The following is a 72,089-nucleotide window of genomic DNA, read 5'->3' on the forward strand; positions in this document are numbered from 1 at the left end:
AATCAATCATTATATCTGAGGTACTCCCATAAATGTTGAGAGCAACATTATCAATACCATAACTCCGGAGGAGTACATAAGGGATATTTATCAACCTGTTTCAGACTCCGAAAACGAGGAGGTATGTGATTCGGTAAGTAAACCGACTCCAAAAAATTTCCCGTAGCAATTTTCCTCCGTTTTGGAATATTTGAAAAAATAGGAAAATTTAAAGCAGTTCGGAAAGTGCCCGAGGAGGCGACAAGCCTCCTAGGCCCGGCCTACCCCCCTGACCGGGGCTGGAGGGCTTGTGGCCATCTCGTGCGCCTCCCGGACTCCGTTTTCGTATGGAGTACTCCTTCTGGTCTAGAAAAATCATTATATATTCTCCCGAAAGTTCTGACCTTTGTATCATGCAAATTCCCTCTGTTTTCGTTTTGAGCTTGTTTTCTACCGCAGATTTAGAGCAAGATGTTGTCTCAGGAATCTGTGGGGGAGAACAATCTCCCTCAAGTCTATGGAGAAGTATATGCTTATCTGAAAAGGATGGAAGTCATGGAGGCCAAGGAAAGGCTACCTAAAGAAACCAAGGGCAAAGCTAAGGAGAAGAGTCAAGCATGGGACAAAGTGCAATCTGTGCTCAACAAGGAAGAAGTTGAAGAAGTGGATTTCCTCCAACCCTACCTCCACCTATTGTCTCCATCCTTGATTGAACTTTTGAGGTTTTGTGAAACAACTCGTGCTCGCAATACTTATCTCACTCGTGAAGTTGTTTTGCTCGAGAAACATATCATAGATCTCCAAGGTATAAATCAAAGATTAATGACCCTCTTGGAATCAAAGATTGCAACAACTCCTCCACCATCACCTCCAAAGGAAGACAACTGAGCATGGGTATGGGCAATCCCCTTGGCTTGTGCCAAGCTTGGGGGAGTTGCACCGGTATCGTATCACCATCATATCTTTTGCCTTTACCTTTGTATTAGTTTGTTCCTTTTTAGTTTTCTCTTTCTCTAGTAGAATAAAAGTCTTAGTGTTTTAGGCTTGAGTTTTGCTTTGTGTCACCCCCGATGTATTCGAGCTCGTGAGCCATATAATAAAGAGTATCTTAGTTGAAGGGATTTGCCTCCTGCCATGATCAAAAGATCGAGAAAGAACAAAAGCATGAAAGATCATATAGTGATCTTATGGGAAGTGATAGCTTCACATATAAAAAGGATGATGATTGCAACTTGTTGAGGGTAGACAAACGTAGACCTTGGTCATTGTTGCAATTAATAGGAAGTGATAAAGAAGGAGAGGTTCACATATAAATGTATCACACTTGACACCATCTATGATTGTGAACACTCACTAAACTATTACATGCCTAGAAGTAGATGTTGAACAAGGAAGACAACATGATGAATTGTGTTTGCTTGGTACCGGACAGTGTTATATGATTAGAGATCCCTTAGCATGTGACGATTGCTTCCACCTCATATTAGCAAAAACTCCCGCACCAAGTAGAGATACTACTTGTGCATCCACACACCTTCAACCCAGTTTTTCCATGAGAGTCCACCATACTGTGACAGCCCGAGACCGACGCCCCAGAAGATTCCCCTTTATTTCCGTTTCCGTCGTGTGTTATTTTTATTGGTTGCATCATCATGTAGTTTGCATCATTGCATCATGCATGGTATCTTGCATCGTCTGTCACGTGTGGTGTTTTGAGTGTTGTGCTTCAAGTGATCACCGAGTCGTAGAGCGATACTAGTTCCCCCTCTCTCTCCTCTTATTTCATTTTGTGGTTTTGCTGAAGTTCCGTTTTAACCCCTTTTAAAAATTGTCTTCTTTTAAAACCCTTTTATTAAATGTGGGGGCAACCCCTTGGGTTTGCTCTATTTTTTTCCTTTTGTTATTTTTTAAAACTAGAGACTCTTTTATTTAAAAAAAAGGGGTTTGTTTATTATTTAAAAAGAAAGGGTATTATTTTAATTCTTAAAAAAAGGTTTCATTTTATTTGTTTTAAAAAAATGCCCAAGCTAATTTTCTAGTTGGCGTGTATTTTTTTCAAAGGAGCCAAAATCATCTTTTTTATTTGTGTTAAAAGTTTTTCTTTTGTTTAAGAATTCTGTTTTAAAAGCTTAAAAAAACCAAGAGAGGGGAGAGGAGCTAGCCGGCCCAAGGCCTCCGCTCCCCTCGTGACCTAGCGACATGAGCCCAGCTCCCTCTTCTCTCGTTCTCCCTCGCAAGCGCCGTCATCCCCCTCCTCTCGCAACCCTCCAGGCCGATGCCCCTCCCCCTCGTCACCAGGGAGGAGCTCCCCTGCGCGCCGCCAGCCTCGACCTCGCCTCCAGGCCTCCCCATCGAGGAGCCCCTGCCGTCGCCGTTCCCTTCGCGCTCGACCTCGCCGTGCCCGACCCGCCTGCGCCCCGTCGCCGCCTGGTCTGCCGATAGCGCGCCCCCTCCATGGAAGCCGCCCCTCGCGTTGGCCTCGACCTCGCCGGCCTCCCATCCGAGCCGCCCCGCTGTCGTGCTTCCCTTGGCCGCACCGCGTCCCCGTGCCCCGCCGTCGTTCAGCCTCGCCCCGACCTCCTCCTTCCCCTGCCGTTGCTGTTGCCGGCGTGCTGCTGTGCTGCTGGCCGCTGTTGCTTGCCCGCTGCGCTGCTGCTTGCTGCCCGTGCCGCTGCTAGCTAGCTTGCTTGCTTGCCTGTAGCTGCCCCTGCTAGCTAGTTTGTGTCGTTGTTGCCGATGTAGTTGCTGGCCTGCTTGCTGTGCGTAGGTTGCTTGCTTTGCTTGCTTTTGCTGCCGGCTGCTGCTTTGCTAGCTGCTGCTATTGTTTGCTGCTTGCTTGTTGACTGCCTCGATGTGCTGTTGCGGCGTGCCTTTGCTGCTAGGCCGATGTTGTTGCTGCCGCTAGCATGTTGCTGCTGTAGCAGCTTGCACTGCTGATGCATGATGCTGTTATGTTGGTTGCGCTAGTCGATGCTTGCTAGGTAGTTGCTAGTTCCTGTAGCTGGTGGTTGTTGTCGCCTGCTGCTGCCGCTGATGATTGATGTTGCGTTGCTTGCTGTTGTTAGTTGTTGTGTAGGTTGAGGCATGCTAGGTTGCTCGCTGAGTGATGCTAGTTGCTAGATATTAGTTGCTGCCGCTTGTAGCCGTGGCCTCCGCTCGTTTTTGCTTGTACTGCCGCTTGCCGTCGCCGCTTGTTGTTGCCTTGCCCGGTCGCCTATTGGAACGTCGCCGAAGACCGGTGCACCATCCCCGCCACCGTGGCCCGTCGACAAGTTCGCCGAGCACACGTCGTCCTCGACGACCCCCGGAACGTGATCGACTACCGATGCCGAAGGCCGTGAACCACAACGCCGAGCGAACGACTACCGTCAACGAGACCGAGTACCTCGACTTCCACGACGACCACGACTTCCACGACGTCCGCTTCGACCGAACCCCTCCGATTCGCACGCGTCGAAGGTATACCGATGAGACGTGTCGTGTAACGAATGCATGTGTTGTATGAGATGAATGTATGTATGCGCCGTATATTAGCCCGTTGCACGTTGTCTTCTTTCCGTCGCGCCCCGACACATGGGAACCCGAGATACGGGATCACCCCATCCTTATTTAGCGTTCCCGCACACGCTCCCTATTCGTTGGCACGATACCTCGTCGAGTTATCGGGATAGGAACGTTGTTGTGGCTTCATTTCCGTCTTGCCGCCATGGTTCCCTCTCGCTCGCCGTGGCGACACCTGCTTCTTTCCCTTCTTGCTCGTGGTTGAACTTGCATGCATAACGCATTCATGGCATATAATCTTGTGTTGCATGTTCTTGTGCCGTAGCTCCGTTCTATGCTCCGCGAGTTAACCGACTACTATGACAGGTAGAATCATCGCTACACCCTTGCCATGTTAAAAAAACATTTAATATTGCCGTGTAAATTAACGGGAGTGAACTAATAATTAATCGTGGAGTTTCGTCGATATGCAACTCGTTGCATATCGAGCTTCATTTAATGTGTAGTGTTTGCGTGAGGTGAATTGCCATGCCATCACTTGCATCACTGATCTGTTCATGCATCATAGTAGGTTGTGCATCGTGTGGTGAATATCTGTGTTGATGTTTGTTTCCAGTTTGCTCCGTCTCGATAGAGTTCCGCAAGCGTGTCGGAATGTGAGGACCCGTTCGACTACGTTGGTTCGACTGCTTCTTGGAGATGTTCTTCTTCCAAGCGGGATCTCATGCAAGATGACCATTTCCCCAGATACCATTACTATCATTGCCATGCTAGATTTATCGTTTCTATCGTTAATGTCTCGTTGCCTACCACATGTTAAATATCAGCCTCTCAACTATCCCATGATTACCTTCAACCTGTTTGACCTAGCAAACCACTGATTGGCTATGTTACTGCTTGCTTAACCCTGTTGTTAGCGTTGCTAGTTGGAGGAGTAGTTGCTTCCATGTGATAACATGGGTTCCTTGTCATATCACCATATATTAATGCTATTTAATTTAATGCACCTATATACTTGGTAAAAGGTGGAAGGCTCGGCCCTTTTCTAGCCTGGTGTTTTCTTCCACCTTTTCCCCCTTAGTTTCGGCTACCGGTGTTATGTTCCATACACGAGCGCTCCTAACACGATCGGGGTTGTTATGGGGACCCCCTTGATAATTCGTTTTAGATTAAAGCTGGTCTGGCAAGGCCCAACTTTGGTACTACATTTTCCTAATAACTAATGAACTGCATAGGGAGTAATTAACCCGAGGAAATTTAATCAACCCCCGGGCCAGTGCTCCTCATGAGTGTTGGTCCAAAACAGAGCAGCTTATTAACGCTACCCGGGGCAACTTGGCGTTTGGCGTAGTAACCATCGCTCATCCGTCGTGTCCTGAGAACGAGGTATGCGACTCCTATCGGGATCGTCGACACGCCGGGCAGCCTTGCTGGATTAGTTTTACCTTTGACGAGATATCTTGTGCATCGGGATTCCGGTGATGCTTTGGGTAATCTCAGAGTTGAGGTTTTCCACTAGGGAATCCGACGAGATCGCGAGCTTCGTGATTGAGGATTTCTATGCGGCTTGTGGTAATTTGTGATGGACTAGTTGGAGCACCCCTGCAGGGTTAAATCTTTCCGGAAAGTCGTGCCCGCGGTTATGTGACAACGTGGAAACTTTGTTTAACACTGGTTCTAGATAACTTGAAGTTAACTTAATTAGAACTTGCCAACTGTGTGCATAACCGTGATTGTCTCTTTCGAGAGTTCTTACTCCGATCGAGGACACGGCGGGGTTATGTCTGACGTAGGTAGGTGTTCAGGATCATTCTTTTGATCATCAATAGTTCACGTCCGTTATGCGTAGATATTCCCCCCTCTTATTTCTTGTACTCGTAAGTTAGCCACCAAATATATGCTTAGCCGCTCCTGCAACCTCACCACTTAACCATACCTCACCCATTAAGCTTTGCTAGTCTTGATACCTTTGGAAATGAGATTGCTGAGTCCCCTGTGGTTCACAGAACACTACAAGACCAGTTGCAGGTACAGGTAAAGGTTACTTGACGCGAGCGCGTTGATTGTTCATTTGGAGTTGCTTCTTCTTCATCATCATCATCGATCTAGGATGGGTTCCAGGCCGGCAGCCTGGGATAGCAAGGATGGACGCCGTTCTTCTTTTGTCGTTTGTTTTCGTCCGTAGTCGGACCCTGCTCTTACTCTTGATGATTATGTAATGTACTAATGTGACTCTGATGTAGCTTGTGGCGAGTGTAAGCCAATTATATTATATATCTCTTCTTTTCAGTACATGTACTTGTAACGATATCCATTCTTGCGACACGACGAGATGCGCTTCTATCCCTGACGAGGCCCTCGTGCCAAATTTAGGATAGGGTCGCATCTTGGGCATGACAAGTTGGTATCAGAGTCGTACCGACCTAGGAGCCCCCTTGATTGATCGAACATGGCCGAGTCGAGTCTAGTGTAAAACTGCTTTGAGTCTAGTTATATATCGGAGAGTAGGATTCTTTTTTCTCCTCTTCTATGCTCTCGTGAGGAATCTTGACGTAATAATTTACTCTACTCCTCTCCTCACTCAAAAAAAAAATTTAGGATCACGCGGATATTTTTGGAATCTATATGATGCCGATGTGACGGAGTTCTGTCTTGGTGCCTCTTATCTGCTTTGAGTTTCAGGGGAGTTGAGCTCCACGGGATTCTTGAGCACATCGTTATCATTCAGATTTCTGAGTATCTCAGAACAAAGGATGTTCGTAATTGCTTCAATACTAGTAGTGGCGAGATAACCCCGATGTCCCGAGTACTGGTGCAGATTGTTCGGGAGTACTGCCATACATTGTATCGTTGTGATCACGAGGGTCTGTTGTAGATGAAGGTCCGAGATTCTGGTTGTGTGTTGATGGATGTGATACAGGTGATGGGTTAGTATAGGAGTTGTGTGATATTACTCCTTGTATCCGTGTACCAGATTGCATTACCAGATATTTCGGGAATTCATAGGAGGGAATTCAGTTAGTTGCTTATAGGACAATCTTCCAACAAATGCATGATGTTAGGTTGGGGTTCGACATCTAGTGGATTCCTGTCCACGAAAATATCGGACGAAATATTTCTCATGAGTTTGTTCTGGCTAATTGCAAGCCGCACCTTTTGTTTTGTTGGAATATGGTAATTCAAGTTGCTTCGATGTCAAGTGGTGATTTCATATTTTCTCTAAGCGGTGTTCTCATATTTTTGAGGGAATGCTAATTCTTTTGTTCAATCAGATTGTCATATCAATTCCTTGTCAACCGGAGCCTCATGTTAATTCTTTTCAACCGGTGTGCCTCTCTTCAAGTGAATTCCATCCGCTCCAATTTTTTGCAAGATCATTCTCTCATTTTATTCCGGAGTTCATCTCATCTAGCCCAAGTTGTATTTATTTTTCCCCACCCTCCCGCCCTTTTTCTCAGTGATTCAATTTTTATCCAGGAGTTTCTTTTCTTTGTGCTTCCACTGTCTGTTCTTTTCTCTCTTACCCGGTGTTTCATTGTGAAGATTCTCAGGAAATTCGTATCATATTTGTTCATTCTTGTCTTCCTTACCGGTGAATTTAATTCAGTTATCCATGGTCATCATATCCTTTTCAACCGTTAAATCTTTCATTTGTCGGAAATTTTTATGAGCCTATCTTGGTATTTATTTCTCTCTTTTCGATCCGGAGCGTTGAAGTTATCTCTGTAGTTCTTATTCCAGTCTTTTTCAATTATTTCGAGGTGCTAACCTCATCTAGTCTTCATTTATACCGGTGCAATCTCTCTTTCTAAGCAATCTTTTCTACGATGGTTTCTTTGAGTGGGTCCATAACCCACAGGTATTCCCAGGATCTTTCCTGACTCTTTTAATCTTTTTCCGGAGATCATTAATTCTTTTCAACTATGACGTAAGTATGATTTTCATCAGTCATATTCCTTCTTCAAGATCAATTTGAATTAATTCTCATATTGGCTCAACATTTCATTCTTCTTTATTCCAGAGTGTCTCATTAATTCTTGGTGGTATTCTTCTCATCATTCTCTTCTTTCAAGAACAAAGGAGTTTCTCTCTCAAATCTTGGTCCATTCTCTTGCAGATTCGTCATTTCAGCTTTGTGCCATCATCTTAATTGTTTTCAATCATGAGTAATCCCTTTCTTGCTATCCGGTGCATTTCTGAGTTGTTTTTATTCTCGATCCTCCAAAGGCCATCATTTCAGAAGAATCTTCGTTCTCAGCTTTCAGCTTTCATTCTCTAATTCTTCTCAATTGTTGCCTCTTCGTTCGTCTCTTGATTATTCCGGTGTCTTATTCAAGTTTTTTGTTAGGTGGATCTTGATATCTTCATTCTCATGTTTCTCCATTAATTCACGGTGTTCCCATTTATTTGTGAATTCTTACCGGTGCTTCCTTCAATTTTGCCTCAAATGGTGCTTATCTGTCTGCCTCTTCAAGATTCTTTCAAGAATAAGTGCTATGCTAAATCCGTTGCTTGTCATCAATTAAACTTGATGAAGGATTATCATAACATAATTCTTATTCCTGTTTCATTATGATTTAAATTCTTCTTCCGGAGTGGCTCATGATATCAATTCCTTTTTCTCGGGTGTTCTTATCTTTTCTTTTCCGGAGTTCCAAGTTTTCTCAAGTATCTCTTTGTGAGGCTTCATCTAAGTCTTCGCTAGGTCATAATCTTATTCTTTTCTACCTTCATATCTTTGCACCATTCATTTGTATACGGTGGTCCTTCATGGTGGTTCATCAAGGTTTCAATCCAGTCTCAAAGTGTTCTTCAAGATTCTTATTGGAGAACCTCAAGTTTTTTTTCTCTCTTGCATCTCGAGTGCATTTGTTCTTCCTTTATCCTTTGAGGTGGTATTATAGCATTCTTGTTAGTGTAGGAGCCTCGAAGAGTTTTCCTTTCAAGAATGAGATAATTAGACCCACCAATTCTATGATCATGAGATATTTTCAACCCATGATTTCTTCATTGAGCTATCTTGGTTTGGTTTTCACCTAAAGTTTTTTCCTTTGGGTTGTTGCTATTATGGTGATTATCATTTATCCAAGTTCTCAAGGTATACTCTTGGTGTAAGAAGTGTTATATCTTGTTGCTCCCAATCTATCCTTGTTTCTTTTGGTGGTTGGTTGTCACCTCACATTGTTGAGATGATTTTCATAAGCCCACTACTATTTTTGTTCTTTTCGTTGTTGGTTTTCCAACTACTACGTTAATTCTATGTCCGGAGGCTCTTCAATTCTATTGTGATGATAGTTGTCATTCTTTTCTTCATTCTCTTCTTCCGTATGAGCTAGTTCATTTTCTCTTGGTCCGGAGGCATTGTGTTATTGCTCTTTGGGTCTAGCATCTTGTTCTATCAAGATCATGGTGTTCCCTAGTTCTGTTTAGTTGTTTGTTATGTATATTGTCGAATTCTCTCTTCTTATCAATTTTTTTGTCCCATTTTCCTACCGAAGTGCTGCCGAAATTTTCCGTGAATTCCTTCTTCCTTCTCGTATCAGTCCTCATCTCTTTGCAACCTTCAAGGATTGTTTGTGTCACTCGTTTGTCAAAGAAGCGACTGAGTTTTGCCTCTTGTGCTTTCTCATCCTCTCCCCCCTTTCATTCTTGGATCTCGGGGCGAGATCCTCTTGTAGTGTAGGAGAGTTGTGACAGCCCGAGACCGACACCTGAGAAGATTCCCCTTTATTTCCGTTTCCGTCGTGTGTTATTTTTATTGGTTGCATCATCATGTAGTTTGCATCATCGCATCATGCATGGTATCTTGCATCGTCTCTCACGTGTGGTGTTTTGAGTGTTGTGCTTCGAGTGATCACCGAGTCATAGAGCGATAGTAGTTCCCCCTCTCTCTCCTCTTATTTCATTTTGTGGTTTTGCTAAAGTTCTGTTTTAACCCCTTTTAAAAATCGCCTTCTTTTAAAACCCTTTTACTAAATGTGGGGGCAACCCCTTGGGTTTGCTTTATTTTTTTCCTTTTGTTATTTTTTAAAACTAGAGACTCTCTTTTTTTTTAAAAAGGGGTTTGTTTATTATTTAAAAAGAAAGGGTATTATTTTAATTCTTAAAAAAAGGTTTCATTTTATTTGTTTTAAAAAAATGCCCAAGCTAATTTCCTAGTTGGGTGTATTTTTTTCAAAGGAGCCAAAATCATATTTTTTACTTCTGTTAAAAGTTTTTCTTTTGTTTAAGAATTCTGTTTTAAAAGCTTAAAAAACCAAGAGAGGGGAGAGGAGCCAGCCGGCCCAAGGCCTCCCCTCCCCTCGTGACCTAGCGACAGGAGCCCAGCTCCCTCTTCTCTCGTTCTCCCTCGCAAGCGCCGTCATCCCCCTCCTCTCGCCACCCTCCAGGCCGATGCCCCTCCCCCTCGTCACCAGGGAGGAGCTCCCCTGCGTGCCGCCAGCCCCGACCTAGCCTCCAGGCCTCCCCGTCGAGGAGCCCCTGCCATCGCCGTTCCCATCGCGCTCGACCACGCCGTGCCCGAGCCGCCTGCGCCCCGTCGCCGCCTGGTGTGCCGGCAGCGCGCCCCCGCCGTGGAAGCCGCCCCTCGCGCTGGCCTCGACCTTGCCGACCTCCCATCCGAGCCGCCCCGCTGTCGTGCTTCCCTTGGTCGCGCCGCGTCCCCGTGCCCTGCCGCCGTTCGCCCTCGCCCTGACCTCCTCCTTCCCCTGCCGTTTCTGTTGCCGGCGTGCTGCTGTGCTATTGGCCGCTGCTGCTTGCCCGCTGCGCTGCTGCTTGCTGCCCGTGTCGCTGCTAGCTAGCTTGCTTGCTTGCCTGTAGCTGCCCCTGCTGGCTAGTTTGTGCCGCTGTTGCCAATGCAGTTGCTGGCCTGCTTGTTGTGCGTAGGTTGCTTGCTTTTCTTGCTTTTGCTGCCGGCTGCTGCTTTGCTAGCTGCTGCTATGGTTTGCTACTTGCTTGCTGCCTGCCTCGAAGTGCTGTTGCAGTGTGCCTTTGCTGCTAGGCCGATGTTGTTGCTGTTGTAGCTGCTTGCCCTGTTGATGCATGATGCTGCTGTGTTGGTTGCGCTAGTCGATGCTTGCTAGGTAGTTGCTAGTTGCAATAGCTGATGGTTGTTGTCGCGTGCTGCTGCCGCTGATGCTTGATGTCGCGTTGCTTGCTGTTGTTAGTTGCTGTGTAGGTTGAGGCATGCTAGGTTGCTGGCTGAGCGATGCTAGTTGCTAGATATTAGTTGCTGCCGCTTGTAGCCGTGGCCTCCGCTCGTTTTTGCTTGTACTGCCGCTTGCCGTCGCCGCTTGATGTTGCCTTGCCAGGTCGCCTGTTGGAACGTCGCCGAAGACCGGTGCACCATCCCCGCCACCGTGTCCCGTTGACAAGTTCGCCAAGCACACGTCGTCCTCGACGACCCCCGGAACGTGATCGACTACCGACACCAAAGACCGTGAACCACGACGCCGAGCGAACGACTACCGTCGACGAGACCGAGTACCTCGACTTCCACGACGACCACGACTTCCACGACATCCGCTTTGACCGAACCCCTCCGATTCGCACGCGTCGAAGGTATACCAATGAGACGTGGCGTGTAACGAATTCATGTGTTGTATGAGATGAATGTATGTATGCGCCGTATATTAGCCCGTTGCACGTTGTCTTCTTTCCGTCGCGCCCCGACACATGGGAACCCGAGATACGGGATCACCCCATCCTTATTTAGCGTTCCCGCACACGCTCCCTATTCGTTGGCACGATATCTCGTCGAGTTATCGGGATAGGAACGTTGCCGTGGCTTCGTTTCCGTCTTGCCGCCATGGTTCCCTCTCGCTCGCCGTGGCGACACCTGTTTCTTTTCCTTCCTGCCCGAGGTTGAACTTGCATGCATAACGCATTCATGGCATATAATCTTGTGTTGCATGTTCTTGTGCCGTAGCTCCGTTCTATGCTCCGCGAGTTAACCGACTAGTATGACAGGTAGAATCATCGCTACACCCTTGCCATGTTAAAAAAAACATTTAATATTGTCGTTTAAATTAACGGGAGTGAACTAATAATTAATCGTGGAGTTTCGTCGATATGCAACTCGTTGCATATCGAGCTTCATTTAATGTGTAGTGTTTGTGTGAGGTGAATTGCCATGCCATCACTTGCATCATTGATCAGTTCATACAGCATAGTAGGTTGTGCATCGTGTGGTGAATATCAGTGTTGATGTTTGTTTCCGGTTTGCTCCGTCTCGATAGAGTTCCGCAAGCGTGTCGGAATGTGAGGACCCGTTCGACTACGTTGGTTCGACTGCTTCTCGGAGATGTTCTTCTTCCAAGCGGGATCTCAGGCAAGATGACCATTTCCCCAGATACCATTACTATCATTGCCATGCTAGATTTATCGTTTCTATCGTTGATGTCTCGTTGCCTACCACATGTTAAATATCAGCCTCTCAACTATGCCATGATTACCTTCAACCTGTTTGACCTAGCAAGCCACTGATTGGCTATGTTATTGCTTGCTTAACCCTGTTGATAGCGTTGCTAGTTGCAGGAGTAGTTGCTTCCATGTGATAACATGGGTTCCTTGTCATATCACCATATATTAATGCTATTTAATTTAATGCACCTATATACTTGGTAAAAGGTGGAAGGCTCGGCCCTTTTCTAGCCTGGTGTTTTGTTCCACCTTTGCCCCTTAGTTTCGGCTACCGGTGTTATGTTCCATAAATGAGCGCTCCTAACACGATCGGGACTGTTATGGGGACCCCCTTGATAATTCGTTTTAGATTAAAGCTGGTCTGGCAAGGCCCAACTTTGGTACTACATTAGCCTAATAACTCATGAACTACATAGGGAGTAATTAACCCGAGGAAATTTAATCAACCCGCGGGCCAGTGCTCCTCATGAGTGTTGGTCCAAAACAGAGCAGCTTATTAACGCTACCCGGGGCAACTCGGCTTTTGGCGTGGTAACCATCGCTCATTCGTCGTGTCCTGAGAACGAGGTACGCGACTCCTATCGGGATCGTCGACACGCTGGGCGGCCTTGCTGGATTTGTTTTACCTTCGACGAGATATCTTGTGCATCGGGATTCCGGTGATGCTTTGGGTAATCTCAGAGTTGAGGTTTTCCACTAGGGAATCCGACGAGATCGCGAGCTTCGTGATTGAGGATTTCTATGCGGCTTGTGGTAATTTGTGATGGACTAGTTGGAGCACCCCTGCAGGGTTAAATCTTTTCATAAAGTCGTGCCCGCGGTTATGTGGCAACGTGGAAACTTTGTTTAACACTGGTTCTAGCTAACTTGAAGTTAACTTAATTAAAACTTGCCAACTGTGTGCGTAACCGTGACTGTCTCTTTCGAGAGTTCTTACTCCGATCGAGGACACGGTGGGGTTATGTCTGACGTAGGTAGGTGTTAAGGATCATTCTTTTGATCATCAGTAGTTCACGTCCGTTATGCGTAGATCTTCCCCCCTCTTATTTATTGTACTCGTAAGTTAGCCACCAAATATATGCTTAGCCTCTGCTGCAACCTCACCACTTAACCATACCTCACCCATTAAGCTTTGCTAGTCTTGATACCTTTGGAAATGAGATTGCTGAGTCCCCTGTGGCTCACAGAATACTACAAGACCAGTTGCAGGTACAGGTAAAGGTTACTTGACGCGAGCGCGTTGATTGTTCATTTGGAGTTGCTTCTTCTTCTTCTTCTTCATCGATCTAGGATGGGTTCCAGGCCGGCAGCCTGGGATAGCAAGGATGGACGTCGTTCTTCTTTCGTCGTTTGTTTTCGTCCGTAGTCGGACCCTGCTCTTACGCTTGATGATTATGTAATGTACTGATGTGACTCTGATGTAGCTTGTGGCGAGTGTAAGCAAATTCTATTATATATCTCTCCTTTTCAGTACATGTACTTGTAACGATATCCATTCTTGCGACACGACGAGATGCGCTTCTATCCCTGACGAGGCCCTCGTGCCAAATTGAGGATAGGGTCGCATCTTGGGCGTGACACATACCTACCTATGGACTGAATAAGATCCCTCAAGTAATTTGTCATCCGTGCAAGCAATAAAAATTGCTCCCTAATATGTATGATCTATTAGTGTGTGGAAAATAAGCTTTGTACGAACCTGTGATGAGGAAGACATAAAAGCGACGGACTGCATAATAAAGTTCTTTATCACAGGAGGCAATATAAAGTGACGTTCCTCCGCACTAAGAGGACACGCATCCAAACCTCAAAAGCGCATGACAACCTATGCTTCCCTCTGTGAAGGGCCTATCTTGTACCTTTACTTTTTGCCCTTGAAAGAGTCATGGTGATCTTCACCAATTCCTTGTTTCGCCTTTATCTTGGCTAACGTCACATGCTAGGGAAAGATCTATATTCATATGTCAACTTGGAGGTAAGTATTCATGAATTATTATCGTTGACATTACCCTTGACGTAAGCAGTTGGGAGGCAAAACTATAAGCCCCTATCTTTCTCTGTGTCCAGCTGAAACTTTCATCTCATGAGTACCACGTGAGTAGTAGCAATTGTAGAGAACGAAAAGATGATTGAGTATGTGGATTTGCTTTACAAGCTCTTATTTGTCTCTTTCTCATGTTGTGATAAATTGCAATTGCTTCAATGACTAAAGGCTATCGATTGTTGATTCTTGGTAAGGTTCTTGATTCATGCTTTACTTTGTGAAGAATTTGTCCCTTTAGCATGAGAGATTAAATGTTCGTATTGTTGTTCTAATCATGATCATGATGTCTGCATGTTCGTATCTAGTTTTGTCGACACCTCTCTCCCTAAACATGTGGTCATGTTTATTGATCTAGGCTTTCGCGTGAGGACAAGCGAGGTCTAAGCTTGGGGGAGTTGATACGTCCATTTTGCGTCATGCTTTCATGTTGATATTTATTGCTTTTGGGGCTGTTATTACACTTCGAGGTACAATACTTATGCCTTTTCTCTCATATTTTTCAAGGTTTACATGAAGAGGGAGAATGCCGGCAGCTGGAATTCTGGCATGAAAAAGGAGCAAGTTTGAGATGCCTATTTTGCGCAACTCCAAAAGTCGTGAAAATCAACGTGGAATTTTTTGGGAATATATAAAAAATACTGGGTGGAAGAAGTACCACAGGGGCGCCACCTGGAGGCCACAAGCCTGCCAGGCCCGGGCTACCCCCTGGCCCGGGCTGGAGGGCTTGTTAGCCCCCTGTTGCCCCTCCGGCGCTCATCTTTTGCTATATGAAGGGTTTCGTCCGGAGAAAAATCATAAGGTAACTTTTTCATGGATTCTCCGCCGCCATGAGGCAGAACTTGAGCAGAACCAATCTAGAGCTCCGGCCGGACGATCCTGCCGGGGAAACTTCCCTCCCGGAGGGGGAAATCGTCGCCATCGTCATCACCAACACTCCTCTCATCGGAGGGGACTCGACACCATCAACATCTTCATCAGCACCATCTCATCTCCAAACCCTAGTTCATCACTTGTAACCAATCTCCGTCTCACGACTCCGGTTGGTACTTGTAAGGTTGCTAGTAGTGTTAATTACTCCTTGTAGTTGATGCTAGTTGGATTATTTGGTGGAAGAGTTTATGTTCAGATCCTTGATGCTACTCATTACCTCTCTGGTCATGAATATGATTATGCTTTGTGAGTAGTTACTTTTGTTCCTGACGACATGGGATAAGTTATGCTAATAGTAGTCATGTGAATTTGGTATTCGTTCGATATTTTGATGTGTTGTATATTGTTTTTTCCTCTAGTGGTGTTATGTGAACATCGACTACATAACACTTCACCATTATTTGGGCCTAGAGGAAGGCATTGGGAAGTAGTAAGTAGATGATGGGTTGCTAGAGTGACAGAAGCTTAAACCCTAGTTTATGTGTTGCTTCGTAAGGGGCTGGATCTACTAGTTTAATGATATGGTTAGACTTTGTCTTAATTCTTCTTTCGTAGTTGCGGATGCTTGCGAGAGGGGTTAATCATAAGTGGGATGCTTGTCCAAGTAAGGGCAGTACCCAAGCGTCGGTCCACCCACATATCAAACTATCAAAGTAACGAACGCGAATCATATGAACATGATGAAAACTAGCATGACAGAAATTCCCGTGTGTCCTCGGGAGCGTTTTTCCTCCTATAAGAGTTTGTCCAGGCTTGTCCCTTGCTACAAAAGGGATTGTGCCACTTTGCTACACCGTTGCTACTTTTGTTACTTGTTGCTTGCTACGAATCATCTCACCATACAATCACTTGTTACCGATAATTTCAGTGCTTGCAGATATTACCTTGATGAAAACCACTTGTCGGATCCTTCTGCTCCTCGTTGGGTTCGACAATCTTACTTATCGAAAGGACTATGATTGATCCCCTATACTTGTGGGTCATCACAAGCCGTCGTCCATAGTTTGCATCTCACCACCAAAGTCAACCATTGTACATAGAGAGATGAGCCCTCTCGAAGATCCCTTGGTAACCACCGTTGTCATGGAGCCGCACGAGGTCGCTGCAACACAATCTGCAGCCACCCCACTCGACCGACCGAATCTGGATCACCACCACCAAGCCGTCCAAATCTGAATCGGGAAACCATGCCAGATTGGTCATGGTCGACACCAAAATTGTGGCCACGTGACAACAGATCCGACCATCACGCCATCCATATGACTGCGGATAGTCACCGCCACCGAGAATCTTATGGGTCGACGCCCAGGTTCCTAAACTCCGCCGCTCGTGCAGGAGATGGCCAGAGGACCTGGTCACCGCAACAATGGCCGGAGGTAGCCGAGAGTAACCCCTCAATGTGTGAGCGCCACCAAATCCCAAGCCCCGCATGACCGGTGACGACCAGCATTGGCGAGATCCTGCCCATGTCGTGGCCTCACGCAGAACCGCCTCACGAGGCTACCCCATGCAGCACACCATGCGAACGGGCAGGGGAGAGCCCGCCGCCCCCGATGCCCGATGGCGACGGGGGAGGAGGGGCGCAGGTCGGTCTCCGACAACGGTGGTTAGGTCGTGCACCCATGTCGCCCACGAGGGAGATGACGCATGGCCTTGTTTGGACCTAGCACCATGTAGAAAATATGAAACACTATTTTTTGTTGTTGTATTGATCTGACCCTTGTGGGGTATATATGAAGGACAAAACTTGAAGGGCGAGAAGGCTATGACTTGAAATACAAGATGGACTCTAGAACCCTAGTCTATGTGTAAGTCATACACATATATGTATTCTAACATGCGGGACAGAGATGCAGCTGTCAATTGTAATATCATGTTTGTCTCAAGATGAAATGTTAGTGGCTGACTATCCAGTGGAATCATTCCTCTGCCTAAACAAACATGTGATCTGATAAATATCAGTTTCTGGCAGTGTATGTGAGTGCCTGAATTGGTTGTCAAATAGTAGTTGCAAGCTACATACTCCATCTGAGTCTACTAATATCATGTGCATATAGTGAACGGTAACACAGGCAAGATATCTCCATTGCTCCCCCACAAAATAAAATAAAATAACACTTTTGTAATTGGTGCATCTAAGTAATCTCATTTTCCTGTTCTTTTGAGATCGTCGGTGGATCTTGAATGGGTAAACCCAGAGGTGGCAATGCATAGGGGGGGATCTTGATGGCCTCCAAACTAGTGTTGTTACCTTCTTAGAGATTGATACGTCTCCGTCGTATCTACTTCTCCGAACTCTTTTGCCCTTGTTTGGGACTCTAATTTGCATGATTTGAATGGAACTAACCCGGACTGACGCTGTTTTCAGCAGAATTGCCATGGTGTTGTTTTTGTGCAGAAATGAAAGTTCTCGGAACGTCCTGAAAATTTACGGAGATTTTTTTTGGAATAAAAGAAAAATACCTGCGCAAAGATCCACCCGAGGGGGCGTGCCAGTGGGCCACAAGCCTACAGGCCGCGGCCACCCCCTATGGCCGCGCCATGCAGGCTTGTGGGGCCCACGTGGCACCACCGCCCCCAATCTCAGCTCTATATCTTCCGTTTCGCTTGGAAAAAAATCAGAGAGAAGGTTTCATCGCGTTTTGCGATACGGAGGCGCCGCCACATCCTGTTCTTCATCTGGAGGGCAGATCTAGAGTCCGTTTCGAGCTCCGGACAGGGGAAATCGTCGCCATCGTCATCAACAACCTTTCTCCATCGACAATTCCATGATGTTCTTCATCGTTCGTGAGTAATCTCATCGTAGGCTTGCTGGACGGTGATGAGTTAGATGAGATCTATCATGTAATCGAGTTAGTTCTTGACGGGGATTGATCCCTAGTATCCACTATGTTCTAGATTGATGTTACTACTACTTGGCTATGCTTAATGCTTGTCACTAGGGCCCGAGTGCCATGATTTCAGATCTGAACCTATTATGTTGTCGCCAATATATGTGTGTTTTAGATCCTATCTTGCAAGTTGTAGTCACCTACTATGTGTTATAACCCGGCAACCCCGGAGTGACAATAGCCGGAACCACCCCCGGAGATGACCATAGTATGAGGAGTTCATGTATTCACCGTGTGTTAATGCGTTGGTCCGGTTCTTTATTAAAAGGAGAACCTTAATATCCCGTAGTTTCCATTAGGACCCCGCTGCCACGGGAGGGATGGACAATAGATGTCATGCAAGTTCTTTTCCCTAAGCACGTATGACTACATACGGAATACATGCCTACATTAGATCGACGAACGGGAGCTAGCCACATATCTCTCCGTGTTATAGCTGTTACATGATGAATCACATCCGTCACACTCATCCATCACCGATCCACTGCCTACGAGTCCTTTACTACTGGTTCTCGCTACGTTACTTTGCCTAGGCTTGTCCCTTCCTACAAAAGGGATTGGGCCACTTTGCTGCTGCTGTCACTACTGTTGTTACTTGTCACTTTGTTGCTGTTGCTACTACTGTTCCTTACTATTCCGCTGTTACTTGTTGCAAGACTTTGTTGACGTTGTTGCCAGGGAGGCTAGGTAAGCGGCACTAACATCTCGTCAATCAAGGCTTTTTTCTGGCACCGTTGCTATCATACTACCTTGCTACTGATACTTTGCTTGCAGACACTAATCTTTCAGGTGTGGTTGAATCAGACACATTCAGCTGCTAATACTTGAGAATATTCTTTCGCTTCCCGTCTTGGCGAATCAACAAATTTTGGTTGAATACTCTACCCTCGAAAACTGTTGCGATCCCATACGCTTGTGGGACATCAAGGCTCTTTTCTAGCGCCGTTGCCGGGGAAGCACAGCTATATTCTCTGAGTCACTTGGGATTGACGCCTGCTGATCACTATGAGGAATCCAAAAGATCCAAGAACTAAAATCTTGCCTTCCACTACGAGGAGAGGTAAGGAATTGCCATCTAGCTCTGCACTTGATTCACCTTCAGTTTTGGGTAAGTTCGCAACTTCGCCTCCTGCTAGAAATCTTGATATGTCGCTTGTGCTTGATGACGCTACTTCTGCTGCCCATGATGCTATGCTTGATATGATGATGCTATGCTTGATACTATGTCTGATGATGCTATGCTTGATACTATGCCTGATGATGCTATGCTTGATACTATGCCTGCTATGCCTGATACTGCTTTGACACTTGGTGCATTCCTTGATGCACAAATTGCTAGAGCTGCTGCTAGATGTGATGATACTTCTGAAATTGCTCATACTATTGAAGTATAACCTACTATGCCTGAATTGCCTGTTATGCCTGATACGCGCTATATTATGGAGGGAGAGATGGCTGAGGACTTTCTTGCGTGTAAGGATAGCTATGATGTTGAGAAACTTCTGCGGAAGTGGAAAGAAAAATCTCTGAACGCTAGGATGAAATACGACCCGAAGTTTGCAACTTCGCCTATCTTTGTGACCGATAAGGATTATTAATTCTTTGTCGAGCCTTAGTTAATCACTCTGGTCGAATCTGATCCTTTTCAAGGTTATGACTCTGAAACGGTTGTAGCCCATCTTACCAAACTACACGATATAGCCACCCTATTCACTAGTGAGGAAAAGATCCGTCACTACTATATGCTCAAGCTGTTTCCTTTCTCGGTAAAGGATGATGCTAAGACCTGGTTCACTTCTCTTGCTCCTGGATGTGTGCGTAGCCCCCAGGATATGGTCTACTATTTCTCTGAAAAATATTTCCCTGCCCATAAGAAGCAAGCTGCCTTGTAGGAAATATACAACTTTGCTCAAGCTGAAGAAGAGAGTCTCCCACAAGCTTGGGGGAGGCTCATCCAGCTACTGAATGCTTTGCCTGATCACCCTCTTGAGAAGAATGAGATACTTGATATCTTCTATAATGGACTTACCGATGCTTCCAAAGACCACTTAGATAGTTGCGTTGGTTGTGTTTTTAGGGAACGAACCGTAGAACAAGCTGAGATTCTACTGAATAACATCTTGTGCAATGAGAATGCTTGGACTATTCCCGAACCACCTCCTAAGCCAACTCCGAAGAAAAGAGGTATTATATTCCTCAGTCCTGAAGATATGCAAGAAGCCAAGAAATCTATGCGAGAGAAAGGCATTAAATATGAAGATGTCAAAAATCTACCACCTATCGAAGAGATCCATGGTCTCGATAACCCGATACAGGTAGTAGAAGTAAATTCTCTGCGTAGGTTTGATGAGAGTGATATTCCTTTTGATAAACCTGCTAGCTTATGCATGGATGAATTTGATAACTTTGTTGCCAAACAATAGAGTTTCAACGATTATGTTAGTAGACAATTGGAAAAGAATGCTCGTATGCTTAGTCATTTAAGTGCGTGTGTGGACAGAAATGTCAATGATCTTAAGCTTCTGAGTAAACATGCCCCTATGGTTACTACTCAGGTAGAACAAGTACTTAAAGCTCAGAATGACTTGCTCAATGAGTTGAACGACAATTCCTTCAGAGTCATCACTAGAGGCGGTAGAATGACCCAGGAACCTCTGTATCCTGAGGGTCATCCGAAGAGAGTTGAACAAGATTCTCAAGGAGTTAGCACTGATGCACCTAGTCATCCTAGAAAGAAGAAGAAAGATGATAGGGACCTGCATGCTAGCAACCCTATTGCTGCTACACTTGAGAGTCCAAACGATGCCTCTATCTCTGATGCTGAAACACAATCTGGTGATGAACATGAGCCTAATGATAATATCAATAGTGATGTTCATGTTGATGCTCAACCTAGCAATGAAAAGGATGTGGAGATTGAACCTAGTGTTGATCTTGATAACCCACAGCCTAAGAATCAGAGATACGATAAGAATGACTTCACTGCTAGGAAGCACGGTAAAGAAAGGGAGCCATTGTTGGGGAACGTCGCATGGGAAACAAAAAATTTCCTACACGCACGAAGACCTATCATGGTGATGTCCATCTACGAGAGGGGATTTCCGATCTACGTACCCTTGTAGATTGCATGGCAGAAGCGTTAGTGAACGCGGTTGATGTAGTGGAACGTCCTCACGTCCCTCGATCCGCCCCGCGAACCGTCCCACGAACCGTCCCGCGATCCGTCCCACGATCTGCTCTGATCTAGTGCCGAACGGACGGCACCTCCGCGTTCAGCACACGTACAGCTCGACGATGATCTCGGCCTTCTTGATCCAGCAAGAGAGACGGAGAGGTAGATGAGTTCTCCGGCAGCGTGACGGTGCCCCGGAGGTTGGTGGTGATCTAATCTCAGCAGGGCTCCGCCCGAGCTCCGCAGAAACGCGATCTAGAGGTAAAACCGTGGAGGTATGTGGTCGGGCTGCCGTGGCAAAAGTTGTCTCAAATCAGCCCTAAAACCCCACTATATATAGGAGGGATGGAGGGGAGGAGGCAGCCTCAAAACCTAAAGGTTTGGCCGAAATTGGAGGTGGAGGAGTCCTACTCCAATCCTACTTGGAGTAGGATTCCACCTTCCCACTTGGAAACTCTTTCCACCTTGTGTTTTTTCCTTCTCAAACCTTATGGGCCTTAGTGGGAACTTATTCCAGCCCACTAGGGGCTGGTTTATCTCTTCCCATAGCTCATGAGACCCCTTGGGGCGTGACACCCCTCCTGATGGTCCCCGGCACCCCCCCCCCCCCCCCGGCACTCCCAGTACACTACCGATGAGCCCGAAACTTTTCCGGTAATGCACGAAAACCTTCCGGTAACCAAATGAGGTCATCCTATATATCAATCTTCGTTTCCGGACCATTCCGGAAACCCTCGTGACGTCTGTGATCTCATCCGGGACTCCGAACAACATTCGGTAACCAACCATATAACTCAAATACGCATAAAACAACGTCGAACCTTAAGTGTGCGGACCCTGCGGGTTCGAGAACTATGTAGACATGACCCGAGTGACTCCTCGGTCAATATCCAATAGCGGGACCTGGATGCCCATATTGGATCCTACATATTCTACGAAGATCTTATCGTTTGAACCTCAGTGCCAAGGATTCATATAATCCCGTATGTCATTCCCTTTGTCCTTCGGTATGTTACTTGCCCGAGATTCGATCGTCAGTATCCGCATACCTATTTCAATCTCGTTTACCGGCAAGTCTCTTTACTTGTTCCGTAATACAAGATCCCGCAACTTACACTAAGTCACATTGCTTTCAAGGCTTGTGTGTGATGTTGTATTACCGAGTGGGCCCCGAGATACCTCTCCGTCACACGGAGTGACAAATCCCAGTCTCGATCCATACTAACTCAACGAACACCTTCGGAGATACCTGTAGAGCATCTTTATAGTCACCTAGTTACGTTGCGACGTTTGATACACACAAAGCATTCCTCCGGTGTCAGTGAGTTATATGATCTCATGGTCATAGGAACAAATACTTGACACACAGAAAACAGTAGCAACAAAATGACACGATCAACATGCTACGTCTATTAGTTTGGGTCTAGTCCTTCACATGATTCTCCTAATGATGTGATCCCGTTATCAAGTGACAACACTTGCCTACCATCTTTGATCAACGAGCTAGTCAACTAGAGGCTTACTAGGGACAGTGTTTTGTCTATGTATCCACACATGCACTATGTTTCCAATCAATACAATTATAGCATGGATAATAAAAGATTATCATGAACAAAGAAATATAATAATAACTAGTTTATTATTGCCTCTAGGGCATATTTCCAACAGTCTCCCACTTGCACTAGAGTCAAAAATCTAGTTCACATCACCATGTGATTCCAACGAATCCAACACCCATATAGTTATGGGGTCTGATTGTTGGGGAACGTCGCATGGGAAACAAAAAATTTCCTACGCGCACGAAGACCTATCATGGTGATGTCCATCTACGAGAGGGGATGAGTGATCTACGTACCCTTGTAGATCGTACAGCAGAAGCGTTAGAGAACGCGGTTGATGTAGTGGAACGTCCTCACGTCCCTCGATCCGCCCCGCGAACAATCCCGCGATCAGTCCCACGATCTAGTACCGAACGGACGGCACCTCCGCGTTCAGCACACGTACAGCTCGACGATGATCTCGGCCTTCTTGATCCAGCAAGAGAGACGGAGAGGTAGAAGAGTTCTCCGGCAGCGTGACGGCGCTCCGGAGGTTGGTGATGACCTTGTCTCAGCAGGGCTCCGCCCGAGCTCCGCAGAAACACGATCTAGAGGAAAAACCGTGGAGGTATGTGGTCGGGCTGCCGTGAGAAAAGTCGTCTCAAATCAGCCCTAAAACCTCCGTATATATAGGTGGGAGGGAGGGGAGGAGGCAGCCTCAAAACCTAAAGGTTTGGCCGAAATTGGAGGTGGAGGAGTCCTACTCCAATCCTACTTGGAGTAGGATTCCACCTTCCCACTTGGAAACTCTTTCCACCTTGTGTTTTTTCCTTCTCAAACCTTATGGGCCTTAGTGGGAACTTATTCCAGCCCACTAGGGGCTGGTTTATCTCTTCCCATAGCCCATGAGACCCCTTGGGGCGTGACACCCCTCCCGATGGTCCCCGGCACCCCTCCCGGCACTCCCGGTACACTACCGATGAGCCCGAAACTTTTCCGGTAATGCACGAAAACCTTCCGGTAACCAAATGAGGTCATCCTATATATCAATCTTCGTTTCCGGACCATTCCGGAAACCCTCGTGACATCCGTGATCTCATCCGGGACTCCGAACAACATTCGGTAACCAACCATATAACTCAAATACGCATAAAACAACGTCGAACCTTAAGTGTGCAGACCCTGCGGGTTCGAGAACTATGTAGACATGACCCGAGAGACTCCTCGGTCAATATCCAATAGCGGGACCTGGATACCCATATTGGATCCTACATATTCTATGAAGATCTTATCGTTTGAACCTCAGTGCCAAGGATTCATATAATCCCGTATGCCATTCCCTTTGTCCTTCGGTATGTTACTTGCCCGAGATTCGATCGTTAGTATCCGCATACCTATTTCAATCTCGTTTACCGGCAAGTCTCTTTACTCGTTCCGTAATACAAGATCCCGCAACTTACATTAAGTTACATTGCTTGCAAGGCTTGTGTGTGATGTTGTATTACCGAGTGGGCCCCGAGATACCTCTCCGTCACACAGAGTGACAAATCCCAGTCTCGATCTATACTAACTCAACGAACACCTTCGGAGATACCTGTAGAGCATATTTATAGTCACCCAGTTACGTTGCGACGTTTGATACACACAAAGCATTCCTCCGGTGTCCGTGAGTTATATGATCTCATGGTCATAGGAACAAATACTTGACACGCAGAAAACAGTAGCAACAAAATGACACGATCAGCATGCTACGTCTATTAGTTTGGGTCTAGTCCATCACATGATTCTCCTAATGATGTGATCCCGTTATCAAGTGACAACACTTGCCTATGGCCAGGAAACCTTGACCATCTTTGATCAACGAGCTAGTCAACTAGAGGCTTACTAGGGACAGTGTTTTGTCTATGTATCCACACAAGTATTGTGTTTCCAATCAATACAATTATAGCATGGATAATAAACGATTATCATGAACTAAGAAATATAATAATAACTAATTTATTATTGCCTCTAGGGCATATTTCAAACAGTCTCCCACTTGCACTAGAGTCAATAATCTAGTTCACATCACCATATGATTTCAACGAATCCAACACCCATATAGTTCTGGGGTCTGATCACGTCTTGCTCGTGAGAGAGGTTTTAGTCAACGGTTCTGAAACTTTCAGATCCGTGTGTTCTTTACAAATCTTTATGTCATCTTATAGATGCTGCTACTATGTGCTATTCGGAAATACTCAGAATATCTACTCTACTATACGAATCCGTTTCACTACTCATAGTTATTCGGATTAGTGTCAAAGCTTGCATCGACGTAACCCTTTACGACGAACTCTTTAACCACCTCCATAATCGAGAAAAATTCCTTAGTCCATTAGTTACTAAGGATAAATTTTGACCGCTGCTAGTGATTCAATCATGGATCACTCTCTGTACCTCTCAACATACTTTGAGTCAAGGCACACATCAGGTGCGGTACACAGCATGGCATACTTTAGATTCTACGGCTAAGGCATAGAAGACGACCTTCGTCTATTCTCTTTATTCTGCCGGGGTCGGGTTTTGAGTCTTACTCAAATTCACACCTCACAACGCAACCAAGAACTCCTTCTTTGCTGACCTATTTTGAACTCCTTTCAAAAACTTGTCAAGGCATGCATCTTGTTGAAACTTCCGTTAAGTGCTTTTCGATCTATCTCCATAGATCTTTGATGCTCAACGTTCAAGTAGCGTAATCCAGGTACTCCTTTGAAAACTTCTTTCAAAACAACCTTGTATGCTTTACAGAAATTCTACATTACTTCTGATCCACAATATGTCAACCACATATACCTATCAGAAATTCTATAGTGCTCCCACTCACTTCTTTGGAAATACAAGTTTCTCATAAACCTTGTACAAACCCAAAATCCTTGATCATCTCATCAAAGTGTATATTCCAACTCCGAGATGCTTGCACCAGTCCATTGAAGGATCACTGGAGCTTGCATACTTGCTAGTATCTTTTAGGATCGACAAAACCTTCTGGTTGTATCACATACAATGTTTGCTCAAGGAAACCGTCGAGGAAACAATGTTTTGACATCCTACGTGCAATATTTCATAAATAATGCATCAACAACTAACATAATTCTAACAGACTTTTAGCATCGCTACGAGTGAGAAAGTCTCATCATAGTCAACTGTTTGATCTTTTCGAAAACATCTTTGCGACAAGTCGAGCTTTTCTTAATAGTGACTTATCACCATCATCGTCTGTCTTCTTTTAAAGATCCATCTTTACTCAATAGTCCTATGACCATCAAGTAGTTCTTCCAAAGTCTACACTTTGGTTTCATACATGGATCCTCTCTCGGATTTCATGGCTTCCAGCCATTTGTCGGAACCCGGGCCCACCATCGCTTTCTCCATAACTCGTAGGTTCACTGTTGCTCAACAACATGACCTCCAAGACAGGGTTACCGTACTACTCTGCAGCAGTATGCGACCTTGTCGACCTACGAGGTTTTGTAGTAACTTGATTCGAAGCTCAATGATCATCATCATCAGCTTCCACTTCAATTGGTGTAGGCGCCACATGAACAACTTCCTGCGCCCTGCTACACACTGGTTGAAGTGATGGTTCAATGAACTCATCAAGTTCTACTACCCTCCCACTCAATTCTTTCGAGAGAAACCTTTCCTCGAGAAAGGATCCGTTTCTAGAAACAAACACTTTGCTTTCGGATCTGAGATAGGAGATGTACCCAACTGTTTTGGATATCCTATGAAGATGCATTTATCCGCTTTGGGTTCGAGCTTATCAGACTGAAACTTTTTCACGTAAGTGTCGAAACCCCAAACTTTCAAGAAACGACAGTTTAGATTTCTCTAAACCTCAGTCTATACTGTGTCATCTCAACGGAAATACGTGGTGCCCTATTTAAAGTGAGTGCGGTTGTCTCTAATGCATAACCCATAAACGATAGTGGTAATTCGATAAGAGACATCATAGTATGTATTATACCAAATAGTGCGTGGCTATGATGTTCAGACACATCATCACACTATGATGTTCCAGGTGGCATGAACTGCGAAATAACTTCCACATTGTCTTAACTGCGTACCAAAACTCGTAACTCAGATATTCATTTCTATGATCATATCGTAGACAGTTTATCCTCTTGTTACGACGAACTTCACTCTGAAACAGAATTGAACTTTTCAATATTTCAGACTTGTGATTCATTAAGTAAATACTCTAGTATCTACTCAAATCGTCAGTGAAGTAAGAACATAATGATATCCACTGCGTGCCTCAGCACCCATTGGACTGCATACATCAAAATGTATCACTTCCAACAAGTTACTATCTTATTTCATCTTAATGAAAACAAGGCCTTGCTCATGTGGTATGATTTGCATGTCACTAGTGATTCGAAATCAGGTGAGTACAAAGATCCATCAGCATGGAGCCTCTTCATGCAATTTATACTAACATGACTCAAGCGGCAGTGCCACAAGTAAGTGGTACTATCATCATTAACTCGTATCTTTTGGCACCAATATCATGAACATGTGTGACACTACGATCAAGATTCAATAAACCATTGAAGGTGAATATTCAAGAAAATAGAGTAACCATTATTCTCCTTAAATGAATAATCGTATTGCAATAAACACGATCCAATCATGTTCATGCTTAACGCAAGCACCAAATAACAATTATTTAGGTTTAACACCAATCCCGATGGTAGAGGGAGTGTGCGACGTTTGATCATATCAACCTTGGAAACACTTCCAACACGTATCGTCACCTCGCCTTTAGCTAGTCTCCGTTTATGTCGTAGCTTTCATTTCGTGTTACTAATCACTTAGCAACCGAACCGGTATCTAATACCCTCATGCTACTAGGAGTACTAGTAAAGTACACATCAACATTATGTATATCAAATACACTTCTTTTGACTTTTGCCAGCCTTCTTATCTACCAAGTATCTAGAGTTGTTCCGCCTCAGTGACTGTTCCCCTCATTACAGAAGCACTTAGTCTCGGGTTTGGGTTTAATCTTGGGTCTCTTAATTAGTGCAGCAACTGCTTTGCCGTTTCACGAAGTATCCCTTCTAGCCCTTGCCTTTCTTGAAACTCAGTGGTTTTACAAACCATCAACTATTGATGCTCCTTCTTGATTTCTACTTTCGCAGTGTCAAACATCGCGAATCGCTCAAAAGATCATAGTATCTATCCTTGATATGTTATAGTTCATCACGAAGCTCTCATAGCTTGGTGGCAGTGACTTTGGAGAACCATCACTATCTCACCTGGAAGATTAACTCCCACTTGATTCAAGCGATTGTCGTACTCAGACAATCTGAGCACACGCTCAACGATTGAGCTTTTCTCCTTTACTTTGTGGACAAAGAATCTTGTTTGGAGGTCTCGTACCTCTTAACAAGGGCACAAGCATGAAATCACAATTTCATCTCTTCGGAACATCACTTATGTTCCGTGACGTTTTACAACGTTTTCGGCGCCTTGCTTCTAAGCCATCAAGTATCTTGCACTGAACTATCGTGTAGTCATCAGTAACGTGTATGTCGGATGTTCATAGCATCCACAGACGATGCTCGAGGTGCAGCACACCGAGTGGTGCATTAAGGACATAAGCCTTCTGCGTAGCAACGAGGACAATCCTCGGTTTTACAGACTCAGTCTGCAAAGGTTGCTACTATCAATTTTCAACTAAATTTTCTCTAGGAACATATAAAAACAGTAGAGCTATAGCGCAAGCTACATCGTAATTCGCAAAGACCATTAGACTATATTCATGACAATTAGTTCGATTAATCATATTACTTAAGAACTCCCACTCAAAAAGTACATCTCTCTAGTCATTTGAGTGGTACATGATCCAAATCCGCTATCTCAAGTCCGATCATCACGTGAGTCGAGAATAGTTTCAGTGGTAAGCATCCCTATGCTAATCATATCAACTATACAATTCATGCTCGACCTTCCGGTCTCATGTGTTCCGAGGCCATGTCTGCACATGCTAGGCTCGTCAAGCTTAACCCGAGTGTTCCGCGTGTGCAACTGTTTTGCACCCGTTGTATGTGAACGTTGAGTCTATCACACCCGATCATCACGTGGTGTCTCGAAACGAAGAACTGTCGCAACGGTGCACAGTCGGGGAGAACACAATTTCGTCTTGAAATTTCAGTGAGAGATCACCTCATAATGCTACCGTCGTTCTAAGCAAAATAAGGTGCATAAAAGGATTAACATCACATGCAATTCATAAGTGACATGATATGGCCATCATCACGTGCTTCTTGATCTCCATCACCAAAGCACCGGCACGATCTTCTTGTCACCGGCGACACACCATGATCATCCATCAACGTGTTGCCATCGGGGTTGTCGTGCTACTTATGCTATTACTACTAAAGCTACATCCTAGCAAAATAGTAAACGCATCTGCAAGCACATATGTTAGTATAAAGACAACCCTATGGCTCCTGCCGGTTGCCGTACCATCGACGTGCAAGTCGATATTTCTATTACAACATGATCATCTCATACATCCAATATATCACATCACATCATTGGCCATATCACATCACAATCATACCCTGCAAAAACAAGTTAGACGTCCTCTAATTTTGTTGTTGCATGTTTTACGTGGTGACCAAGGGTATCTAGTAGGATCGCATCTTACTTACGCAAACACCACAACGGAGATATATGAGTTGCTATTTAACCTCATCCAAGGACCTCCTCGGTCAAATCCGATTCAACTAAAGTTGGAGAAACCGTCACTTGCCAGTCATCTTTGAGCAAAGGGGGTTACTCGTAACGATGAAACCAGTCTCTCGTAAGCGTACGAGTAATGTCGGTCCAAGCCGCTTCAATCCAACAATACCGCGGAATCAAGAAAAGACTAAGGAGGGCAGCAAAACGCACATCACCGCCCACAAAACCTTTTGTGTTCTACTCGAGAAGACATCTACGCATGAACCTAGCTCATGATGCCACTGTTGGGGAACGTCGCATGGGAAACAAAAAATTTCCTACGCGCACGAAGACCTATCATGGTGATGTCCATCTACGAGAGGGGATGAGTGATCTACGTACCCTTGTAGATCGTACAGCAGAAGCGTTAGAGAACGCGGTTGATGTAGTGGAACGTCCTCACGTCCCTCGATCCGCCCCGCGAACAATCCCGCGATCAGTCCCACGATCTAGTACCGAACGGACGGCACCTCCGCGTTCAGCACACGTACAGCTCGACGATGATCTCGGCCTTCTTGATCCAGCAAGAGAGACGGAGAGGTAGAAGAGTTCTCCGGCAGCGTGACGGCGCTCCGGAGGTTGGTGATGACCTTGTCTCAGCAGGGCTCCGCCCGAGCTCCGCAGAAACACGATCTAGAGGAAAAACCGTGGAGGTATGTGGTCGGGCTGCCGTGAGAAAAGTCATCTCAAATCAGCCCTAAAACCTCCGTATATATAGGTGGGAGGGAGGGGAGGAGGCAGCCTCAAAACCTAAAGGTTTGGCCGAAATTGGAGGTGGAGGAGTCCTACTCCAATCCTACTTGGAGTAGGATTCCACCTTCCCACTTGGAAACTCTTTCCACCTTGTGTTTTTTCCTTCTCAAACCTTATGGGCCTTAGTGGGAACTTATTCCAGCCCACTAGGGGCTGGTTTATCTCTTCCCATAGCCCATGAGACCCCTTGGGGCGTGACACCCCTCCCGATGGTCCCCGGCACCCCTCCCGGCACTCCCGGTACACTACCGATGAGCCCGAAACTTTTCCGGTAATGCACGAAAACCTTCCGGTAACCAAATGAGGTCATCCTATATATCAATCTTCGTTTCCGGACCATTCCGGAAACCCTCGTGACATCCGTGATCTCATCCGGGACTCCGAACAACATTCGGTAACCAACCATATAACTCAAATACGCATAAAACAACGTCGAACCTTAAGTGTGCAGACCCTGCGGGTTCGAGAACTATGTAGACATGACCCGAGAGACTCCTCGGTCAATATCCAATAGCGGGACCTGGATACCCATATTGGATCCTACATATTCTATGAAGATCTTATCGTTTGAACCTCAGTGCCAAGGATTCATATAATCCCGTATGCCATTCCCTTTGTCCTTCGGTATGTTACTTGCCCGAGATTCGATCGTTAGTATCCGCATACCTATTTCAATCTCGTTTACCGGCAAGTCTCTTTACTCGTTCCGTAATACAAGATCCCGCAACTTACATTAAGTTACATTGCTTGCAAGGCTTGTGTGTGATGTTGTATTACCGAGTGGGCCCCGAGATACCTCTCCGTCACACAGAGTGACAAATCCCAGTCTCGATCTATACTAACTCAACGAACACCTTCGGAGATACCTGTAGAGCATCTTTATAGTCACCCAGTTACGTTGCGACGTTTGATACACACAAAGCATTCATCCGGTGTCCGTGAGTTATATGATCTCATGGTCATAGGAACAAATACTTGACACGCAGAAAACAGTAGCAACAAAATGACACGATCAGCATGCTACGTCTATTAGTTTGGGTCTAGTCCATCACATGATTCTCCTAATGATGTGATCCCGTTATCAAGTGACAACACTTGCCTATGGCCAGGAAACCTTGACCATCTTTGATCAACGAGCTAGTCAACTAGAGGCTTACTAGGGACAGTGTTTTGTCTATGTATCCACACAAGTATTGTGTTTCCAATCAATACAATTATAGCATGGATAATAAACGATTATCATGAACTAAGAAATATAATAATAACTAATTTATTATTGCCTCTAGGGCATATTTCCAACACTGATCACGTCTTGCTCGTGAGAGAGGTTTTAGTCAACGGTTCTGAAACTTTCAGATCTGTGTGTTCTTTACAAATCTTTATGTCATCTTATAGATGCTGCTACTATGTGCTATTCGGAAATACTCCAAATATCTACTCTACTATACGAATCTGTTTCACTACTCATACTTATTCGGATTAGTGTCAAAGCTTGCATCGACGTAACCCTTTACGACGAACTCTTTAACCACCTCCATAATCGAGAAAAATTCCTTAGTCTATTTAGTTACTAAGGATAACTTTGACCGCTGATCAGTGATTCAATCCTGGATCACTTTGTGTACCTCTTAACAGACTTGCTGCAAGGCACACATCAGGTGCGGTACTCAGCATGGCATACTTTAGAGTCTACGGCTAAGGCATAGAAGACGACCTTCGTCTATTCTCTTTATTTTGTCGTCACCGGGTTTTGAGTCTTACTCAAATTCACACCTTACAACGCAACCAAGAACTCCTTATTTGCTGATCTATTTTGAACTCCTTCAAAAACTTGTCAAGGCATGCATCTTGTTGAAACTTCCATTAAGCGCTTTTGATCTATATCCATAGATCTTTGATGCTCAACGTTCAAGTAGCGCAATCCAGGTATTCCTTTGAAAACTCCTTTCAAACAACCTTGTATGCTTTACAGAAATTCTACATTACTTCTGATCCACAATATGTCAACCACATATACTTATCAGAAATTCTATAGTGCTCCCACTCACTTCTTTGGAAATACAAGTTTCTCATAAACCTTGTACAAACCCAAAATCTTTGATCATCTCATCAAAGTGTATATTCCAACTCTGAGATGCTTGCACCAGTCCATTGAAGGATCGTTGGAGCTTGCATACTTGCTAGTATCCTTAGGATCGACAAAACCTCCTGGTTGTATCACATACAATGTTTGCTCAAGGAAACCGTCGAGGAAACAATGTTTTGACATCTTATGTGCAATATTTCATAAATAGTGCAGCAACTACTAACATAATTCTAAAAGACTTTTAGCATCACTACGAGTGAGAAAGTCTCATCATAGTCAACTGTTTGATCTTGTCGGAAACATCTTTGCGACAAGTCGAGCTTTTCTTAATAGTGACTTATCACCATCATCGTGTGTCTTCCTTTTAAAGATTCATCTTTACTCAATAGTATTATGACCATCAAGTAGTTCTTCCAAAGTCTACACTTTGTTTTCATACATGGATCCTCTCTCGGATTTCATGGCTTCCAGCCATTTGTCGGAATCCGGGCCCACCATTGCTTTCTCCATAACTCGTAGGTTCACTGTTGCTCAACAACATGACCTCCAAGACAGGGTTACCATACCACTCTGCAGTAGTACGCGACCTTGTCAACCTACGAGGCTTGTAGTAACTTGATCCGATGCTCGATGATCACCATCATCAGCTTTCACTTCAATTGGTGTAGGCGCCACAGGAACAACTTCCTGCGCCCTGCTACACACTGGTTGAAGTGATGGTTCAATAACCTCATCAAGTTCTACCACCCTCCCACTCAATTATTTCGAGAGAAACCTTTCCTCGAGAAAGGATCCGTTTCTAGAAACAAACACTTTGCTTTCGGATCTGAGATAGGAGATGTACCCAATTGTTTTGGATATCCTATGAAGATGCATTTATCCGCTTCGGGTTCGATCTTATCAGACTGAAACTTTTTCACATAAGTGTCGAAGCCCCAAACTTTCAAGAAACGACAGTTTAGATTTCTCTAAACATCAGTCTATACTGTGTCATCTCAAAGGAAATATGCGGTGCCCTATTTAAAGTGAATGCGGTTGTCTCTAATGCATAACCCATAAACGATAGTGGCAATTTGATAAGAGACATCATAGCATGCACCATACCAAATAGTGCGTCGCTATGACGTTCAGACACATCATCACACTATGATGTTCCAGGTGGCATGAACTGCGAAACAATTTCCACATTGTCTTAACTGCGTACCAAAGCTCGTAACTTAGATATTCATTTCTATGATCATATCGTAGACCGTTTATCCTCTTGTTACGACGAACTTCACTCTGAAACAGAATTGAACTTTTCAATATTTCAGACTTGTGATTCATTAAGTAAATACTCTTGTATCTACTCAAATCGTCATTGAAGTAAGAACATAATGATATCCACTTCATGCCTCACCACCCATTGGACTGCATACATCAAAATGTATCACTTCCAACAAGTTACTATCTTGTTTCATCTCAATGAAAACAAGGCCTTGCTCATGTGGTATGATTTGCATGTCACTAGTGATTCAAAATCAAGTGAGTATAAAGATCCATCAGCATGGAGCCTCTTCATGCAATTTATACCAACATGACTCAAGCGGCAGTGCCACAAGTAAGTGGTACTATCATCATTACCTCGCATCTTTTGGCACCAATATCATGAACATGTGTAACACTACGATCGAGATTCAATAAACCATTGAAGGTGATTATTCAAGCAAATAGAGTAACCATTATTCTCTTTAAATGAATAATTGTATTGCAATAAACACGATCCAATCATGTTCATGCTTAAAGCAAGCACCAAATAACAATTATTTATGTTTAACACCAATCCCGATGGTAGAGGGAGCGTGCGACATTTGATCATATCAACCTTGGAAACACTTCCAACACGTATCGTCACCTCGCCTTTAGCTAGTCTCCGTTTATGCCGTAGCTTTCATTTCATGTTACCAATCACTTAGCAAGCGAACGGTATCCAATACCCTCGTGCTACTAGGAGTACTAGTAAAGTACACATCAACATCATGTATATCAAATATACTTCTTTCGACTTTTGCCAGCCTTCTTATCTACCAGGTATCTAGAGTTGCTCCGCCTCAGTGACTGTTCCCCTCATTACAGAAGCACTTAGTCTCGGGTTTGGGCTTAATCTTGGGTCTCTTCATTAGTGCAGCAACTGTTTTGCCGTTTCACGAAGTATCCCTTCTAGCCCTTGCCTTTCTTGAAACTTAGTGGTTTTACTAACCATCAACTATTGATGCTCCTTCTTGATTTCTACTTTCGCAGTGTCAAACATCGCGAATCGCTCAAGGATCATTGTATCTATCCTTGATATGTTATAGTTCATCACGAAGCTCTCACAGCTTAGTGGCAGTGACTTTGGAGAATCATCACTATCTCATCTGGAAGATTAACTCCCACTTGATTCAAGTGATTCTCGTACTCAGACAATCTGAGCACACGCTCAACGATTGAGCTTTTCTCCTTTACTTCGTGGACAATGAATCTTGTCGGAGGTCTCGTACCTCTTAACAAGGGCACAAGCATGAAATCACAATTTCATCTCTTTAGAACATCACTTATGTTCCGTGACGTTTCAAAACGTCTTCGGCGCCTTGCTTCTAAGCCATTAAGTATTTTGCACTGAACTATCGTGTAGTCATCAGAAACGTGTATGTCGGATGTTGACAGCATCCACAAACGACGCTCGAGGTGCAGCACACCGAGTGGTGCATTAAGGACATAAGCCTTATGCGCAGCAACGAGGACAATCCTCTGCAAAGTTTGCTACTATCAACTTTCAACTAAGTTTTCTCTAGGAACATATAAAAACAGTAGAGCGATAGCACAAGCTACATCGTAATTCGCAAAGACCATTAGACTATGTTCATGACAATTAGTACAATTAATCATATTACTTAAGAACTCCCACTCAAAAGTACATCTCTCTAGTCATTTGAGTGGTACATGATCCAAATCCACTATCTCAAGTCCGATCATCACGTGAGTCGAGAATAGTTTCAGTGGTAAGCATCTCTATGCTAATCATATCAACTATACGATTCATGCTCGACCTTTCGGTCTCATGTGTTCCGAGGCCATGTCTGCACATGCTAGGCTCGTCAAGCTTAACCCGAGTGTTCCGCGTGTGCAACTGTTTTGCACCCATTGTATGTCAACGTTGAGTCTATCACACCCGATCATCACGTGGTGTCTCGAAACAAAGAACTGTCGCAATGGTGCACAGTCGGGGAGAACACAATTTCGTCTTGAAATTTTAGTGAGAGATCACCTCATAATGCTACCGTCGTTCTAAGCAAGATAAGGTGCATAAAGGATTAACATCACATGCAATTCATATGTGACATGATATGGCCATCATCATGCGCTTCTTGATCTCCATCACCAAAGCACCGGCACGATCTTCTTGTCACCGGCGTCACACCATGATCTCCATCATCATGATCTCCATCAACGTGTCGCCATCGGGGTTGTCGTGCTACTCATGCTATTACTACTAAAGTTACGTCCTAGCAATATAGTAAACGCATCTGCAAGCACAAACGTTAGTTTAAAGACAACCCTATGGCTCCTGCCGGTTGCCGTACCATCGACGTGCAAGTCGATATTAACTATTACAACATGATCATCTCATACATCCAATATATCACATCACATCGTTGGCCATATCACATCACAAGCATACCCTGCAAAAACAAGTTAGACGTCCTCTAATTGTTGTTGCATGTTTTACGTGGTGACCATGGGTATCTAGTAGGATCGCATCTTACTTACGCAAACACCACAACGGAGATATATGAATTGCTATTTAACCTCATCCAAGGACCTCCTCGGTCAAATCCGATTCAACTAAAGTTGGAGAAACCCACACTCGCCGGTCATCTTTGAGCAACGGAGTTACTCGTAGCGATGAAACCAGTCTCTCGTAAGCGTACGAGTAATGTCGGTCCGAGCCGCTTCGATCCAACAATACCGCGGAATCAAGAAAAGACTAAGGAGGGCAGCAAAACGCACATCACCGCCCACAAAAACTTTTGTGTTCTACTCGAGAAGACATCTACGCATGAACCTAGCTCATGATGCCACTGTTGGGGAACGTCGCATGGGAAACAAAAAATTTCCTACGCGCACGAAGACCTATCATGGTGATGTCCATCTACGAGAGGGGATTTCCAATCTACGTACCCTTGTAGATCGCACAGCAGAAGCGTTAGTGAACGCGGTTGATGTAGTGGAACGTCCTCACGTCCCTCGATCCGCCCCGCGAACTGTCCCACGAACCATCCCGCGATCCGTCCCACGATCCGCTCCGATCTAGTGCCGAACGGACGGCACCTCCGCGTTCAGCACACGTACAGCTCGACGATGATCTCGGCCTTCTTGATCCAGCAAGAGAGACGGAGAGGTAGATGAGTTCTCCGGCAGCGTGACGGCGCTCCGGAGGTTGGTGGTGATCTAATCTCAGCAGGGCTCCGCCCGAGCTCCGCAGAAACGCGATCTAGAGGTAAAACCGTGGAGGTATGTGGTCGGGCTGCCGTGGCAAAAGTTGTCTCAAATCAGCCCTAAAAACCCACTATATATAGGAGGGAGGGAGGGGAGGAGGCAGCCTCAAAACCTAAAGGTTTGGCCAAAATTGGAGGTGGAGGAGTCCTACTCCAATCCTACTTGGAGTAGGATTCCACCTTCCCACTTGGAAACTCTTTCCACCTTGTGTTTTTTCCTTCTCAAACCTTATGGGCCTTAGTGGGAACTTATTCCAGCCCACTAGGGGCTGGTTTATCTCTTCCCATAGCTCATGAGACCCCTTGGGGCGTGACACCCCTCCTGATGGTCCCCGGCACCCCTCCCGGCACTCCCAGTACACTACCGATGAGCCCGAAACTTTTCCGGTAATGCACGAAAACCTTCCGGTAACCAAATGAGGTCATCCTATATATCAATCTTCGTTTCCGGACCATTCCGGAAACCCTCGTGACGTCCGTGATCTCATCCGGGACTCCGAACAGCATTCGGTAACCAACCATATAACTCAAATACGCATAAAACAACGTCGAACCTTAAGTGTGCAGACCCTGCGGGTTCGAAAACTATGTAGACAACACTTGCCTATGGTCAGGAAACCTTGACCATCTTTGATCAACGAGCTAGTCAACTAGAGGCTTACTAGGGACAGTGTTTTGTCTATGTATCCACACATGCACTGTGTTTCCAATCAATACAATTATAGCATGGATAATAAACGATTATCATGAACAAAGAAATATAATAATAACTAATTTATTATTGCCTCTAGGGCATATTTCCAACAGCCATGGGTTCAGAAACCCATGCCCTTTCCTCCCAAACCATCCAAGAAAAAGGATGATGAGGATTTTGAGCGCTTCGTTGAGATGATCAGACCTGTCTTTCTGCAAATGTGTTTGACGGATATGCTCAAAATGTCTCTGTATGCTAAGTACATGAAAGATATTGTGACTAATAAGAGGAGGATACTGCTACTGCAACAAAAGACGTTCCAACGGCGCCAGAAACACGTGCTGACGGGAGACTGCTCTTGTCTTGATACTCCTCAGCAACGGCACCAGGAATCCTTTTGCTACGGCTACGCCTTTAGGGACTTCCTTGGCAAATATGCAAAGGATTCCCCCGTGGCCTTGGAGCCTTGCGTTGGTGTTCCCTCGAAGCGGAAAGGGTGATGTAGCACAGCGACGGTAAGTATTTCCCTCAGTTTTGAGAACCAAGGTATCGATCTAGTTAAGGAGTATCACAAGTACCTGCACAAACACAAAAAGCTTGCTCCCAACGCTATGAAGGGGTTGTCAATCCCTTATAGATTGTTTGCCAAGTGAGAACTGAAAGCAACAAAGTAACAAAGCAAAGTAAAAGCGAAAGTGGAAACGATAGGTGTGGATAGACCCGGGGGCCGTAGTGTTCACTAGTGGCTTCTCTCATGAAAACAAGTAGACGGTGGGTGAACAAATTGCTGTCGAGAAATTGATAGAACCACGCAAAGTCATGACGTCATCTATGGCAATGATTATATCTATAGGCATCACGTTCAAAACAAGTAGACCGATACTTTCTGCATCTACTACTATTACTCCACACGTCGACCGCTATCCAGCATGCATCTAGTGTATTAAGTCCAAAAGAACAGAGTAACGCCTTAAGCAAGATGACATGATGTAGATGGACAATCTCATATCTACGACAAAGCCCATCTTGTTACCCTTGATGGCAACAACACGATGTGTGCCTTGCTGCCCTTTCTGTCACTGGGAAAGGTCACCACACGGTATGAACCGAAAACCAAGCACTTCTCCCATTGCAAGAATCATAGATCTAGTTGGCCAAACAAAACCCAAGACTCGGAGAGACTTACAAGGATATCAAAGCATGCATATAAGTAATCAGCAAAGACTCAAATATATATCATAGATAATCTGATCACAATCCACAATTCATCGGATCTCGACAAACACACCGCCAAAGAGGATTACATCGGATAGATCTCCATGAAGATCATGGAGAACTTTGTATTGAAGATCCAAGAGAGAGAAGAAGCCATCTAGCTACTAACTACGGACCCGTAGGTCTGAAGTGAACTACTCAGTCATTGGAGGGGCGGTGATGTTGATGTAGAAGCCCTCCAACTCCAAAGTCCCCTCCGGCACGGCACCGGGAAGGGTCTCCAGATGAGATCTCGCAGAAACGGAAGCTTGCGGCGGCGGAAAAGTGGTTTCGTTGATTCCCCCATTTTTCCGTATTTTAGGGAATATATAGGCAAAGGAGCTAGGTTAGGGGGGCGCCAGGGAGGCCACAAGCCTGCCAGCCACCGCCCCCCTGGTGGCGGCTAGGGGGCTTGTGGGCACCCTGTATATCTCCTGCCTTGGCCCTCAAGCCCCCTGATCTTCTTCCATTCGGGAAAAAAATATTTTGGGGATTTTATTTCGTTTGGACTCCGTTCCAAAATCAGATCTGAAAAGAGCCAAAAACACACACAAAACAGGAACTGGCACTTGGCACTGAATTAATAAGTTAGTCCCAAAAAAGATATAAAAGGTACATAAAATATCCAAAGATGACAAGATAACAGCATGAAACCATCAAAAATTATAGATACGTTTGAGACGTATCAGATACCTGATCTTGAGATCTCCGCCATGCTTGTGAATTACACTTTCAAGGGTGGGACTCCGAAGACACTAGGTGATCCCAGTGTGCCCACTATACCTTGCTCCATTAAAGGCAACTACGTTAGAACTGCGTTGTGCGGCCTTGGAGCCGGTGTTAGTGTTATGCCTCTCTCTCTTTATCGTAGACTTGAACTGGATAAGTTGACACCCACTAAAATCGCTCTGCAAATGACCCACAAATCAATTGCTTTCCCTATCGGCATTTGCGAGGATGTGCCTGTTGTGGTTGCTAACACCACTATCTTAACAGACTTTGTTATCTTGGATATTCCCGAGGACGATGACATGGGTGTCATCCTCGGAAGACCCTTTTTAAACACTGCAGGGGCTGTTATAGATTGCAACAAAGGCAATGTCACTTTCCATGTCAACGGTAATGAGCATACGGTGCACTTTCCAAAGAAACAATATCGAGTACATTGCATCAATGCTATCGAAAAAACTTCATCAATTCTTATTGAGAGCTTTGAATGCCCTATTCTGCGTGTCAAGATGAAGTATGATTTTCTTGTTGGGGAGATACACATCCCCATTGAGGTAACCTAGTGACTATTCAAAAATTCTCCGTCTTCTTTTGCGATTCGAGAAAGTTTTGTCGAGGGGATTTCTTTCGATGACCATGAGATGGATGAATTGAGGAGTCACAAGCCTCTGTTCTAAGCTTTCACTTTAGGTTGCTTAGAAGAAAAATGATAGGTTTAGTTTAGTTTTCCCTGTTTTCTGTTTTAGTGTCCGGTGGAAAAGTACCCCGAAAATAAAAGTTCTCCGAACGCTGTGAAAATCTAGTATGATTTTTTTATGGAATATTTGAATAATACTGGGACAAAGAGTCTATCTGGGGGCCACACTAGTAGGCCACAAGCCCTAGGGGCGCGGGCACCCCCCTGGCCGCGCCACCCAGGCTTGTGGGGCCCACAGGCACCCCCTCCACTCATTCTTGCTCCCATCTGCTTCTCCTACCTCCAGAAAAAATCGTTTCGCAGCTCAAACCCGTATTCTTGCTCCTCTTGCTGGAATTTTCGATCTCTTTGCTCAAATCACCGTTCTCCGAACTGTTTTGGGGAAATTACTCCTTGGTAAGTGACTCCTCCATTGGTCCAATTAGTTTTTCCTCTAGTGCCTTATACTCCGCATATTTTTGTTGCCTTGGTGACCATGTTCTTGAGCTTTGCATGCTGATATTAGCTGGTCCCAAGTAGCTTTGATGCGTAATATGGCCTCTAGGCACTTGTGGGAGTAGTTGCTACAAGTTTCGTTGAGCCTTATTCACTTTTCCTTAGAATCACTAAAAATTTTAGAAATTTTCAGAGATAGAAAATGGAAAAGATGAGGAGGCTCTTGATAGGCTCGTCAAGCCATGACCCCAAGGATGATGGGAGTGAGAAGAAGCCCAAGTATCCGGTCCCTCGAGTCGCAAAAGTTCGAGCGTGCGAGTGGCCAAGCGACGTGTTCTTACGCGCCGCTGGAATTTATGAGGACTTTTATCACTTGGTGGAGAACGTAGGCCTTACCGCCTTCGTTGAAGATAAGTGTCCGCAATACCTCCTCCTCACTAATATCTTCGTACAAAGCTTTAACTTCTATTCGAGGAAGAATCCTCCTATGGTTTGAGTTTAAACTTTATGATATCCCCCAGCGCATGTCACTCCAGGATTTTTGCAATGTTTGTTAATTACCTTACGTTGGGGATATTCATGAACCTCGTCCACGGGACTTGGAAGCTTTTATCGGTACAATTGTTGTAGGAGAGGAGAGAAGAGTGTCTTGCGCCAGAGCTGCTAGCATTCATTTTCCCGTGCTTCGGTACTTCTCGCTTTTTGTGGGAAAATGTTTGATTGGCCGTGGGAAAGCTGGGTCACTTAGTTCCCCGGATCTTGCGGTCTTGCGCGAAGCCCTTTATAACGATAAAACTTATAGCTTGGGCGCTATAGTAGCTCAAAGGTTGAACCTGAACCGTTCTAAAGGTGTTGTCTATGGAGGTAGCTATGCTACCCGTCTTGCCAAACACTTTGAGATACCCATTAGACTGGAGGAAGAAGAAGAGATTCTTCTTCCTCAGAGATATCTAGATTACGATAGCATGGTTCGCCATGACTTCCTTGATAGAGATATAGGTGGAAGGATGATTTATAACCTGGTATTTAGTTAGGGTACTCGTGAGACTATTACTTTGCCTGCTCCTTCTTTGTTCAATCTTCATGCAGGAAGGTACACTATTATGTCCTCGGACATCTACTCATATTGGGGCTTGGCCCAACCACAGGTGCCCGTGCCCGAGCCACCGGTCGAGTACCAGACGCCAGTTTATCAGTGGGAGCCAGAGGAGCTCACACGGCAGTGGCATCCTCAGTCCACTTCGGAGTACCCCAGAGCTAGTTATTTCCCTCCTTGGAAGTAGACCAAGTTAGGACAAAATCCTAAGCTTGGGGGAGTACGTGTTCTCACCGACTTTACATTCTTGCTTATGCTTTCACTTTGTTAGCCGGTGTTCACACTTTGCCACTGTATCATCGATGCTAGTTTATTTTCTTTTTCTCGTTTTCTTTTCGTGTGTCTGTCTAGTTTGAGAAAACCCAAAAATATTTTCTTGTTCTTCTTTTGCTTGTTGGGACCTTTCCCGTGTAGATAGTTTTCTTTTTCTTTGGGTCAAGGTAGAAGATATTTGTTACAATGTTTAGTGGCTCTTGCATGCATACTTGTTTAGCTTTCAAAGAGCCATATTACTTTGTCTTCTCCTTTGTGTTTGCCTGTAGATTCCAGCGTAGTCCAATGCACGAGCACGCTTATTATTGTTCACATCGTTCGGTCGTGCAAGTGAAAGGCACTAATGACGATATATGATGAAGTGACTGAGCCTGGAAAAGCTGGTATGAACTCGATCTATTTTGTTTTTGTAAATATGACTAGCTCATCATGCCTGATTCAGCTTTGTTGTGAGAGAAACATGTTTGCAATGACAACTTAGAGATCATAGTTGCTTATGCCATGCTTACTTAGCTAGGAGCTTATAATGGTTTGTCATGGATGCCCACATGAATGTTGAGATGACTGTGTTGTAGTATGATAGGATGGTATCCTCCTTTGAATATTTCAAGTGGCTTGACTTGGCGCATGTTCACGCATGTAGTTGAAACAAAATCAACATAGCCTCTATGATGTTCATGTTCATGGTGATTTATGTCCTACTCATGCTTGCACTCAATGTTAGTTAATCTCAATGCATTTTGATGACTGTTGTCGCTCTCTAGTTGGTCGCTTCCCAGTCTTTTGCTAGCCTTCACTTGTACTAAGCGGGAATAATGCTTGTGCATCCACCTCCCATAAACCCAAAGTTGTGCCATATGAGTCCACCATACCTACCTATGTGCGGTATCTACCTGTCGTTCCAAGTAAATTTGCATGTGACACTCTCTAAACCTTCAAGAAATAATCTGTTTTGCATGCCCGAACCGCTCATGTGGTGACAGGGGGCTATCAGTATCTTCCATGCTAGGCGTGTTATCCTCGATATGTGTTTATTCCCTATCATTCACGAGAAAGGGGCCGGTAATAGGAATTCCCAGTTCCATGCTCAAATCGAAAAGATATTTGCAAACAAAACTCCCCTAGGATTGATGTTGGTATGGACGGTACCCGAGGATTCGGCTAGCCGTGGAGTGTGATTGATTGGTGGTGGGGGAGTCAAAAGTTTACTTTTTTGTTTGGGAACTGCCTATAGCATGTGTAGCGTGGAAGATGTTGAGAACTCTTAGTCATTGTGTTGACAATGAAAGCATGCCACCCAAAATTATTATCTCTGTTTTAAAAAGCTTGAGCTCTGGCACCTCTGCAAATCAATGCTTCCCTCTACGAAGGGCCTCTCTATTTATGTTCCTGTTGAGTCATCCTCCTCTTACAAAAGCACCAATTAGAGAGCACCTCTCTCATTTTTATGCTTTGCTTTTAACTGTGTTGAGTATGACTATGACTGGATCTTCATTGCCTTGAATTACAATGTTTAGTCAGCCCTTGGTCTTTTAAGGTACTCTGCATTTATGTTTTGTGGTCTCAGAAAGAGCTAGCGAGATACCATCTATTCGTACTGCTTCGTGTTGTTTTGATTGAAGTGTTGACACTTGAGGCTTATTATTATTTGCTCGCTAGTTGATTATACCATTGATATGAGTTTAGCGTGAGACCTAGATGTCACTTGCTTATGTGGTTTGCTTGTGATGTTGCTGAAATTCTGGTTGTGAGTTAGACATAGTTGCAACAACAAGATCAAACAGAGTTCGTCAAAGTTTTTCTTTTGTCTCTCTCAGTTTGTCAACTGAGTTGCTTGAGGAAAAGCAAGGCTTTAAGCTTGGGGTCGTTGATACGTCTCTGTCGTATCTAATTTTCCGAACTCTTTTGCTCTTGTTTTGGACTCTAATTTGCATGATTTCAATGGAACTAACCCGGACTGACGTTGCTTTTAGCAGAATTGCCATGGTGTTGTTTTTGTGCAGAAATGAAAGTCCTCGGAACGTCCTGAAAATTTACGGAGATTTTTTCTGAAATAAAAGAAAAATACATGCGCAAAGATCCACCGGAGGGGGCGTGCCAGTGGGCCACAAGTCCACAGGTTGCGGCCACCCCCTATGGTCGCGCCATGCGGGCTTGTGGGGCCCACGTGGCACCACTGCCCCCAATCTCAGCTCTATATCTTCCGTTTCACCTGAAAAAAATCAGAGAGAAGGTTTCATCGCGTTTTGCGATACGGAGGCGCCGCCACATCCTGTTCCTCATCTGGAGGGCAGATCTGGAGTCCGTTTCGGGCTCCGGAGAGGGGAAATCGTCGCCATCGTCATCATCAACCTTTCTCCATCGACAATTTCATGATGCTCTTCATCGTTCGTGAGTAATCTCGTCGTAGGCTTGCTGGATGGTGATGAGTTGGATGAGATCTATCATGTAATCGAGTTAGTTCTTGACAGGGATTGATCCCTAGTATCCACTATGTTCTAATTGATGTTGCTACTACTTGGCTACGCTTAATGCTTGTCACTAGGGCCCGAGTGCCATGATTTCAGATCTGAACCTATTAGGTTGTCGCCAATATATGTGTGTTTTAGATCCTATCTTCCAAATTGTAGTCACCTACTATGTGTTATGACCCAGCAACCCCGGAGTGACAATAGCCGGAACCACTCCCGGAGATGACCATAGTATGAGGAGTTCATGTATTCACCGCGTGTTAATGCGTTGGTCCGGTTCTTTATTAAAAGGAGAACCTTAATATCCCGTAGTTTCCATTAGGACCCCGCTGCCACGGGAGGGACGGACAATACTCCCTCCTTTCCGGTTTATAGGGCTCATCTCAAAATTTTCAGATTTCCATTATATTAGGCTCATTTTGAGTCTAATAGAGTTAAAGTGCTTTGAGTCACATGCCATATTTAATTCATAGAGTTTAGAGAAAGGAGATGAGTGTCTATGCATGCATCGTTTTCTACATCCATCGTGCAAGTCCAATAAGAAGGAGGATGCTACATTTATTGCCTTGAAAATTGAATATGTGAGAAATATTTCATTGGCTAGTTAAAACTAGTGTCATCCATTCACAATTCACCTTGCTTGATGAGATTTCAGATTTGAGCCCTATAAACCGGAAAGGAGGGAGTAGATGTCATGCAAGTTCTTTTCCCTAAACACGTATGACTACATACGGAATACATGTCTACATTAGATCGACGAACGGGAGCTAGCCACATATCTCTCCGTGTTATAGATGTTACATGATGAATCACATCCGTCACACTCATCCATCACCGATCCATTGCCTACGAGTCTTTTACTACTGGTTCTCGCTACGTTACTTTGCCTAGGCTTGTCCCTTGCTACAAAAGGGATTGGGCCACTTTGCTGCTACTGTCACTACTGCTGTTACTTGTCACTTTGCTGCTGTTGCTACTACTGTTCCTTACTATTCTTTTGTTACTTGTTGCAAGACTTTGTTGGCGTTGTTGCCGGGGAGGCTAGGTAAGCAGCACTAACATCCCGTCAACCAAGGCTTTTTTCTGGCACCGTTGCTATCATACTACCTTGCTACTGATACTTTGCTTGCAGACACTAATCTTTCAGGTGTGGTTGAATCTGACACATTCAGCTGCTAATACTTGAGAATATTCTTTCGCTTCTCGTCTTGGCGAATCAACAAATTTGGGTTGAATACTCTACCCTCGAAAACTGTTGCGATCCCATACGCTTGTGGGACATCAGAGATCAAGACAATGCACAACACATCTGAACTGGAGATAATAGAAGTGCATAGTCCTATTATGTTGTGATTCATGCAGATTTAGTCAATTCAGATCACTTGAGCACAAGTACTGTTGCACTCACATTATAATTGCCCAAGTTCAGTTCAGTTCAGTCTCAATTGCAATATTCTTGCACATGTATTGATATCTTTTCATGCACAAGTAGTCTCAGTTGCGCTGAGCCATGTTATAAACTGTGCAAAAGTAGCCTCAAACTGTTTATTTTCATTCAGCAATAAGTCAGTCACCATACTGAAATAAATATATGCAATGATCAGAGCCCTCTCCAGCCAAAAAATCCTCAACTCCGTCGCCGCCTGACAACAGCCAGCTTCTCGAGAACAATTTTGGAGCGCTCGATCCATTCGGTAGTGCAGCTTCTACTCTGGTATCAGGAATTAGGATTGTTGTACTTTTCAACCAGCACTATAAGTAATGGCCAACAAAGTAAACCAGATGTACAATAAACAATCATGTTATTGCATGACTGCAATGATGAATTCTACTCCCGGCTTTCCTAAATATAAGTCCTTTCATAGATTTCACTAGGGGACTATATACGGATGTATATAGACATACTTTAAAGTATAGATTCACTCATTTTGCTTCGTATGGAGTCCCCTAGTGAAATCTCTAAAATGACTTATATTTAGAATGGAGGGAATAGCACGTGATATTCATAATCTTTAATAAAACAAAAACTCAATTACTATGTTTGCAAACTGCGAAGACCTATCAGAATAGATACCATCTTGTACCTAGATAGTGGTAGCACTACACATAATATTATACAAAGATCATAGTTGTTATGTTATTATTTTCAGCCTTTGTTCGAGAACATCAATGCACCGGCACTGCCTGTTATATCTAAGCAACGGCCCACAACATCCATATAAAACAGCATAATCTACACCCCAAATGGAGCAACCTTACAGTTTTCCACTTCTAAAGTTTATAATCCACATTGATCATAGTTGATAATAATAATACTAGGAGCACTGTGCACTACAGCAGATCAATCATCGAGAAAGATCATAGCAAAGTTTCAGGGCAATGATCACTTCACCATGCTAAGCATATACTCCCTCCATCCGGAATAACTTGTCGCACAAATGCATAAAAAGGATGTATCTAGAACTAAACTACATCTAGATACATCCATTTTTATGAGAACTATTTGGGGACGGAGGGAGTATTAAATTACAAAAAGTCCAATTTGCTATTTCACCTTGTGAAATTCAGCAGCTAGGTTCCCCTTGAGTGATAGTGCCTCTGGTGAAATGGTCCTGCTCATCTGTACCTGCAGACCTTCAGCTCCATGGTTCCCCACCAACTGCAGGCATTGTGTAGTAGTCTGATGCCATAATCTTGTCTAACTTGGACCTCACCGCAGCATCTACAGCGAAAAGCCACAGATTTCAATCAGCAATCACCTCAAATAAACCAAATTACAAACCCATATCAACCCTCACATGTAACAGAGGAACCATGGTGGATCGGCACATCAGCTCGGGTTAGCCATAGGTGGGCATGATGGGCACAGTCCTGGAGTCGTGGTGGGAGACACCAACTGCGGAAGCAGGGGGAGCCGCTGCAAGGGCCGCCACAGCAGACACTGCGTCAAGGTCGTTCTCCGTGAGCAAGTCCACGGTATCACCCCATACATAGCCGTGGGTTATGCAGCTGCTCCGCTCGTGCTTGTGTGCAACCATGGTGGCAATGAACTCGTTCGGTGACTTGACATAAAAAAGGGAGCTGAAGTACATGAGCACGAGGAGGTCCTGGATGGACAAATTGGAGACAAAGGATGAGGAACTGGAAGCAGGTCCAGGGACGGTGGAGGGCTCCTTGGTGAGAGCAGTGGAGAGCGGCATGCGGAGGCGCTCAAGCTCGTCAATGAGTGCGGCGATGACGGGCTTGGAGCGCATCACCTCCTTCTGCTCCTGGTTAAGCATCTTGTCGGCGGCAACCGACTCCTCCATCTGTACGATGTGATTCTGCTTCTTCCGCAGCATGCGGAGACGCTTTGACACCACTGAGAGCACTGGCCCTTCCTTGGTTTCAGATATTGTCCCTTTGGTTTCAAATTCTTTAACCAACTCTGCAAACAAAAATTACAAAGCAATAATGTAAAGCAACAGTAATTATTGTTTTCATCAACAAAAAAGCAATTAATTCATGTGTTATCAGACTACCATATTAACTAATTTTTCTGCTTATTACAATTTTTTCTTAACTCCATAAATTTTAGGGACGGGTACCTGAAGTTGTGCCAAAGGAGCTAAATAGAACACATGAATCATATGTCGATTCGAACCACATCATCTTTTGAGCAGAACACTAGGCACCGGATTCAAGCTTCAAACTTTTGATGTTCACAGCAAGTACATATGTTGTCCCACCACACATGCTCTCCTTCGCCATAATGTAAATAATATTGTCATCATGCGAACTTAATGTAGGACCAGCACTGATCAATTTTTTCCAAGTCAGATTTTTTTCCTGATCAAACATGCTAGGCAAAATATTCGACAAACTTGAGTCGGTGCAAGACATTTCAGATGTGTCAAACATCAAACCATCACACCAAACATTTGAATAGAGTGATCTGGTCCACGCTTTAGCCCTCCAACCATGATCATTTCCTTGCTTCATGTTGCAGAAAACATCTTGCACATGAAAATCTAACTCAACAAACTTGATCAAATCATTGAATATTGTCACATGACGGTGTGATCTTGGAGTGAGATCCTCAAACATCAAATGGAACTCAGAGGGATCACACGGTTCCGGTAATGGCAACGGAACAAAAGGGATGATAGGATTTTTATCCAAAACATTGCATAAGAGAATTCCCCACCAAAGATCAAACCAAGCTATGATGCATTTTTCTGCATACGCCACGCTCATGGCATTATGAAGCAATAGCTTATACTTGGCATTCCTTGTTTCATTATCCTCGGATATATAAGCCACCTGAGACTACCAAGCATTCGCATCGGAGCGATAGATGTGGAGTGTATAATGTTTGCGAGTCTCGACACTGAAATATTCAACATGGGGAAAATGACAACAAAGTCTTGATTGTTATCACTAGCAGGTAAGATGGCAACCATATTTGGCGAAAAAGAAGATGGGTATGGCCTTGCAACAAGATGTAGAGTGGCAGAATCCAGCCTTGCTTTGTAAACGAAATAGTCGACGAACCGCCAAAGATTGTGGACACTGTCTGAGAAAGTGATAGACAGCAGTGCAAACCCTCCAGCTACACCAAGTACAAGAGGCAGTCTTGACAAGCGATCCCCGGTCTGATCAACGCAGCTGACGAGGCACAGTGAGATGGCTGGCGGGTCAACTGCTTTAAAAGAAACTTCCAAGATATGCCCTTTGCTATTCTTGGCTTTCGCCGTAGTGGAATTTCTCAACTGGCCGAACAAACACTTCCTATCCAACAGGATTTGGGGGTGGCGGACACATGGAGAAGGATAGTCTGGCATTGCCATGACAGAAGAGTGGAAGGGTGCCGATGAAGACATGGATCGTGGAAGGCGGCGGATCGGATGGCCTAGCCTTGGGAATTGAAAAGAAGCTCGGGGGGTCGATGCCAGGGAATCATGGCAGATGAGCTCGGACTATGGCTGCCTGGAGTCAGGGCAGACAGCCGGCGACGGAGCGTCGGGGCAAAGGCCGAAGGTGGCAAGCGTCGGGATGGTGGTGGCGGTGGCAGGAGGTTGCAGTGCGAGGCGGCGACGGTGGAGGCGAACCCTAGCGAGGCGGCGACGGTGGAGCTGAGCCTTAGCGAGGCAGCGGCACGACAGATTGAGCGAGGGGAAGGACCGAAGGAGTGAGACAGATCCATTTTTAGGGTATAAGAAACAAAAAATAAAAAGGAGCGAGACAGATCGGTCGCAAATTGCGACGGATTGTCGAACGCTCGGGCCGGCCGGCCCATGTGGTGTACTAGTGGTTGGGGCCCGCCAAGCATGTTTGTGTCGCACTTGCCTTGCTTAAGCGTCTAATTGCATTTTCTGTGCATTTATTTTTATGAGTCCACACATATTTTTTCTCCAGTAAAAATAAAACAACGGTTGTTAGCGTTAAGTTTTTCTTAACAAGTACAAAGAACCACCATCAGTTAGCAAAGCACCATAATGTTTTAGCATAAGAGATCTCATACACCAGAACCAATCAACACCATCAATGTAGCAACTCAGAGGTTTGTTTCGTCTATGGATTAAACATGAATTTTAATCTCTAGAAGGCACCGATATGATTCTGAAAGATCAATATTTAAAATTCTAAAAAACAAATTAACGGTTAAGAAACTTCTAGCATCCAGATAGCATAAGCTCTACAGTGAAAGTACCCATCATAGGAGGTGAACACCATTGTGTAACTACTAATAATAGTTTTAAATGCAAATAACTTGAAGTAGCATGAACATTTCATCCACCATCTTCTAACGTAGCCATGGTTATATTGATGGCAGGTGAACCTGGATGTGAAAGCCCACAAGAAAAATAACAGAGCAAACAAACATGCATGTGACATCCCCTAAGATTAGCAACATTTTAAGTATTATAATAATAAGGAAATTGCAACATGTAAAATACTAATCACCCTTAAGCAATTTGACAAACACGTCATTTCCATGGATAGATCACCTTTAAAAATACTATGTATCATTTCCAAGTTTATAATCAGCAACAAGAAATGTCTCATCACCACTATGCTTCTGCAAGAACCTGCGGAGACCCTTGTTCGGTCATTTTGGCATAGATCACCTTTAAAATAACGTAGCTAATCAACCACCTATCGATTTCTCACTGACTTTCGCATAGATCAAATAAATTTGGGCAAACCTGCATATAGGAGAAAATAGGCGCATCAAACATACCCAATCTCACGGAGACCTACCCACAGGGACGGACACACAACATAATGGCCAAACAATGTGGCAATGAATCTAGAGTAAATAAAAAATGTAAGAACAGACACGCATAAGAACAAACAGTTGGCAAGCACATACTATATGAGTGTAGTCTCAAGGATTACACCACAAAGATCTTGAGTAGCTGATTTCGATTGGCCTATGAATGCATAATGGTTTGTATATCATGAATGCTATATCATGGAATGTGATATATAGCATCACAATTTATGTACACAATCTATTCATGTGGAGCAAGTAAATCAAGCACATAAATGCTACACTAGAATTCGTAATTCACCAACGGGCATGATATATATTTTTTTAGAAAACATGAATTAGCCACAAAGTAGACCACTATCACCCTAATTTTCAAGCACCAATCACAACAAACCGGATCACCAAGGGGAGCAACCATTTGATTTGATGATACCTTGGCATCACCAGTTAGCAGACCAGCACAAGGACAAGAGGTGAAATCAGGCAAACCTGCAAAAAATTCTGCCATAATTTCTCAAAGGGCAATGAACTAGGTGTAAAGAACATAAAAGCAATATTTGGATTATTTGACGCGGACATGGTCATTCCAAGGATATCCTTGATAAGAGCATCTGAGATGATCTCGTCATCAGTTCGCTCCCGGCAGCAAATGGACGGGAGATAATCCTTGAACAGCGTGCAGACGCTAGAAGCAAAGAGGTAGCATTGCGAGTAGTGCCACGGGAGGTACACATACGCCCTGATCAGTGCGACACAGACGAGGCACAATAGCATGATTATCCACATGGGACGATGGCTCATAGGCAGCATGACAGTCTGTCCTTCACAATCTAGGTACTCTCAGCTCCTCACCATCTCGAGATCATCTAAAAGCTCTCGTTATTTCGATGTGAAGGCCACTGTACACCACACTAGGGCCTAATGAAATGGCAGGCAGCTGACTCCTCACCCCTTCCCCTGCATTTACAACACAAAAGGTAAGCACAAGTGCACAACACTGATGCAAGAGATCACGTTAAAGTAACAATCAAGCAAGCTCAATAGGGATCTACGAAGAATCATTCAGGGCCCTATAGACCAACACAACGCAGCTACCTAACGGCTGCTCTACAGTGTGGTGGAAATTCCAATGCACGAACATCATGTAGAGAAAGACTCAAGAGTGGTAGCTACAAAAGGCTTTACCATCGGTAGAGAAAGAAGTTATGGTAAAAGTCGTAGCCTAAGTCATTCAAGTCTATTGGATGTCATGTTTCAAGTTACCAAGAGGACTTTGTGAGCATTTTAATATGTTGATAAGGAAGTTTTGGTGGGGCAGTAAAGATGGACATGATAAACCACATTGTGTATCGTGGAAAGTAATGACACGACCAAAAGGTAAGTGTGGACTTGGATTAAAAGACTTTGAGCTATTTAACTTTCCTTTTCTTTCACGGCAAGCATGGTCTATGTTGCAGCGACCGAAATAGTTGAGCGCTTGTGTGCTAAGGAGTATTTACTTTCCAAATTCATCCATATTGCATGCAACTCTTGTTAATCATCGAAGCCAGATCTAGAGAGCTATTATAGAAGGAAGGGGTGTATTGACGCAAGTGTTGATCAAACATATTGGCAACAAGGCAACTACACACATATGGGAAGATAATTGGTTTCCACATGATGAGATGTTGAGACCATATAGATACTTGGTCTCTAATCCTTCGGCCTTGGTGGCTGAACTTATCGAGGCACTAGCGACTGCATAGACAAACAACACATGGAAGAGGTATTTATGCCCATTGGCGTTACTATGATCTTAGGGATACCACCGTGCACAAGAAATATGGAAGACCTTTGGAGCTGGAATTTTGAAAGGAGTGGAGTCTTCTATGTAAAAATCAACATATAGGATGCTTGTGGAAACTAAACAAAGGTGTGAGGCATGGCTTGAAGGTACTTCCCGTTCTTTTAGTACGGGGACGGAGGAAAAGGCGTGGAAATTGCTCTGCAATATTCAAGTCCCGACAAAATTTTGGATGTTCATGTGGTGACTAGCTAAATAGTCCATTCCAACATAGGATGTAAGAGCTCATAGACATATGACTACATACATTTCATGTGGTTTATGTGGCAATGAGGATTCATGGGGCAATTAGGTGTGCATGCATGGTTGTTGATGTTTTCTTTCGTATCAATCTGGTTTTAGTGGTTGTTTTTTTGCAATTGGGATCACCATCGGTACAACAGAAAAAAGACCGTTTGTTATAGATTAAGATCGTATCCAAAATATTATATATATTTCAAATTAACAGGTAAAATAATACCATGTTTAGATTCCACACAATTTTTAATAAAATTTCATATATAACATGTTTAAATCAGAGTTACGGTTTAAAAAATATAGATAATTTAGAAAAAACATTTGTTTCAAATGGACTGCAGATTGATTAACAGAAAAAATCCATGGGTTTTATGTTAAAACACAAAAAATGATTTGTTTGACTTAAATATGGACGACAAATTAATTGCCTCACAAGTTAAGGGATTTTCTGAAAAAACTACAAAAAAAGGTGCAGCTATGACTTAAGTTGGACTCAGGGTTAATTCACATAAAATGCAAGGGGTTTTGTAGAAAGGATGACAAATGGATAGAATTAATAGTTCCTTTTTTAATAGGTATAGATGAGAAATAGAGAAATAGAGAAATAGAGACAGAGATAGAGATTTGAGATGTATTATGCAATGCAGCGTGTCGCCAGTTGCCGTCACCATGGATGTTGTGGAGGAAGTGGGCGACGAGACGCAAAGGTCAGGGCTCTCATGGAGGAGCGACAGTCCCTTGAGGCTGAATGGAGGTTGATCCATGGCGTCCCCGCACAATGGTGGCTGATTCGCGGCTGAATTGACCAAATCTATGGCGGAGCCACTAGATTCAAGGCCAGAGAGGAGGCAGCGGCCATCATAGAAGGGAGGCCAAGGCAGCCATGGTGGGGTGCAAGTGATCTGTTTTCCGAGGCAAAAACACCACATGATGGAGCAAATTTATTTAATATCATTTTAGAATGCATCCAAGAGTGGGGTTTGACAACGAAGATTTTTCTTCATCACTCTAGACAATGCATCAAACAACAACTCATGTGTGGGCTTCATCAAATCCAATTTTCTAGGAAAGAGTTTGCTACCTTGTAAAGGAGATCTTTTACATGGTCGATGTGCATCTCATGCCATCAACATTATGGGCCAAGATGGGTTGGAGGTTACTTGCAAGGCAGTGGATACTATCAAGGAAAGCATCAAGTTTGTTAGAAGCTCCCCCACTCGAAAACATAAATTTAGAGAAATAGTTGAACAAGAAGGCATTGCTTGCAAAAAAGAACCTATCTCTAGACGTAGTTACACGGTGGAATTCAACACATTTGACGATCAAAACAGCCCTAGAGTATAGGAGAGCATTCGCGGTTATGATGTTGCAAGACACATCATTTACGTGTCTACCTACAAATGTTGAATGGGAAACGACGGAATCTGTTTGCGGTGGTTTCCGGTACATTATATCCAACGGCTCATTTGTATTTCCATGAACTTTGGAAAATCCATCTAGCATTGCAAAGAGTGGTCGAACATAAGGATGTTGTCATCAAATCTATGGTTGAAGCAATGCAGAAGAAGTTCATAAAGTATTGGAAGTTGTCATACTTAACCGGTTGTCTTCTAGTCATACTCGACCCAAGGTACAAATTCAAATTCTTGGAATTTTGCTTCAAATCTAGACTTGAAAGTGAGGCAACGAGATATCTTGCTAAAGTGAAAAGAACATTCAAAGATCTATTTGTTGAATATTTTGTGCATGAGGGTGACTCACATATGAAGAATGATCAAGGAACCAACAATGTTAGTACAAGTATTGATAACCCATGGGATCAATGGAACAAACATTTTAAGCAACATCAATAAAATCGAGCAAAGATGAGTGAACTTGATATTTACATAAAAGATGATGTTTGCCCGCAAGAAGATGGCTTCGACATACTATGTTGGTGGTCAACAAATGCACACAAGTACCCTATAGTGTCTCGGATAGCAAAGGATGCATTGGCTGCACCTGCATCTATTGTAGCATGAGAGTCTGCCTTCTCCACCGGAGGAAGAATACTCAGTGACTATATGAGCAGAATGATAGAAACCACTGTAGAGGCATTGATCTGTCTACAAGACTGGTTGCAACCTCGCGGTAACAGGCTCTATTTTTAGTGATATTTAGCATTCTTTGGTGTTTTGATGATAAAAATTCAACATCTCTTTCCTCTCATTCCAGGAACGAAGCCCGTCAATACGATAACAAATGATGTTATTTATGGAATGCAACATTAGGTAAGCCTAATCTTGAAATACATATGTTCATTTACTCATGTCTACATTTATGTTTGGTAAGATGGATTCATAAAGTTTTCTCTAGCTTATTAAAGTGGGGATGGAATGGGAAATATAGGGATGGCACCCGTCGGGTTTGGGTATGGGTGGAGCTACCCCGTACCCTTACCTGCCGCCCCAAACCTTACCCCATCACCGTACCCATACTCGTCATGGGTACAATATTTTCCCATACCCATCATCCGTCAGGGTAAATGGATACCCGCGAGTAAAATTACCCAGATTTGCAACACACCAATTCAAGTATGCATAGTTATAAAGAACAACTTATAATAATAATGTATAAATAAGAACACTTCATGACAGCAACACATTCTCAACGTGGGCTGGCTGCGGGATTTATGTACATATAATATGTTTAATATGTGAATAAATAATATTTAAGGCCTATTTTTAAATTATATGCGGGTACATGGATACACGGGTATAGGTTATACTAAACCATACCCATACACACTATATCTGATGGATTTCAAATTTTCCCTTTTTATATATGCATGGGTATTGCTTTGATCGATACCCTTACCCAAATAGGGTTTTTACCTGCAGGGTACGTGGGTAATGGGTATCCATTGTCATCCCTATGAAATAAGATAAATGCATGTTATGTGATCAACCTGGTCATGGGAAATAAGATAGTTTTGTGAGCTTCATATGTAACACTATGAGCATCCAAGAATGGTACTACTACTAGAAACATAGCATGATCATCCTGATTTCTGTTTTTCCGTTATAGTACTGGTGCTGTCTTTTGGTTTTCTCCTTTGACATAATAATGACGTTGATTCTCTTTTGGTTGTTCTCCTTTGACATAATAATATCCACTGCCCAGCTTCGCAGCAAGGACTTGTTGTTATCCATTACAGCACACTCCATGTATATAAAGTGTCTTCACCTTCGGTAATTTCATTAAGTTAATGCCATTGTTGACATAATTTCAAGCCATATAAAGTTTTATGTAAGAGTGATATACGGTCTAAAGAGCTTCATAATCTTTGGTATTCTCATCAAGTTTTGCTTGGTGTAGGTTCCTTTCGTTCGTGTGATATACGGTCTCAAGAGCTCCATTATCTTTGGTATTCTCATCAAGTTTTGCTTGGATGTAGGTTCCTTTCGTTCGTGTGATATAGGGTCTGAAGAGCTCCATAATCTTTGGTATTCGTCAAGTTTTGCTTGGGTGTAGGTTCCTTTCGTCCGTATGATATACGGTCTGAAGAGCTCCATGATGTTCACGCCTCCACAGCTCCATGATGTTCACGCCTCCACATCGGACACTAGAAGGCAACTAGAAACCGACAACCACCCTGGTTATCCTGTGAATTCTGAAGATTAAAGCATCGATAGTGCTCATATATGTGTGATGTTGTTAGCGTTAAGCGCATTATCTGAATTATCTGTGCATTACCATGTAATTCTGTTCACTTTGCTGAATGTGAATGGGCGTCGTGTTTCAGATTTGTGCAAGAATCCTGTTGGGTTTACTGAATGTGAAGATTGTGGCTTGACAAGTAATCTTATGTGTTTCTATATCTGGACGTTGCTGTCATGAGATTAGAGATAGAAAGTTTGCACCTGCACCTTGTTAGTAGTGGAAAGTAGCAACATTTCTGTAGTCTGTATCGGCTGGCTGTATTACATGCATCAGCTGCCTTGGCGGGTTTGTAGAGGGCTCATGCGGGCTGCCGCATTATCCGCGAGCATCCCGGCCCGCCTGCATCCCGAGGTGCGAACATCATCTATTGAAGTTGAAGATGTTGTGTCTAAATAAAACTACTGGAGCTGCTCTAAGAGTGATAATGCGTGGCTAGGAACCAGACACAGCTCCATAGAGCGTAGAGAGACAAAAGGGCAGGCAAAGCTCGCTGGAGATGGTTAGGCGTAATGGAAAACCAACTCAACATCATCATGTATGACAATGTGTTCCAGGCTTGCAGAACATGCTCCATTATTTCTCGTCTCATGTGAGGTATGCACTTATACAACGCCTCCGGTGTTCACATTCCACACCATTGCAAAGCAGCTCACATTCTCCACAAATCCTCTTCATGCATGTTCCAGGTGCACCCGACCAAACCTATTTTTTGTTTTGACGCAGATCTAAAACCTAACATTCCCCGGGCAAATTAGCCATATTTACTAACTCCAGAATCACGGGCAGCAACAACAGCAGGCAGAGGCAATCGGAGCTCATGTAATGATATACAGATTTTACATGCAGCCGCTCACTCGCGCTTCTTGCGGCAGTGACCCACGAGGAATCCACCTCTGGTTTCCTGGCCAGAAACCTCAAGGGGCCTCGCCGCGCCTTGGCATCATCTGGCCACCTCCCAGATCCCAAACAAACAATGGTTAGCTGGTCCTTGCAAGTCATCAAGTTCAGGCGCCATTTGTCATCAGTGGCCGATATTGTGCATAATCTATCCCGTTCAACCTAACACAGCACAAGACCTGCTCCGGCAGTTCTTCGGGTTTGTTTCCCTGCAGAGTGAGAAAAAAGCAAGCACGGTAACTAAACTATCTTCCATCACAAAGTAATAAAAAACGGAGGTATTAGCTCAGGAACAGTTATAATACGAGTGACATACCTGGATGGTTAGCCCAACATCTAGCATGCATATTTTTAGCCTGTCCAGAAATGTCTCGAAACCTTTCCTTGAGATGTAGCCAAATCTATGCATGTCAATGTCAACCTCAAAGTAGTTATCACCCTGCACAAAAAGATAAGATGCTCTCACACTCCTTGAATGAGTAACAAAAGTACAGGACCTAATGGTATCTTATAGCATTGCACTTATTGCTCAGTGGCGCACTAGCTAAGTGCTACTACTAACAAAGGTACTAAAAGCACAACTAACCAGGAAAAATTGATGCTGAGGTCTAGAAAGCACAGGCTTCTCATTGTATGCATGCATTAGCTTCCTCTCTGCGGCACTTAAAGGAAGGTCCTCCAGATTAGCCACGCGTCCAAGTATCTTAAGCCGTTCCCGAAATGGTATGCTTGTTTCCATAGGAAATCCTTTTATTTTTTCTACATCATCATCAACCAACCTCTGTTTGGCAAGTCAAATGAACAAGAGTCACAATGTTGTCGACTTCCAAAAATAATTAGTACAGGAAAACTGACTAGATACAGTAATTCACGAGTGCATTCAAATGCAAAAGCGCCTCTGCTAAAGATTCCAAAGGTGTCCGTTGATAGATTATCATTTATAAACTGATCAATACAATTCCTGAATAAACCTCGTTTACTGAAACCGCATTTTGGCCCTACTACCCAGAAGTGTTAATACACCTTCTATAGTTTTTATCTTGATCAACAGAGTTCAATGTGCCTAGAAAGTTAACCCTACAGCCCATAACTTACAAGAAAATGCAGTATGGTAACATATGAAGCTTTTAGCTCTAGGCCTGAAAACGCCTTTCAGTTATCACTAAAGCTGGCATTCCCAGGTTTAAATGCAGGAAAAATTTGTTCATCAACGGCATTGCATCAAATTTTCAGTACATTCACAAAATGATTAGAAAATGGCCATTCTCAACATAAGGATATTATACCAAACAAACAGCATCTATAATACGGCATTCAAACTACCATCGTCATCACATGTACTTGATTTATATACACAGAACATAAGTAGTACTGAAGCTGTGCAAGATATGAGAACCATAAAAAATCTTACCCTGATATTCTCTATGAATAAGGGCGGAAGCTCTTTTGAGTAACCTTCAGAAAGCCTAAAATACAAAACAAAGCTCATGCCTTCCCCATCGGTTTCATTCTGAAAGAGTGAAGCAGGATATAATGGAACCTGATAAAAATGCATAAAAGATGACATTGTCAGACCACTGATTAAAATGTAACGAGGGCAGAGAATGTCAGTACAAAGAAACTCTAGTTAAGCAAAAAATTCACATTCATTGATTTTAATTACACAACTGACAATTTGCTGAACTACTGCGAGAGAATTCAGGCATAGTAATCTTCTTAGACACAGTTGATCAGGGGGCTCTATCAAGCCCCTTTGTATCAGGACTGGGCAATAGCCCATTGGTTACTGGGAGCACTAGCGACTCCTTGGAGCCTAGTTCAAATCCCAGTGGGGCGAAATTAAAGCTTGCTCATTCCTTTTGTAGGATGAACAAGACATTGCCTATTTGCCCTCATAATCTCGTTGCCCTTTTAAAGGCAAAGCCACAGAATCTCCTTCCCCGTTGGCCTCTACTTTTTATAGCACTAGCAGTGTCCTTATCTTGAAAGTTAAAGTGTTTGTGGTGAACACATTGTCTCAGCTAGTAATCATCCAGGGGTCACATAAGCAACTGGTAGGAGGGGCAGTAAATGTACAAACCCACTGCCCATCAACCAGGCTCGAGTCCTCTTCAACTTGAATATGGCACATACTATTCTACTACTTAATTAAATCGGTAACTGGTTTCTCTTTTTCCCAGATATCCATCAAACCCCAATACATAACATGTTGCAGCCTTGTCAAATACAAATATACAATGACTTCTATCGTTCATAATGCTACTATTTTATTATGTAAAACTGCACATCATATTATTTGAGAAAAAAAAACTGTACGTCATACTAAAAGCATAATTACAGCTAAACTCACAAAGATGGCTCAAAGCATGTAAACACCCAGTTACATCTTCACAGATTTCTACCCAAACAAACAAGAGTTTTCACATGTAATTATTAAACAAACTGAGAAACACTAGAAAGGAACTGTGGGCAGAACCATAGCTCTGAACCAGTGCATCAACAATGTTGTAAACTCTTCAGAATATATTTCGACAAATGTGTAACTGTTTGGCAGAGTCTTAACACACCTGTACATTGACCACCAAAAGGGGTGGGAGCTTGCTGGAGGTTTGAGTATCAGGAAGCTTGACAAATCGAGATATATGATTGAGCTTTTGCGGTGATAAGTATACATCAACGCCAAATGGATAGTATGCTGCACAATTTTGAGCAAGCTCCTTCTTTTTATCTCTGAAGAATTCCAATTGAACTGAAGGTCAGTCACTTTCCAATAGAATGCATTGTGGAAATGAACAAGGTTGCCAGTATGTTGAAAATAATCAGTGAATGATGTTTACCTAAGATAGTTAGATCCCCGGACTTTGAATGTACCAGGATCAATATGAGACCAGCTATTCAGCGCCTTCTTTTCCAACAAGCATAACTGTACTTGAGAACCTGCTAGAGGCCTTTCAAGGAAATCTTTTGTAGACACTGAAAAAGATACAAATGTTTCTTTAATAATTTTATGATGCCAGTGTAATTAAGCTCCTAAGAAGAAGAAGAAGAAACTATATGACCCAACAATGGATGAAGAATTGCTTACATAGCGCGGACGACGGGTTGGCTTCCCCAGACTTCTTCTTGAACGAGAGCTTCAACGAAGGCATCTTCATCGACTGAGTTGGGCTTGTGGAAAGTGCTCTCTTCTTCTCATTCACACCAACAGCTGAGGCCATACATGGCAAACAGTTGTTTGGCAGGAGACCACAATCGTCCAGTATCCCCCCTCCAGCATTCGGGCTAGCACCGCCCGAAAGACTCACCCCATCCTCATGGCCAGCAGAGGGCCTCGCACCGTTCTCCAAATTCCCCTTGGGCAGCTCGCTGGACCTTGGCTTCCTATGGTGGTGCTCAGCTCCATTGAAGCTCCCGCCATTGGCATCCCTCGTACCCAATGCCGCTTCGCTCTCCAAGCCGTTGAGCGAGAAGGCGTCTGCAGAGTCAAACAGAAAAGCTCAAACGCTCAAGAGGCTTGAAACCAACACATGTAGGCTAGTGGTACATTGCACGTGTATGTATGTATACGGAGGGTGGTCGTTACCGTCTTGCACGCTGTGGAAATCGTCCTCGCCGTCGTCGGACTCGCTGATGGCGAAGGAGTCGTACCAGGCCTCCTCCATGCTCCCGGTGACTGCAGGAAAGGTAAAGTACCCCAATTCAACGTCAGGTGGGCGGCGAATCGGAGTACAATGCCATTGATTGATTGGCGCAATAAACCGGCGTGCGCTAACCAAGTAGTACTAGTAACCAATTACGCCGCGCAGTGATCCCACTCTTATGTCTATCTATCTATCTATCTATCTACGGAACGAGGCGGCGGTGAAATTCAATAAGCGGTCGATGAATTATTATTTTAAAAAAAATCCCCGGCCGTGGCTAGGTAGGTAGATAATAGATGGATAGATGCGCACGATGCGGTAATTTAATTTAATCCCCGAAGGAAGGACGCGCGGCATGGTCCCCCGGCCGGAGATCATCAAATCTATGCATCCATCCATCCATGAATCTATTCCCCGCGGAGGCGGAGGCGGAGGCGGAGGCGGAGGCGGAAAAGGCGATTGGGAGAAAGCGTAGCAGCGCATCCCTACCCACCTTGGAAGGCCGGGTTGCTGTAGGTCCGGCAGTCGCCGGAGTTGGAGGCGGCGGTGGAGGAGGGGTCGGGGGGGCCCTCGGCCTCCTGGATGGTCTCCATGGAGGCGGCGCGGGAGGGGGCCTTCCGGCGGGCCTTGCGGCGGCGGCGCCTGCGGGAGGAGGCCCCGGCGGCCCGCGCCGCCTCGCCGGAGCGCGGCGTGCCGGGCTTCCCCACGCACGCGCTGGGCCGCGACACGCACGTGCCCATGCCCGGGGCCTCCCGTCGGCCGAGATCGGCGCGGGGAAGGTGGCGCGCGCGCGGGCACGGCGCTCGTCCGCGTGGGGGCGGAGGCGGGTCGGGTCGGGTCGGGGTCGGGGTGGAGATCGGTGCGGTTGCGTGCGAGATTTTTTCGTTTTTATGGGCCAACTCTGTGGCTCTGGTGGTGGTGGAGATGGTGGCGATGGAGGAGGAGGAACGGGAACGCTGGCTGCGGTGTCGTGTGCCTGCCTGCGCGGGGCTCGGCTTCTCACACGAGTGCGGGGAGGGAGGCGCCGCTCTGGTGGACGCGGTCCTTGGCTTGGCTTGGCTTGGCTTGGTGGGTGGGTGGGTGGGTGCTCTGCCTGCAGCTTCCTTCCTTTTGTTCTGGTTGGGTTTGGATGGGGCCTGCCTGCCTGCGGCCTTTTCTTTCTGGTGGGAGTTAGGGACAGGCTTCCCTTTCCTTTCTGTGACGAGTGACGAACCCTCTAGTGGTCTAGGTGCGAGATTGGATTTGACGCCATGCCGTTTGCACCGTGCTTGTTCCGCCGACGCAGGGTATTTTCCTTTTTTTCCTAAGGCAGAAACTGAAGCCGAGACCAAGGCACGCCGTCGTCATCGCCCTTCATCATCACACACAACTTATCCGTAGTAAACAGTCAGAAAATCGTCATATGCATCTACATACGTTGTGCACGGTAGAGCGAGCCAACCGCCGGCTTAGATCGTCCATCCGTCCAACGTTTACGCTGCACGGTGGCTCCACGAAAAGTACTAGTACTACTACACCGTATGCCGGGACGGAAAAAAATGAAGGACCATGTGCATGCAATCTCATGCGTTGACCGTTGACCGGATTTACCAGATTTGGGTGGCGGGGGGGAAAAAGTCGGTGACCAACCCAACGAAGGCGTATCCATCCGGAACCCGGTGCACGCGTTTCATGGGGGCTCCGTGGTCCCTTCGCCATCCTATTTCCCCTTGCCAACAGCCGGTAGTACGATGCGATGCTACCGTCAGGTCAGGTGGTTCTACCTCTCCGTTTTAGCCGTTGAAAACCTCGTTTCTCCTCCTCCTTTTGTCCAACAATCCACACGCCTTGCACGTAACTTGGTGCCTAATCCTGGGAAATGGGTGGGCTTGCGCAGACAACACGGTTCCGTTTTACCTATAAAAGATGGGGCACGCAATTTGCATGCTATCGATCGAGAAAGAATGCTTAGTTGTTGATCCTGCGAAATGATTAGGTTCTGCGGCCAACACGGTTTTGTTTTGTACTATAAAAAGAAGTATGCATAACAACGGTCATACTATGTATTTCCTCCTTGTGAGAAAACAACAAGACGCGTATTTTTCCTTTTTTTTCGAAAGCAGGGCCTGCGGTTAGTTTACTACACGATAAGTTGAGTGCATGGGCGCTTATGGCCTGTTTGAAACCACAACATATTATGATAATCTGGATTATTAAAATAGATTATATAATTAGATTTTAAAAATAATCTAGGTAGGCATGTTTGAAGGTCAGAGTATATAAACTGTAATCTCGATTTTACAGTGCATAATGACATGTCCGCCCTGTGCGCTCGCTGAGGAGACAAAAGGAGGACGGTAGCGGTGCCAGAAATTAGTAATTACCTCTAACTTTAGAGTATAGATTCATTCATGTTGCTTCGTATGTAACATTCTAGTGAAATCTCTACAAAGACTTATATTTAGGAATGGAGGGAGTATTCGCTATGCATGATTACTTGTTTTTGCACTTCCATTCTGAGCATTGCATATTTAGTATTTTATTTGGTTTTTATTTGTTTTCTCTCTTTTTTGTGTCTACCGGTGTATTGGAGTAACCTAGGACCAAGCAAGATGAAAAGACCAAGGCTGGGCTCAGTACGGAGGACTTAGAGTACCTGACTTTCGTGTTTCGAAGGGCGGAAAAAATGATTTCCAAAGTGTGTCACATCAATATCTAAGACATGAAATGGATTGGGCCGCTCTTGCGAATCCGACGACCGCAAGGACGTCAAAATTGGAGTCTGTATGAAGAAATGGCAGCCTAAACACCGGAGAGAGACAAAATGAAAGACGGAGTAGCATGGTCATATGGATGATCTATGACATGTAGATAACTCCGGAAGTTTCCCTTTAGACGGAATTCTTCACCAATTTTGTCCCGTTTTACGCAACAAGAAAAATGGTGGCAATGCCTTCACATTGCACCATTGCTACAAAGAACTAGCTGGCAATGATAGATGGATCTGGAGGAACTTTGAGAGCACGCCGAAGAGATCACAGATTATCATATTCATTGAAGTTGATGACGAGGAGGATGAAAATCCTTACACGAGGTTGGATGGGTAAAATGTTGCAAAACAGAGGCAAAACCATGGAAGTAGTGGCGCCTACATGGAAGATAATTGTGCTATGATTGAGGCCAAGAAAGCATTGACGGGCGAACATGAAGAAGAGAAGGCAACAAGGTGGAACGAGCTCAAGTGCTTGGAGGACAAGAAGTGCAGATCAAATTTGATGCCCAAAGAGATAAAGGTGAAGGCAGAGGAGCGTATGAATGCTCTCGAGGAGAGAGGCTTGCAAAAGGGAACAAGGATGAAGAGTGGGATATCATGTTCATAAAATAATGCATGATGGATGCCACGATAAGGAAGTATTGGGAGCTCACTCGTGTGAGATCATGGCCCAATCGGAGGTCTCTCGTGGGGGCAATGGTCGTGGTCATGGAGGTGGTGGTGGTGGTTGTGGGGGTGATGGCGGCGGTGTCCATGGAGGCGATGGTTGTCGACGTGAGGGTGGTAATGATTCCATTGGATGTGGTGGTGGTGGTGGTGGTGGTGGTGAACTGGTGATTAGCACTAAAGTGCTTGAGTTTGTGTAGTATGCCTTTAATAGGGCTCGATCCATAACTGTTGTGGTGATTTTTTATCAAACTTGATCGATGTGGCACCTTTTGGATGAATTATATGCATGTTTTAATTTGAATTGCCCAAATAGATGAACTATATGCATGTGTTATGGTTGATTCATTGTGTATGTTCCAAAGGCTAGAAGAATTAGTAAAAAATGTGTAGGGAGTTAAATATAGGGGTTTGGCTAAGTCCGACCACCATTTAACTCATCAAAGTACAATGAGTTAAGAATAAGGAGGCATGTAAGGAGTTAGCTGCAATATAATCGGATAGAGATACTTTTACATGGTTAAATGGTTTGCATAGGGCTTGGTATACATGAAACAACATGCTCATCCTTCTTTTGAGTAGGAAGAAGCTTTAAGAGGAGAAACAAGAAAATATAAAAAATGCATATCTGAAGACTTTGCCACCATAATATAAACTTGGGGACACGTGTCATGGTGATAACCAAGCAATACTCTATTGTTGAAAGAAAGCGTAGCGAACAACGGATTTTTATAGCTAAGAGATAATCAACTAGTAAATGTGTAGGTGCATTATATTAGGCAATATATTAATTTCACGTAGATAATAGGTAAGATAAGAATGGCGTTTTGGAGGCCGAGCTCCATGGAGGCCTTTATTTTTGAAAAATTCAAATTCAAATTTTTATGGTTCAAAAAAATCTGAAAAAAAATATGCATGTATGTAAGGATGTAACCGACATGTGTGTAAAATTTTAGGTCAAAATACTTTAAAACGTGATCTGTACAAAAAAGATAAATTCATGGTCTGAAATGATGAATATTAACATGTGTTAAACAGCCTCAGATTTGTCTTTTTTGCACAGCCCTCATTTCAACGTATTTTGTTCTGAAAATTTACACACTTGTGTATTATACCTTCATCTATCTATGTATTTTTTTCAGAATTTTTTGAAACATTAAAATACAAATTTTCACTGAATTTGAAGTTTGAATTTAAAGGCCTCCAGTGAGCTCGGGAGCCAAAAGCAATATTCGATTATTTGTGCATTAGTTATGTAATTATCATTGATATTAATACTTGGTATGATATCAATGTGGGCTAATATGTTGAGCGCTCACCATTGAAATTATCTAGGTCGTTGGATTGACCTAGTTCGATGGCCCAGATTAGTTGGATCTCCTCCTTCGGGTCTTTTTATATTGGTTAAATCAATTGTATAATTAGCATTGATGATTATATTTGGTATGATATTAATGCTCGGTAAATATGTTGAGCGCTCACCATTGAAACAATCTAGACCGTTAGATTGACCTAGTTCGATGGCCAAGATTAGTTGGATATCCTCATTTAGATCTTTTTATATTGGTATAAATTAAATATGTAATTAGAATATATGTTAATATTTGGTATGATATTAATGCGTGCTAAACATGTTAAGGGTCACCATTGAAACAATCTAGGTCGTTGGATTGACCTAGTTCGATGGTCGAGGTTAGTTGGATCTCCTCCTTCGGATATTTTTATATTGCTATTGATTAACTATGTAATTCACATTGATATTAATATTTGGCATGATATTAATGTGTGCTAAACATGTTGAGCGCTCACCATTAAAGCAATCTAGATCGTTGGATTGACCTAGTTCGATTGCTAAGATTAGTTCGATATCCTCCTTCGGATATTTTTATATTAGTATAGCTATAGATACAGATAGATAGATATAGATATATTGATATAAATAAAGATAAGATATGTTCTTCAAATTTTAAATTAATGTGGATAGTGATGAAACTAATAACTCATGGACACACACTCGCATGTGCGGTCAACATGCGTAGAAGCTTCCATTGGAAATAAAATAAACTAATAACCCTATTAGGACCATGTCCCAAGTCTTGTATTTTTCTTCGTTATGAAGAAAACTTTATTTCCTTTGATTTTATATGAAAAAATATTTTTTCAATTATGGTGAAGTTTATTTTGTGTAACACTTAGTTTTGCTTCCTAACAATAATACTTTTCTTCCGGTTGCCAACATGATTGTCTCTAAGACCATCAGATAGTGTTTCCACCTAGCATTCGGTTTCCAACATACAAGAGGGGGGCGATAACTCTGGCAATATAAGGTTTCACATCATCTAGTTTGCTTATGAAGTAAAAAAAATCACGTCATTCAATTTTGCTTCAGCATGAAGACATTTTGTTTCCAATTATGGTAAGCTTTATTTCGAGTGATATTTAGTTTTGCTTTCTACCAAGGATATTGATCTTCCTCTACCAACAAGATCATTTGCAAGACAAATGGAGAGTCTTTCAATCAAGTGTTTTGTTTTCCAACGTAGAAAAGACTTGATTTGAACAACCAAATAATTGTTTCAGTTGGCGTTAAATTGCTTACAATGAAAAAATACATATGTTTATATCATAAACATTGATTCCAAATGATTAAAGAATTGTCACCCAAGTAAAACATTACTTGTTTCCAATATGTATAATAGTACTGTATTTGTATCAACATTGCTTCCAACAAATAATATAATTTACTTTCTAATAAGGAAAGAATATTTTTCTACTCATGTTATGTTGGGGAACGTCGCATGGGAAACAAAAAATTTCCTACGCGCACGAAGACCTATCATGGTGATGTCCATCTACGAGAGGGGATGAGTGATCTACGTACCCTTGTAGACCGTACAGCAGAAGCGTTAGTGAACGCGGTTGATGTAGTGGAACGTCCTCACGTCCCTCGATCCGCCCCGCGAACAATCTCGCGATCAGTCCCACGATCTAGTACCGAACGGACGGCACCTCCGCGTTCAGCACACGTACAGCTCGACGATGATCTCGGCCTTGTTGATCCAGCAAGAGAGACGGAGAGGTAGAAGAGTTATCCGGCAGCGTGACGGCGCTCTGTGAGGTTGGTGATGATCTCGTCTCAGCAGGGCTCCGCCCGAGCTCCGCAGAAACGCGATCTAGAGGAAAAACCGTGGACGTATGTGGTCGGGCTGCCGTGAAAAAGTCGTCTCAAATCAGCCCTAAAACCTCCGTATATATAGGTGGGAGAGGGGGGGCCTTGCCTTGGGGCTCAAGGAGCCCCAAGGGGGTCGGCCGAGCCAAGGGGGGAAGGTCTCCCCCCACCCAAACCGAGTTGGACTTGGTTTGGTGGGTGGGAATCCTTCCTTCCCTTCCCACCTCCTCCTTTTTTTTCTCTTTGATTTTTCTTCCAATGCGCATAGGGCCCTTTTGGGCTGTCCCACCAGCCCACTAAGGGCTGGTGCGCCACCCTCAAGGCCTATGGGCTTCCCCGGGGTGGGTTGCCCCCCCCGGTGAACTCCCGGAACCCATTCGTCATTCCCGGTACATTCCCGGTAACTCCGAAAATCTTCCGGTAATCAAATGACGTCATCCTATATATCAATCTTCGTTTCCGGACGATTCCGGAAACCCTCATGACATCCGTGATCTCATCCGGGACTCCGAACAACATTCGGTAACCAACCATATAACTCAAATACGCATAAAACAACGTTGAACCTTAAGTGTGCAGACCCTGCGGGTTCGAGAACTATGTAGACATGACTCGAGAGACTCCTCGGTCAATATCCAATAGCGGGACCTGGATGCCCATATTGGATCCTACATATTCTACTAAGATCTTATCGTTTGAACCTCAGTGCCAAGGATTCATATAATCCCGTATGTCATTCCCTTTGTCCTTCGGTATGTTACTTGCCCGAGATTCGATCGTTAGTATCCGCATACCTATTTCAATCTCGTTTACCGGTAAGTCTATTTACTCGTTCCGTAATACAAGATCCCGCAACTTACACTAAGTCACATTGCTTGCAAGGCTTGTGTGTGATGTTGTATTACCGAGTGGGCCCCGAGATACCTCTCCGTCACACGGAGTGACAAATCCCAGTCTTGATCCATACTAACTCAACTAACACCTTCGGAGATACCTATAGAGCATCTTTATAGTCACCCGTTACGTTGCGACGTTTGATACACACAAAGCATTCCTCCGGTGTCAGTGAGTTATATGATCTCATGGTCATAGGAATAAATACTTGACACGCACAAAACAGTAGCAACAAAATATATGCAAAGTGCACACGGATCTGAATGTAGCAGACCCGCTGACTAAACCTCTTCCACGGCCAAAACATGATCGACACCAGAACTGTATGGGTGTTAGATTCATTACAATGTAATTCCCATGGTGATGTGAGGGCTAGATTATTGACTCTAGTGCAAGTGGGAGAGTGTTGGAATTATGCCCTAGAGGCAATGATAAATATAGTTATTATTATAATTCCTGTATCAAGATAATAGTTTATTATCCATGCTATAATTGTATTGAATGAAGACTCATTTACATGTGTGGATACATAGACAAAACACCATCCCTAGCATGCCTCTAGTTGGCTAGCCAGTTGATCGATGATAGTCGGTGTCTTCTGATTATGAACAAGGTGTTGTTGCTTGATAACTGGATCACGTCATTGGGAGAATCACGTGATGGACTAGACCCAAACTAATAGACGTAGCATGTTGATCGTGTCATTTTGTTGCTACTGTTTTCTGCGTGTCAAGTATTTATTCCTATGACCATGAGATCATATAACTCACTGACACCGGAGGAATGCTTTGTGTGTATCAAACTTCGCAACGTAACTGGGTGACTATAAAGATGCTCTACAGGTATCTCCGAAGGTGTTAGTTGAGTTAGTATGGATCAAGACTGGGATTTGTCACTCCGTGTGACGGAGAGGTATCTCGGGGCCCACTCGGTAATACAACATCACACACAAGCCTTGCAAGCAATGTAACTTAGTGTAAGTTGCGGGATCTTGTATTACGGAACGAGTAAAGAGACTTGCCGGTAAACGAGATTGAAATAGGTATGCGGATACTGACGATCGAATCTCGGGCAAGTAACATACCGAAGGACAAAGGGAATGACATACGGGATTATACGAATCCTTGGCACTGAGGTTCAAACGATAAGATATTCGTAGAATATGTAGGATCCAATATGGGCATCCAGGTCCCGCTATTGGATATTGACCGAGGAGTCTCTCGGGTCATGTCTACATAGTTCTCGAACCCGCAGGGTCTGCACACTTAAGGTTCGACGTTGTTTTATGCGTATTTGAGTTATATGGTTGGTTACCGAATGTTGTTCGGAGTCCCGGATGAGGTCACGGACGTCACGAGGGTTTCCGGAATGGTCCGGAAACGAAGATTTATATATAGGATGACCTCATTTGATTACCGGAAGGTTTTCGGAGTTACCGGGAATGTACCGGGAATGATGAATGGGTTCCGGGAGTTCACCGGGGGGGCAACCCACCCCGGGGAAGCCCATAGGCCTTGGGGGAGACACACCAGCCCTTAGTGGGCTGGTGGGACAGCCCACAAGTGCCCTATGCGCCTAGGAGAAGAAAATCAAGAGAGAAAGAAAAAAAAAGGAGGAGGTGGGAAGGAAGGGGGACTCCCTCCCACCAAACCTAGTCCAACTCGGTTTGGGGGGGAGAGTCCTCCCCCTTGGACTCGACCGACCCCCTTGGGGCTCCTTGAGCCCCAAGGCAAGGCCCCCTCCCTCCCACATATATATACGGAGGTTTTAGGGCTGATTTGAGACGACTTTTCCACGGCAGCCCGACCACATACCTCCACGGTTTTTCCTCTAGATCGCGTTTCTGCGGAGCTCGGGCGGAGCCCTGCTGAGACAAGGTCATCACCAACCACCGGAGCGCCGTCACGCTGCCGGAGAACTCTTCTACCTCTCCGTCTCTCTTGCTGGATCAAGAAAGCCGAGATCATCGTCGAGCTGTACGTGTGCTGAACGCGGAGGTGCCGTCCGTTCGGTACTAGATCGTGGGACTGATCGCGGGATTGTTCGCGGGGCGGATCGAGGGACGTGAGGACGTTCCACTACATCAACCGCGTTCTCTAACGCTTCTGCTGTACGGTCTACAAGGGTACGTATATCACTCATCCCCTCTCGTAGATGGACATCACCATGATAGGTCTTCGTGCGCGTAGGAAAATTTTTGTTTCCCATGCGACGTTCTCCATCAGTGGCATCATGAGCTAGGTTCATGCGTAGATGTCTTCTCGAGTAGAACACAAAAGTTTTTGTGGGCGGTGATGTGCGTTTTGCTGCCCTCCTTAGTCTTTTCTTGATTCCGCGGTATTGTTGGATTGAAGCGGCTTGGACCGACATTACTCGTACGCTTACGAGAGACTGGTTTCATCGTTACGAGTAACCCCCTTTGCTCAAAGATGCTGGCAAGTGACGGTTTCTCCAACTTTAGTTGAATCGGATTTGACCGAGGAGGTCCTTGGATGAGGTTAAATAGCAACTCATATATCTCCGTTGTGGTGTTTGCGTAAGTAAGATGCGATCCTACTAGATGCCCTTGGTCACCACGTAAAACATGCAACAACAAAATTAGAGGACGTCTAACTTGTTTTTGCAGGGTATGCTTGTGATGTGATATGGCCAACGATGTGATGTGATATATTGGATGTATGAGATGATCATGTTGTAATAGAAATATCGACTTGGACGTCGATGGTACGGCAACCGGCAGGAGCCATTGGGTTGTCTTTATACTAACGTTTGTGCTTGCAGATGCGTTTACTATTTTGCTAGGATGTAGCTTTGGTAGTAATAGCATGAGTAGCACGTCAACCCCGATGGCAACACGTTGATGGATGATCATGGTGTGGCGCCGGTGACAAGAAGATCGTGCCGGTGCTTTGGTGATGGAGATCAAGAAGCACGCGATGATGGCCATATCATGTCACTTATGAATTGCATGTGATGTTAATCATTTTATGCACCTTATTTTGCTTAGAATGATGGTAGCATTATGAGGTGATCTCTCACTAAAATTTCAAGACGAAATTGTGTTCTCCCCGACTGTGCACCGTTGCTACAGTTCGTCGTTTCGAGACACCACGTGATGATCGGGTGTGATAGACTCAACGTTCACATACAACGGGTGCAAAACAGTTGCGCACGCGGAACACTCGGGTTAAGCTTGACGAGCCTAGCATGTGCAGACATGGCCTCGGAACACATGAGACCGAAAGGTCGATCATGAATCATATAGTTGATATGATTAGCATAGGGATGCTTACCACTGAAACTATACTCAACTCACGTGATGATCGGGCTTGGGATAGTGTAAGTGGATCATGAACCACTCAAATGACTAGAGAGATATACTTTTTGAGTGGGAGTTTAGCATATAATTTGATTAAGTTGAACTCTAATTATCTTGAACATAGTCTAAGTCCACTTTGAATATATTCGTGTTGTAGATCATGGCTCACGCAACAGTCATCGTGAATTTTAATACGTTCCTAGAGAAAGCTAAGTTGAAAGATGATGGAAGCAACTTTGTAGACTGGGCTCGTAACCTTAAGCTAATCTTACAAGCTGGGAAGAAGGATTATGTCCTTAATGCTGCGCTAGGAGATGAACCACCCGCTACGGCTGATCAGGATGTTAAGAATGCTTGGTTAGCACGTAAGGAGGACTACTCAATAGTTCAATGTGCAGTCTTGTATGGCTTAGAACCGGGACTTCAACGTCGCTTTGAGCGTCATGGAGCATTTGAGATGT

The 72,089-nt window shown here is 44.3% G+C and overlaps 1 protein-coding gene and 1 pseudogene across 1 annotated transcript; both read right to left on the reverse strand.

Annotated features, from left to right (window-relative positions):
- Positions 1 to 9,929: 9,929 nt before the first annotated feature.
- Positions 9,930 to 48,002, reverse strand: LOC123450181 (annotated as a pseudogene).
- Positions 48,003 to 56,826: 8,824 nt separating this feature from the next.
- Positions 56,827 to 61,884, reverse strand: LOC123447240. Its single transcript, XM_045123826.1, has 9 exons — positions 61,322 to 61,884; positions 60,771 to 60,860; positions 60,273 to 60,662; positions 60,025 to 60,160; positions 59,755 to 59,917; positions 58,599 to 58,727; positions 57,774 to 57,968; positions 57,504 to 57,626; positions 56,827 to 57,396 (listed from the first exon to the last, which is right to left on the reverse strand). Exons 1-9 carry the CDS (start codon positions 61,566 to 61,568, stop codon positions 57,295 to 57,297), a joined length of 1,575 nt encoding a protein of 524 aa, XP_044979761.1. The 5' UTR covers positions 61,569 to 61,884; the 3' UTR covers positions 56,827 to 57,294.
- Between the last annotated feature and the right edge of the window lie 10,205 nt (positions 61,885 to 72,089).

This window comes from Hordeum vulgare, chromosome 4H, assembly GCF_904849725.1.
Source record: "Hordeum vulgare subsp. vulgare chromosome 4H, MorexV3_pseudomolecules_assembly, whole genome shotgun sequence".
NCBI lineage: Eukaryota > Viridiplantae > Streptophyta > Magnoliopsida > Poales > Poaceae > Hordeum > Hordeum vulgare.

Excerpts from the sequence above, each read along its gene's own strand:
- LOC123447240 (XM_045123826.1), bottom strand. The coding sequence starts at position 61,568 with ATGGGCACGTGCGTGTCGCGGCCCAGCGCGTGCGTGGGGAAGCCCGGC. Across the intron at positions 60,861-61,321 it reads CAGCAACCCGGCCTTCCAAG|TCACCGGGAGCATGGAGGAG; the intron begins GTGGGTAGGGAT and ends CCTTTCCTGCAG. Across the intron at positions 57,969-58,598 it reads TATTCATAGAGAATATCAGG|AGGTTGGTTGATGATGATGT; the intron begins GTAAGATTTTTT and ends CTTGCCAAACAG.